Source organism: Zootoca vivipara, chromosome 16 (assembly GCF_963506605.1).
Source record: "Zootoca vivipara chromosome 16, rZooViv1.1, whole genome shotgun sequence".
Taxonomy (NCBI): Eukaryota; Metazoa; Chordata; class Lepidosauria; order Squamata; family Lacertidae; genus Zootoca; species Zootoca vivipara.
In genome coordinates, this window is record NC_083291.1 from 17185768 (window position 1) to 17257684 (window position 71917).

At 42.8% G+C, this 71917-nt stretch overlaps 2 protein-coding genes across 6 annotated transcripts; both read right to left on the reverse strand.

The window, feature by feature from the left end:
• Positions 1 to 7873: 7873 nt before the first annotated feature.
• FKTN (fukutin) lies at positions 7874 to 22301 on the reverse strand. Of its 4 annotated transcripts, none has more exons than XM_035140667.2 (10): positions 21774 to 22301; positions 19680 to 19883; positions 19152 to 19211; positions 17821 to 18024; positions 16797 to 17074; positions 15515 to 15647; positions 13131 to 13260; positions 12547 to 12680; positions 10870 to 10997; positions 7874 to 10096 (listed from the first exon to the last, which is right to left on the reverse strand). In XM_035140667.2, the coding sequence occupies exons 2-10, from the start codon at positions 19782 to 19784 to the stop codon at positions 9883 to 9885; spliced, it is 1386 nt and encodes a 461-aa protein (XP_034996558.2). In that variant the 5' UTR covers positions 19785 to 19883; positions 21774 to 22301; the 3' UTR covers positions 7874 to 9882. The 4 variants fall into 4 exon arrangements, with proteins under 4 accessions (XP_034996558.2, XP_034996559.2, XP_060125024.1 ...); XM_035140668.2 differs by lacking the exon at positions 21774 to 22301 and adding an exon at positions 20118 to 21750; XM_060269041.1 differs by lacking the exon at positions 19152 to 19211.
• A 1542-nt stretch (positions 22302 to 23843) lies between these two features.
• On the reverse strand, positions 23844 to 57013 carry FSD1L (fibronectin type III and SPRY domain containing 1 like). 2 transcript variants are annotated; one of them, XM_035140664.2, is made up of 14 exons: positions 56843 to 57012; positions 51301 to 51396; positions 49846 to 49977; positions 45875 to 45976; positions 42801 to 42823; positions 41314 to 41435; positions 38718 to 38927; positions 38328 to 38426; positions 34430 to 34559; positions 32775 to 32807; positions 30592 to 30692; positions 29570 to 29821; positions 29335 to 29423; positions 23844 to 27611 (listed from the first exon to the last, which is right to left on the reverse strand). In XM_035140664.2, exons 1-14 carry the CDS (start codon positions 56855 to 56857, stop codon positions 27489 to 27491), a joined length of 1527 nt encoding a protein of 508 aa, XP_034996555.2. In that variant the 5' UTR covers positions 56858 to 57012; the 3' UTR covers positions 23844 to 27488. The 2 variants fall into 2 exon arrangements, with proteins under 2 accessions (XP_034996555.2, XP_034996556.2); XM_035140665.2 differs by lacking the exon at positions 32775 to 32807 and having other exon boundaries at positions 56843 to 57013.
• Positions 57014 to 71917: the final 14904 nt, after the last annotated feature.

Below are 71917 nucleotides of genomic sequence, written 5' to 3' on the forward strand. Positions count from 1 at the left end.
GGAGCTTCCTGCAGCCAATCGGAAGCCGCCTTGGATGTTCAGCTTCCGAAAAAAGCTTGCCAACCAGAACACTCACTCACTGGTTTGCCTAATCGTTCGAGTACCAAGATACCACTGTACTATTATTGAATAGGACGTTCCTATTTTTATTGGAGAAATGTTGGAGGGCATTCATTCATATGGCTGGCTCCCCTTGTTTCTCTGTCTCATCCTTTCCCGTCAGCTTGCCCTGAAAATGCGAAGCGACTGTTCAGAAAGAGTAAGGCAGGTTTCATGTTATATGACTTGAGAAATCAGAATCCCTATTCATACCATTGCCAGTAAATGGCAGCAATTGCTAGGGGATTTGGAGAGCGGGTGGCGGGGCGGGGGGGGGGGGGAGAGAATGGAGGGAGGAAGAGAAAGAGTGGAAGAAAAGGAGGGGTGGAAGAGGGTTTGCGTTTGGCTCTTCATTCTCTATTCATTGTGAAATGGGGATCACTCTAGCTAACTGGCCCAGAGAGATAAGGGTTTCAGACAATCTGCGTTAGGCTGATAAGGAAGGCTTGCATTGCGGAAAGATTATTTGTTAAGAACCTTGGTGGAGTAAAATATACAGTCAAAGGCCTTATCGCTGGAACTCATTACCCATTCACACACATGGTCACCGTCACCAATTTTGCTATAAACACAAATCATCCGCTTGTAGCCGAACAACACAGGGATGATATACATGCATTGGTTTGGGGGGAGGGGGAGACCAGAAATGGGGAGAGGAAATGAGCACATGCTTAGGGCTCCTACAGCCACCGCCATTTGTCCCATTGTTTGAAGCTGCCATTCTCATTTTACCATTTTTTAAAATTAAAAGAGGACATATTCTTGTCCATCCTCGGTGCTTCTTAACCACAGAGCTAGCCCAAGCTGAGGGTTGCTGTTCACTATTCAGTTTTATCTGAATGGTATATCTAGCTCCAGGGGCAGTTCTTTTTCCTTGTGGCAAGAGAGATTGCTAGAGATTTGCGGCATTTTACAATATCTGTTTCCTTATCAATATACAAGCTGATAGCTATGTCCTACCTCCCATGGCAGAGGCAATATGCTTCTGAGTACCAGTTGCTAGAAGTCGCAGGAAGGGAGAGCGGCGTCATGCTCAGGTTACTGCCTGCTGGTTGCGCATGCACAACTGGTTACGCATGCTGAACGAGGTGGGCTACTGGTCTGAACCCGCAGGCTCGTCTTATCTCCACAGGATTGCAAAGTTGGGCACCGCTCTACAGTGTTGAGGGTTCTCATTTTGAGTAGCTTTGCCAATGATATCAGAGGTAACAAGGCAACATGGAACATCGGCTCCCCGCAAAGTCAGTGGAGATTGCTCCATTAGGCTGAATGTGGCACTGCCCCACCAATTCAAGTTGTCTTCAGCCAGTGCTGTTGGTTAGAGCATGGTGCTGATCATGCCAAGGATGCAGGTTTGATCCCTGTATGGGGCAGCTACATATTCCTGCATTGCAGGGGGTTGGACTAGATGATCCTCAGGGTCCCTTCCAACTCAAAAAATTATATTCTATGATTCTTACAACCCGACAGACCTTCCAAGTGTCCCGATTTCCCAGGGGCAGTCCGGAACTACAGAAGGTGCCCCGGTTTCTGACCTGATCCCGGAATGTCCCGCTTTTCCTTTTCCCTCCATGTCTCAGTGATGTTTGTGTAGGTGCAAGAACGGAGTCCTGTTTATCCTGGAAATAAAATCCCCGCACCAAATGAAGGAAATGGCAAAGCTGGCACATGAAGCCCTTCCTATAATTTTGAAGGAAAATGTCACCAATCCCCTTTAAATTATGTGGTTGTGATGCTTCTGCCGCCTGCCATTTCTTAGGAAACACTGGGAGTGTTGAGCCCTTTTTTGTAAACAGAGCCTTACGCTGTCTACTCAGAAACAAGTCCCATTGTATTCCATGGAGCCGACTCCCACATAACTGGGTCGAGACCGGGGAGCCTTACACCGCAATCTGAAGCATTTTGACTCAGAATCAAGTCTCACTGAGTTCCTTAGGATTTACTCTCTGGTATGTTCCTGACTCAAGGTAGCTTACAACTACAATTTCATTTCATTCCATGTGATAGGTCTTTTGAAAATTTTGATACCTCTATGGTAGTTTTTTAGGGGTGCGGGTGGCGCTGTGGGTTAAACCACAGAGCCTAGGGCTTGCCGATCAGAAGGTCGGTGGTTCAAATCCCCGCGACAGGGTGAGCTCCCGTTGCTCGGTCCCAGCTCTTGCCAACCTAGCAGTTCAAAAGCACGTCAAAGTGCAAGTAGATAAATAGGTACCACACCGACGGGAAGGTAAACGGCGTTTCCGTGTGCTGCCCTGGTTCGGCAGAAGTGGCTTTGTCATGCTGGCCACATGACTTGGAAGCTGTATGCCAGCTCCCTCAGCCATTAAAGCGAGATGAGACTGGACCTAATGGGCAGGGGTCCCTTTACCTTTACCTATGGTAGTTTTGGTTTCGCTTTTGTTTTCGGACCAATTGGGAACCGCTGTGCTAAACAACCTCACTCTTTGACAACCTTTCAAGCCCAGCTGCATAAACCAGCCAACCAAGAGGGCACTGTATCTCTGCCTTGCAAATGTACAAAACAAGGCCAGAGTCAACAATATGAGCTGTGTCCACCTTGAAACGTTTTTGTTCCTTTTCATGCTTTTTTTTTGCCGATTTCCTATAGAGAAGACGGGCGATTTGGGGAACAGAAGCTGAAAGGCAAATAAATTCCCCAGGAGACCTGGCACCATATGCCTGGTGAGCCCACTGAGTCAAACCTTGGACCTGTCCAAATGGTCGGGCTGGGCTTTTGTCTTTGGCGACATCTATTATAAGCAGCTCTCCAATGTTTGCTCAGAGTATCCTCTTTCCAGGCAGCTGGGCAAAAACACGACAAAGCAGACAACCCAGGCCGATTAGAGGAGTCCAAAATGTAAACATGGAGACTTTTCATCCAAGAGAAGCTGCTACAGAAGTGCAGATGAGGCTGCTAACAGAGTGTGTGTGTATATAATTGGGGTATAATGTCAGTTCAAGATGAGAGGCTACAAAAGTCAAACAAGCAGTTTGATGCTACTATAGCTGCACTTAAGGGCCTTGACTTTCTATACTGCCCGAAAGGCCAAAAGCAGCATTAATTAGCTAATTTAGAAAGGGAGCGGGGGGGGGGCAATTCAATTTCGAAACAAGCCTAGGAATGGAAAGAAGTTAATAGGGGCTTTATATTAGGCCTGCCATTTCAAAGTTTCATTGTAAGGGTGGAGAGATTTCTGGGCGAGGGATCCACTGGGAATTAAAAGCGCCTTAGAAAAGTATCGGTTGCTTTTGATAGGTCATAACTACCAAATGGGACACGGGTGGTGCTGTGGGTTAAACCACAGAGCCTAGGGCAGGCATCCCCAAACTTCGGCCCTCCAGATGTTTTGGACTACAATTCCCATCATCACTGACCACTGGTCCTCTTAGCTAGGGATCATGGGAATTGTAGGCCAAAACATCTGGAGGGCTGCAGTTTGGGGATGCCTGGCCTAGGGCTTGCTGATCAGAAGGTCGGCAGTTCGAATCCCTGCGGTGGGGTGAGCTCCCATTGTTCCGTTCCTGCTCCTGCCAACCTAGCAGTTCGAAAGCACGAAGTGTAAGTAGATAAATAGGTACCGCTCCGGCGGGAAGGTAAACGGAATTTCCATGTGCTGCTCTGGTTCGCCAGAAGCGGCTTTGTCATGTTGGCCACATGACCTGGAAGCTGTACACCGGCTCCCTCGGCCAGTAAAGCGAGATGAGCTCCGCAACCCCAGAGTCGTCTGCAACTGGACCTAATGGTCAGGGGTCCCTTTACCTTTACCTTTAACTACCAAATAGATAGGTGTTCCTGAGATCAGCTATGTGGGTTCACTGAAAAGAAATGCACTGGAGGCAATGTTGGGTTGGGGTCCCTTTTGCCTCTCTAAAATGACACCTTTGGGCATCGCCACTACAGTGGTACCTCGGTTTATGAACACAATTGGTTCCGGAAGTCTGTTCATAAACTGAAGCGTTCATAAACTGAAGCGATCCTTCCCATTGAAAGTAATGGAAAGTGGATCAATCCATTCCAGACGGTCCGCGGAGTACTTAAACTGAAGCGTTCATAAACTGAAGCGCACTTTCCCATTGAAAGTAATGGAAAGTGGATTAATCCGTTCTAGACGGGTCCGCGGAGTACTCAACCTGAAGCGTACTTAACCTGAAGCATGGGTGTAATTGGTTCCGGAAGTCTGTTCATAAACTGAAGCGTTCATAAACTGAAGTGAACTTTCCCATTGAAAGTAATGGAATGTGAATTAATCCGTTCCAGATGGGTCAGCGGCATTCGTAAACCGAAAATTCGTAAACCAAGGTGTTCGTAAACTGAGGTTTCACTGTACTTGAAGAGGACGTCTCCGTACCTTTCCAGCCAACGTCTTGCACAGAAAGGCAAGGTTTTCTAACCACAACCACCTCAGGCTGTGTATTTGGGGTGCCCATTGAAGGGTGCAGACTACACCTGACAGAACTGCCTGCTCCATACCCTCTAACATTTCTCTGACGAAAATAGGGGCATCCTAAGGAAAAGCGGGACATTCCAGGATCAAATCAGAAACTCGGGCAACTTCTCTAAATTCGGGGCTGTCCCGGGGAGGTAGGGAAACTTGGAGGGTCTATGAATGTACATCAGTATACTGTATAGCAGAGCCACAATATCTTCTGCTACTCAAATCCTTTGCAATTCTGTATACGGTAATTCTCACTCACTGCAACAAGTGAGGTTACAGGGAACCAGGCAGAGGGCCTTCTCTGCAATGGCACCCACCCTGTGGAATGGCCTCCTGTCAGATGTCAAGGAGATAAAGAACTACACAACTTTTAGAAAACATCTGAAGGAAAGCCCTGTATCAGGATGTTTTTAACGTTTTACTATGTTTTTATATGTGCTGTGCCGCCCAGAGTGGCTGGGGAAACCCAGCCAGATGGGTGGGGTATGAATGATAACATTATTATTCTTATTTTATTAAATTTGAATACCGCCCTTCATCTGTAGATTTCACAACGTAAGAATACGAGATTTTAAAAAAACGCAGTAAGAGACTCTTAGTCCTGTTCCGTTTCTAAGGAACTGAATAAAAACTGGTTTGTGGAGGGATTGCTTCTAAAAAGAGCACCCCCTTCACAATTAAATTGAGCCTACATCTGCAGCAGCTGGTGATGTAACCACATTCATGGGCTCCTGCTTTACGTCAATAGTTAGAGCAAGTAGAGAAATGTATGTGATGACAAGAACAACATGATTTACTTATACCCCGCCCATCTGGATGGATTTCCCCAGCCACTCTGGGCAGCTTCCAACAAAAGATTTAAAATACCGTGGTACTTCGGTTTAAGTGCACAATTGGTTCCGGAAGTCTAAGACATTATGAAGACGTGTTACAAGCATCACGGTTACCTTGTGAGAACCTGAAGCGAACTTGACCTGAAGCGAACTTTCCCAGTGAAAGTAATGGAAAGTGGATTAATCCGTTCCAGACGGGTCCGCAGAGTACTTAAAACTGAAAGTACTCAAACCGAGACGTACTTAAACCGAGGTATGACTGTACATTAAAACATCAGTCATTAAAAACGTCCCGATACAGGACTGCCTTCAGATGTCTTCTAAACATCAAGTTCTGTAGTTGTTTATTTCCTTGACATCTAGTGGGAGGGCGTCCCACAGGGCAGGCGCCACTACCGAGAAGGCCCTCTGTTTGGTTCCCTGTAACCTCACTTCTCGCAGTGAGGGAACCGCCAGAAGGCCCTCGGAGCTGGACCTGAGTGTCCAGGCTGAACGATGGGGGTGGAGATGCTCCTTCAGGTATACTGGGCGGAGGCCATTTAGGGCATCACAACATGGGGCGGGGGAAGCATTTGTACAGACTTCTAAGGGCAGAAGGGGAATGATTTTGGTGCACGGGTGACATTAGTACGTGTAGCCATGCCCTAAATTAACTGCTCCTGGATCCTCCCTCCTTTCAGTCCATTTGCTTGGTCTTTACAGAGGGCAAAAGTATTTTTAACGGGACACTGGAAAACCCCAGCAGTGCCATATATTTAGATCCTGGACTCAGATTTGCATTTATAGCCAGCCTGTCTAAAGCATCTGCTGTCTCATGACAAATGAGTGTTTTGCATAACCTCTCTCTCCTCCCCGGAGCACCATTTTGAAATTCCTAGCAAGAAAGCCTTGTCTGCAGATATCAGCTGTAAGCAAAACATGTGCACATCTATAGTAGATACTGAGAATACTGATGAAAACCGAAGCCAGGATATCTGGTTTCTTCACGTATTTGCATGGCATTGCTCTCAAATATTTAGCATTCAGAATGAAACGTTTTCAAATTATGCAAGGACGTATTCCCTTACCTGTGCTAGTTTCTCCCAGTACAGGTGTGGCGCAACAGAAGAAATGGCACAAAGCAAACTGCCCGGGTTTTGAGGTGCTCTTACATTTTTCTCCAGTGTTGAGATCATTTGCTCAGTTCCTCAGTTGAAGGTGACCCGGAAACTACAACTAATCCAGAATGCGGCAGCTAGACTGGTGACTGCCAGTCTTGAAAGACCTACATTGGCTCCCGGTACGTTTCCAAGCATAATTCAAACTGTTGGTGCTGACCTTTAAAGCCCTAAACGGCCTCGGTCCAGTAGACCTGAAGGAGGGTCTCCACCTCCATCGTTCAGCCTGGACACTGAGGTTCAGCTCCAAGGGCCTTCTGGCAGTTCCCTCACTGCGAGAAGCAAAGCTACAGGGAACCAGGCAGAGGGCCTTCTCGGTAGTGGCGCCCTCCCTGTGGAACACCCTCCCATCAGATGTTGAGGAAATAAACAATTATCTGACATTTAGAAGACATCTGAAGGCAGTCCTGTATAGGGAAGTTTTGTATGACTGATGTTTTAATGTATTTTTAATCTTTTGTTGGTAGTCGCCCAAAGTGGCTGCGGAAACCCAGCGAGATGGGTGGGGTATAAATAAACTGTTGTTGTCTTTGTTGTTGTTGTTGTTCCTAAGGTTCCAGATTGCATAGCTGCCACAACGCTGCATTCGAGTATTTTCTGGTTTTAAATCCCCCCTGAATTTCAGCATAATTGCTGAATTATCCTCACAAATATACTACCAAAGCTGAACACGCTTGGCTCCAGGGAGTGAGCCATGATACCACTGGTGAATCCTCACCCGTCAGCATCATTTGACTACAAAGCAAAACAACAACACCATAAACTGGCTAGTCAATATAAAACCAAATTTACTGGAATAATAGCTAGAATAGAGATAGGCTAGTAACCATTCAAACAACAATCATATTAAGGTGCCATGTGCAAATCAAGACCTAAAAATACTGTGAACATGGAATGGATGAAAGTACAAGTGGCGTGAGTCCAAACATGGAATGGCAACCCCGTGTTGCCACAATGGTGAGGGTAGCTCAAAGGAGAATATGAAAAATGTTCAAAGCCGCTTATCAAAGATGAACTCAATGGAATGTTCTTCAATGGGTCTTGAGTTGGAAAAACAAAGCCGTGTGCATGGATCAATCACGGGAAGGCAAATCAAAACCACCACCCTGATGGGAATAACACAGGTGGGCGAAAGAAGACCTGTTTTCCGGCTATATTACAGGTTTTGCTACATGCTTCAACAGTCCAAAGAGCCAATCATACAAAACAGTTTACTCAGGATAAAGGAGATATTCACAGGCACAGCTTGGTTTTATATTGACTAGCCAGTTTGTGGCGTTGTTGTTTTGTTTTGTTGTACTATTATTATTGTCACCACATTTGATACTTTGTGTACATAATTAGCATCATTTGACTGCCAACCAAAACAGAGGAGGCCTTCAAATATGTAAAAGAAACCATGTTGGCAGGCTATTATTTCAAGTCTGGGAGACACTGAGCTCCAAGCTTGTTTTCTTCTGCTCTGGAGGGGAGGACTTGAACCAATGGCTTCAAGTTACAAGGAAAGAGATTCCAACTAAACATCAGGAAGAACTTTCTGACAGTAAGAGCTGTTCAAGAGTGGAATGGTCTTCCTTGGGAGGTGGTGGACTCTCATCCCTTGGAGGTTTTTAAGCAGAGGTTGGATGGCCATCCGTCCTGGGTGCTTTAGCTGAGGTTTCTTCACTGCAGGGGATTGGACGAGATGATCCTTGGGGAGCCTTCCAACTCTACAATTCTTTGATTCTGTAGCAATGCCGTTCTCTAAGACCAAACACTCCAATTCTCCCATCTCAGCTCAGAGGCTTCTAGCATTAGCGGAGAAACACATGCATGCCTTGTCTCTCTTCTAGTGTCTCAGTCCATACATCCAAATACTCATCAAAATTCAGTCGTTTAATTAACAGCATGGCAGTCCTCATTCAATCATCAAAATATATCCATTTTTGATTCTTGATTTAAACCAGTCAGTTAAATACAGTTCATTCGGCAATTTCCAAGGTTAAATTAATAATTCAAAATTGACCAGCAATAATAATTTCTTCTACTATTCAAGTTCCTCCAGAAATTTATTTCCCCACATGGATTTACTCTACAAACGACTAGCCTAATTCATTCATTCCATAATGGGCTCAAAAACCCTCAGCCAAGTAAATTAACTAAGCTCATTTTACCTGGCAATCAAACGGAGGTGAGAAAAAGCAAGATTTCTGTACTGTGCCTTGGCTGGTTCTTAGAAACAAAAATCTGTATCTTGTTGTGAAACACACTAAATTTTAAAAATAGAAATGAAGCATTGCAGCTGCATTGGCACCAATAGCTGAAAAGGCAAGTTGGTAAAGGAAGCCTGATCTTACTTAGCATTATATTTGCCAAAATAAAATAAAAAATCCTTCCAGTAGCACCTTAGAGACCGACCAAGTTTGTCATTGGTATGCGCCAAAGGCATAGATCTTGATCTTCCATATTCTGAATAAATGTGACATTTTCCTACGTCTCTTTTCATTAGTTTATTTAAAAAGTTCAGAATGTACGTATTAATTTTTAAAGCCTCCTTCAGATTATTTTGTAGTGAGTAACATCCTGAAATCTAGGTTAAAAGCGTACCTCTGCATGACAAGTACATTAAAATCTTCGTCCCGAATCCAGAAAAGTTGCATAATACTAATTTGTCACATTGATTTCAATAGGACAGACAGAACAACCAACTTTTCCTTGACAGGAGCCACCGACATGAGCATCATCATACATTGTACAAAACAGCAAACAACTTCATCAATAAGTTAAAAGACAATATTGTACGTGGATCATTTAAATACTATTTGTTTTTGTGAGGGGACATGCATTAGTACTCTTTTCTTCTTCTTCTTATCTACACAAGATAAACAATAGTTTGCTTGTTTTTTAAAAAAATTAACATTCTCTGTCCACAAATAGAAATGTCTACATTATTGTGCTTTGTATAACAGAGCTCCAAACAATGTAAAACAGACTTCAGGCCACAGTGAGCCACGTACAAATAAAATATACTACAAGAACTTCTTCGGAGATACAGTATTTCACTTTGTCCTGATCTCTTTGAACTGCTGCCCATAATAAGGGATGTTACAATTTTTTTTTTATTTTTTTTTTGTACTATGCCCCCCCCCCCCAGTTATCTCCTAACGATAGGGACATGGCAGGAAATTCTTGAACTGTGGTTAAAGGCCAATAACACACTATTAAAAGTCCCTGAAGCAAGACACCAATTTGCTTGTGCGTTGACCAACTGAACAGTGAATACATCTTTTACAGCGTCTCCTTCGGAAATGGCTGAAGCATTTCACCATCGACGCCACCTTGTGGGCCACATAAATACATGTCAGTGTTTTAGATTGGTCAGTAGAGTTGAATGACTTCTTCCCATTCGTTGATAGGCCAGATCCCATTGGGCTGGACGTTGGGTGGAGAGTTTTTCCAGTCCCACGTCTTCACAGGTATTTTCCATTCTTTACCGTAGTTGGCTTCGATGTATTGGAGTGTTTCACACGGCACACGGACCTTGAGTTCTACGAACTCGGTCCAACACAGTGTAAATTTGGGAAACAGATACCTGTGTCACAGAAAAAGAACAGGAAGATCAACATGATGAAGGAAAGGGGCTTTGTAATCCAATCAGTGAAATGTGGCATGACTTCGTAGAATCTGCATACAGTTAATGTTGTAAGAATTCTGGGATTGAGTAAAAGTGTCTGCATCCAGATTGCATATTGCAGAATTTGGGCTAAAATGGCGTCTACAACTACATACTAAACACCTTTGCATGACTTATACAGTCGTACCTTGGTTTTCGAACAGCTTACTTCTGCTTCTTGCAGCCAATCAGAAGCCACCCTTTGGTTTTCGAATGTTTTGGAAGTCGAACAGATTTCCGGAACGGATTCTGTTCAACTTCCAACATACAACTGTACTGGCAAATGTGGGTTGCACAATTATAGTTGACCAGGAGGGTCCACGCTTCCCCAAAATTCTTGAATGTTTGCAATGGGAAAACTCACTGGAAAACGTGGGAAAACGCTTGTCTAACCTCACTGCAAACCAATCAGAATGAAATGCTCATTAAATAGCCAACACTGTCCATTCTCCCTGCAAACAAATTGAGATGAATGCTGAACAGGTCCCCTAGAACCACACCCCCGTTTTCTCCAAAAAGTGGTTTGAAAGCCACTGGTGGTGTGAAAAAGTGGTCTGCAATTCCCTCATGGTTTATCGTTTTTATATTGGTGGTAGAATTAGGCTGCACTACACTAATTGCTAAGAATATCTCGTGCTGCAGTTCGTCAAGCTCTATTTCCTTCCCCCACAGACACCAAGTCTGACTCATACTTGAATTTCTTGCCCGATTTGGCCTGAGTTCCGCCATTCCACATGTGGTCATCCTCTTCATAGAAGAAAAAAAGATCAAGCTTTACTTCCTCCTCTCCTTGAAAGGAGAGCTCCAAGCTGTCTTCAACCTGTAAGGCAGACAGAAAATAAGCACTTTATATGACACAGATAATATTAAAAGAGGCTGCAAAGTCAAACATTGCAAACACACAAGAGGGACACATGCCAGGTATTTGCGCAGTGATTTTTAGGCCTAAATGACACGATACATTATCCATGTCTGGGTTTTGTTTATTTATTTTTTTCTGTTACGAAAGCATGCTTAAAATAAAGCAGCAGCTGCTGTGAAGACCCCAATCTGCACCATGCTCCCAATCTGGATTGGGGGTCCTGCACCAAGTTTCCTGTTGAAAACATTGCCTACCCAAGTGGCGCTTGCAGTATATGGCACCCTAGGGGTTAGGGGACTAGCAGCCACGGCAGAAAAGGGTATGTTCTGGCAGGAAACAAGAGGCCACTTGGGACAATCGCTCCAGACTGAGAGCTGGCGCTTCTTCAAAATAATAGGAGATAGTTTAAGCATGCATTAAAAAAAATCATAACCTGTAACAGGGCTTTGTAAAGAAAACCAAGACTGTTCCTAACAGTCTGGCTCTTTAGTCACACCAGGATTTAATGGCCTGTTTGAAACTACCTTATCCATATACAAATAAACACTTATTTATGGTTATCAGGTATACTGTATGAGAAGACTATTTATATATCCAGCCTTTCCTCCAAGAAGCTTTAGACGGCATACATCTTTGCTGGGCCTGATGCTCAGGATGCCTAGAGGTCTGTGGGGTGGGGTGTCCTTTAGGGGTTTCTGCAAAGGTCAAGTTTTAATTTCGGAGAGCCTTCACTTTTTGCTGTTACTGGTATGAATGTTTTGCATCTTTATTGCTGGACTTTATCATGACTTATGTAAGGACTGCTTGCTTTTATTGCATGCTTGGTTTCATGTATGGCTTATGGCTGCTTTTGCAACTAAGTAAATCTTTTGGTGTGGTAAGCTGTGATATATCGCCCCAAACCAGTTTGAAGTCCATATCGTGATATTGGTTCCATAATTTTTGACCTGGCAATATATTGTGAATCAGGGTGTGTGTGTGTGTGTGTGTGTGTGTGTGTGTGTGTGTGTGTGCGTGCTCTATGCAAAAATCACAATGTGGGGGAAAACGTGAAGCCAGTCAATGCCTCTACATAGCTCCATCTTTATTTCAGACATTGTGATATTTCGGTATACCGCAATGTTTAGTTGCTGATATATCACGAGATTGAAAACCAGAAATTGCCCAGCCCTATAAGCCTATAAGCCAGTTCGAACATGGAAAGGCAGCATACAAATAAACAAGGCTGTTGATACATGGTTCTATCCTCCCACCCATTTTGTCCTTACAACAATCCTGCGAGGCAGGCTGACTAAGAGTGATAGCGACTGGGACCCTGGGTCCCTGGCAACCTCCATGACTGTGAAGAGATCTGAACCCAAATCTCCCCAGGCCAGCACCCACTACTCCACGGTAGTTCTTCCAACACACAATATTTTCTTCCTGTTAGAGCCTGGCATTGCAGACCCTAGAAAGGAGGGGTTACAAACAGGGCAAAGTGCCCAAGTCAGGTGTGTTATCCACCAACCTTGCCAAACTTGTGCTTTAGCGGCAATCCTGCCTTCTGAAATGCTGGAATTATATCTGGCTGGTAGTCTTGAATGAAAATCCCCAAGTCCACATCTTTACTGTAAGGAATAATATTGCACTGCCTGTACCAACCTGAAAACACAACAGTTCAGTGAGCTTCATGGCAGAAAGCTGGAACAGCACAGACCCAAGCCCACAAAATCGACCAGCCTACTAGTTTGCTGGGGACTTGCAGAGGAGGGGTTGGCAAAGGCCGTTAAGGATATGGTGGCGAAGTGGGGTTAGGGTGTGAAGCAAGTTAAGGGTGGCAGTGCCTAATTCTCTCCCATCATTACATAAAGAAGACTGATGACCTTCTTTCCAGGGACATCCCAAAGTTTCAGCGAGTACTGGGGTGTTTTAAGTCTTGAGCCATTTAACCATACGTGTTTCAAGCTGTTTGGGTTCATATTTCAGTTTTGGAATATGAAAATGTGTCTCTGCACGTTTGTGGGTTTTGCAGCACCTGTTAAGACACCCCTGAGTAATTGAATGCATTCAGTTCTCAATCTTAGCGACCAAACGTGACCACAAGCTCCTTACCCAGGCAAGTTCCACTGCTCAGCCAGAATCTCACTCCTAAACTGTTTAATGTCAGAGAAGCAAGATGCAGCAGGGCCTTGGCTTTCCTTCTGAATTCAACGGCATCCAGAGATACATCATCAGGGTACAGCTAAAAAATAAAAGGGAAATTGTAAATGACTCTTGTATTATTTTCATACAGTCAAGTGTTTACAGCTCCCACCAAACTACGTTTTTCTGCTGTTTCACTGTTTTAACTTTTGTTATGTTTTAAAGTAGGGTTGTCATTTTCCTTGATTTTCCTTGTTTTATCTTTTTGTATATCACTTTGAAGTCTTTTACAGTGGTGCCTCGACTTACGAATTTAATCCGTTCCGAAGGCACCTTCGTAGGTCGAAAAATTCATAAGTCGAAAAGCACCATTGGAAATGCGATTTCCCATAGGAATGCATTGGAAACGGGAAAATTCGTAAGTCGAAGCAACCCCATCTAAAAATTCGTAAGTCGAAAAAATCCTATCTAAAACCGCCGCGGTTTCCGTTCGGATGTCAAGAAATTCGTAATCATGCGGCCATTTGCCCCATTCGTAAGTCGAAAAATTCGGTTGTCAAGTCGTTCGTAAGTCGAGGTACCACTGTACAATCAAGTAGTATATACATTTTATGAAATCAATCTTTAATTAACTTTAATGAACAATCTTTAATGATATGTTCAAACCCAGGTAAATAACCATTTTTAATACAGATTTTTTTTCTATGCTAATATCTACTGCTGTGGCACAGAAGATACTATTATTTTCCTGCTTTCCTATATAAGAGAGATTCACCTTTGTTTCCATGCACTGGATTTTCATTCTTTGGCGCCACCAAGTGTTATTTATCAGTATTGTATTGTGGGCTGGCTTTGGGACTATAATATTGAGCTACCAGTGGACTGGATGGCTAAAAGGGTTCATAGGTTTCAAGGTATTTCCATTTACATTTACTGTAAATCTGAAACAGGACTCTGGGGTCAAGAAGCAAAGAACCATGCAGATACTTCTATGTACCAAGGGGAGCTTTGACTTGTGATTCATGAACAGCACTCTTCCACACTTTACAGCAAACAATGTTTCCAACTGTAGTTCATTGGATCTTGTAATAAAGGTAAAGGGACCCCTGACCATTAGGTCCAGTCGTGACCGACTCTGGGGTTGCGGCGCTCATCTTGCGTTATTGGCCGAGGGAGCCGGCATACAGCTTCCAGGTCATGTGGCCAGCATGACAAAGCTGTTTCTGGCGAACCAGAGTAGCACATGGAAACACTGTTTACCTTCCCGCTTGGAGCGGTACCTATTTATCTACCTTGTAATACATATGAGTAAATAATTATTTAAATAGAGCCACTTAAGAGATCAGAAGCCAGCTTCACCACCATTGCTTACAATAAAAAGTAAAGGACCCCTGGACGGTTAAGTCGAGTCAAAGGCGGCTATGGGGTATGGCGCTCATCTCTGCTTTCAGGCCGAGGGAGCCGGCGTTTGTCCACAGACAGCTTTCCAGGTCATGTGGCCAGCATGACTAAACCGCTTCTGGCATAGAAGTGACGGAAACCAGAGCACACAGAAATGCTGTTTACCTTCCCGTCGCAGCGGTACCTATTTATCTACTTGCACTGGTATGCTGTCGAACTGCTAGCTTGGCAAGAGCTGGGATAGAGCAATGGAAGCAATCGTGGGGATTCGAACTGCCAACCTTCTCTGATCAGCAAGCCTAAGAGGCTCAGTGGTTTAGACCACAGTGCCATCACATCTTATCTCTGTAGGATCCGCATAGCATATATAAATCAGCAAGGCAGGAGGAGTTAAATCAGGATTGCACAAATCACAATCCAGCCATACACCGAAACAGCTCACTGTCTGCTTGACTACAACTCTCTCCTCTTATTTTCACAATCAGAGGCAAGCCGTTTAGTAGGCTACTGCATTTGGTTCATAGGCAGCATGAGGCTTGGTGGGTCATAGGGTGTGCAAGTCTGCAGGAAGATATTTTCATATGATTCTACAGTCTGGGAACAAAGGCATCCATCCACACAGTCCAGATCAGTGTTTGTGTGGCAATGTCCCTGCCTCCCCGGAAATAAGATGCGGAAGTGGCTTTCCCAAACTTGGATCCTCCATCTGTTTATTTGGACTACAACTCCCATCATCCCTCTCTAGCAGGACCAATGATCAGGGATGATGGGAACTGTAGTCCAAAAACAGCAGGCAACCCAAGTTTGGGAAACCCTGATGTAGATGTACTAGCATTCCCATTTAAGCATGTTAACTCCGACAACAACCACCATTTTAACACTGGGTTGGTGGGGGAAACTAGGCAAGCAGCACTGGAAATATTTGGAAGAAATGCTACTTGATAACCACTAACCTGGAAGAAAGATCGAGCTTCTCTGTATCTACATTCAATAAACCTAGAGTGGGACCTTTCCTCAAGGAACTGAGATGGCTCTTTTGGAATCTGGACTTTCAACCCATCAATGGAAACACTTATTAGTTCTAGCCTGTTACAAAGGAGAAAAGAGTTATATCAACCTGGCAAGAAATCTAAACAAGAGCAACTTTCATGTCCAGAAGGTGAAACGAAACAAAAGGAGCAGGAGCAGATGTAATCGCTTCATATGCAAAGGCCGCAAATTATCTATTTTCACCCAACTACTCCAAAATAACTCATCCCATTTGGACCAAACAAGGTGTTCTGAAGCTGTTCAGCCCATCTGCACCTACAAGAAGCAAATGCCTACGATGGGATGAAAGGCAGAATGGAGAAATTAAAACAGCACCATGCTCTCATCCGGCTGAATCCCTTTTGGCAAATGGATCAGGGACTCTGCCATACTAGAAACAACCCATCGGATACAAGGGCAGAGGTACATTACTTGCCTAATGAAAGGTTTATCCGAGTGCCTTTTCCCCCTTGGGGGACCATACTTACTTTCAGCTACTTGCATTTAAGGATGTGTTGCAACATGATGAGCAACAAGCTGTTTATTTCCCAGCTATTTCTTCTGTTTGGCCCCAGCACCCATCCTCAAGAGCAGGCACCCCCAAACTCGGCCCTCCAGCTGTTTTGGGACTACAATTCCCATCATCCCTGACCACTGGTCCTGTTGGCTAGGGATGATGGGAGTTGTAGTCCCAAAACAGTTGGAGGGCCGAGTTTGGGGGTGCCTGCTCAAGAGGAAGACTTCCCTCTGCACCTGGAAGTTAAGCTATCAAAGCCAATAGCCATTAGTACACCCCACCCTTCGTTCATCCGCATGAATGAATTCATATGAATTTGTATGACTGAATCTGTATGGATGAATGAATCCACTTCATTTTGAAGCCTCAGAGCGCAGTGGCAACCATATCCTGGTGGTAAAGGATTTCCCAAGTTTAAGATGTAATTATTTGGTCTGTCCTGATTTTATAGCCCAACATCATCACTTCACGATTCCCTGTTCTAGTATCATGCATCAGGGTGGGAGAAGAATAGAGAAGAATAATGTAAAACTTTTTTCTCCATTGCTGTAGCCTCACTGACTTCAGAAACCCTGCACATCGGATTTCATTCGTCGTTCAGCAAGGATACAAGGCAAGCCAGACAGCTGTGTGCTTTGCATGAAAAACTTGTGCATCAAATAGAAACCAAAAACATTGCCATTTCTTACTTGTTGTAGGCTCCCGGGTAGCGGCCAAATGGCAACTTCCAAAAAGGTACAAACTTCCGGTCCATGTGTCGCTTCAGCCGCAGCTGTCCGTGCCAGAGGTAGTTCCCGCTCCTCTCATAAAAGACCACCAGATGGATGGCATGCGCTGCCAGTCTGAAAATGTAGTGTAAGGGAATCTCCGTCCCAGAGAGGTCGTCCATCCCTTCTAGACGTGGGTCTTTGCTCTGAAGCTTTAGCCACTGGAAACCCACTCTCTCAGCAGCTCGAAACAGGCCCACCTGAAATTGACATGCTGAATTTTGGCTCAGTACATTAAACAAACAAACACACACACACACAGAGAGAGAGAGAGTGAGAGAGTAGCACCTTAAAGACCAACTAAGTTTATATTTTGGTATACCAAAATATAAACTTAGTTGGTCTTTAAGGTGCTACTGAAGGAATTTTTTTTATTTTGCTTCGACTCAGACCAACACGGCTACCTACCTGTAAAGAGAGAGAGAGTGTGTGTCCTGCTTTGCAAAGCACTTGCTCTTCTGTTTCAAAATGAAACAGAAACCCCTCTCTATGGGAATGCAATTATTCTTACAATCTCCTTTTTAGTTCTAATAAATAGACATAACCAACTTACTTGGCTTCACACAGTTCTCTGAATACCACTTACCATTTATTTTCATACACTTCTTTAAGTGTATGAATTGTATTAAAAACCTCTTTGGTACTTTTCTGCAGTTTTCCTCCTGAGTAACCATACTATCCATTAAGATATGAAGGCCAAAACAAAAAACCACAACCTTCAAAAACGAACCACAGAGAGACACACTCCAAGAGATCTGTTGCTGTTGTGAGGTACCTTCTAAGCAACATTTGCATTGTGGTAAGTCACTCGCCGTGTGACTCCCGCCTTCTCAAAAATTCCTGAGACATGCACCATAAATGCATTGCTATTTTATCTCTATGCTAACTCGATCTAACAGTTGAAAAGTTTGGCATAGGTAGGTAAATAAAGAAGAGACAAATTTACCTCAAGTTTCCAGGCTTTGTCCGGTACACCAAAGGTGGTGAAGTCCCGAGGAGCACAGAGGTACCTGCATTCTGAGTGGCTGCTATCAGGAGAGGTCCTGAGCTGCTTCAAGTCTGTGTCAATTAGTCCCAGAAGCAATGGATCAATTAGATGCACAGGCATGTTGTGACTGGACATCAAACTAATGAATTTCTTAACCACGTGCTGTGTAAAGAGACAGGAAAGGGGGGGGGGTAAACATCTTTTAAAAGCTACTGAAGACCCCTATGTCAATAAAGTAACAATAACTGGCATCATGCTGATCAAAGCAGCAAAAGGATCTTATACGTCTTATAAGTTATACGTAGGGCTGCCTCTGAAGATGGTTCGGAAACTTCAGCTAATGCAAAATTCAGCGGCCACGCTGCTCGTATTACAGGCGTATTACACCAATCCTGATCCAACTGCACTGGCTACCAAATAGTTTCCAGGCCCAATTCAAAGTGCTGATTTTGACCTACAAAGCCTTAAATAGCTCAGGACTGCAATACCTCAAGGGCTGCCTCTTTCCATATGAACCTACCCAGACCCTGAAATCATCTTCTGAGGCCCTCCTTCGTGTGCCGCCTCCTCGAGAGGTCCAGAGGGTGGCAACACGAGAATGGGCCTTCTCTGCAGTGGCTCCCCGTCTGTGGAATGCTCTCCCCAGGGACGTTCGCCTGGCACCTTCATTATACACCTTTAGGGGCTGGGCAAAAATGTTCCTTTTTAACCAGGCCTTTGGCTGACCTCATCAACATCCTATACGCTTTAAAATGTGGCTCTTTTAGGGGGGGTGTTATTGGATTGTTATTTTTATTTCATATATTGTGACCTTTTTTGTGAACCGCCCTGAGACCTCCGGGTGTGGGGTGGTAAAAGGTAAAGGTAAAGGGACCCCTGACCATTAGGTCCAGTCGTGACCGACTCTGGGGTTGCGCACTCATCTCGCATTATTGGCCGAGGGAGTCGGCGTATAGCTTCCAGGTCATGTGGCCAGCATGACAAAGCCGCTTCCGGCAAACCAGAGCAGCACATGGAAACGCCGTTTACCTTCCCGCTGTAGCGGTTCCTATTTATCTACTTGCATTTTGACGTGCTTTCGAACTGCTAGGTTGGCAGGAGCTGGGACCAAGCAACGGGAGCTCACCCCGTCACAGGGATTCAAACCGCCGACCTTCTGATCAGCAAGCCCTAGGCTCAGTGGTTTAACCACAGCGCCACCTGGGTCCCTGTCGTGGGGTGGTATATAAATTCAATAAATAATAATAAAATAATAATAATAATAATACTTTCAGAGCAAAAGTACTTACCCACCGACTACCGTCTTGTCCTGTTTTGCTCCCTTTAACTTTGGGGAAAACAGCTCCATTCTAACAAAACCAAACAACAGAGAAGAGGCTTTGCAAGTCAAGGCCTATTGATACCACCAAGACAAGTGAGAAGTGAAGCTTTGGTGATATTTTTCAATAATATTACATTTTGTTTTATACTTGAACTAATCTATTTTCAACTCGAAGAGTACACACTTCCTCTGTTGACTAACCTTCTGACGTATTTACACTGGAATCAAACTGCAATTGAGCTAGAAAGCTTCACTCCACTTGACCAGAAAATGCCCAGACCATAACCTGGAACATATGAAATCTGACTTTAACCCTGTTTAAGCCATATCGATTTCATTGGAATTTACTACCAAGCAAGAATACTTAGGACTAAAGTCTCAATCTCACGTCTCCCATCTTATTTTAACAAATCACTATAAACACTTGTTTGGATTCGTTCTGCTGAACGTAGCTGTGTGGTGTTGTTGTTTTTAAGTGAGTTGCCAGAGTTCTTACCCTTGGTGATAAATAGTATTTATAATAGTACAACTGGAACAGGAGAAAGACTGAGCTTGTCAAAGTAAGGAGGCCCAAAACCACGTTCTTGTTAATTCTCTGCATTAGTCTTCAGGGCTCTCTGGACTATCAGTTGAAAGCAGGAGCTTCGTTGTTCTCATCTTTTCAAGTAGCCTACGAACGTCTCTCCAGTGGAAAATAAAGCTGGGGAAAAGGGGAGGGGGGGAACCTGAATTCAATGAAGTGTTTGTAACAGTTTTATATAAACGAGAATCATGGTTTTGTGCAAAGCACATTCATGCTTGATCAAATTGCTTTCAAGTCATCTTAACAATGAGAAACATCAAAGTGCTTGTGTGAATTAGCAGCATAACACAGCCAGGTTCTCAGATTTTTCCCCTCTTTGTCCCAAAAGTGTTTGAAAAAGGAGGAGCTAACCTTTTTCGGGTGCTTGAAGGACAGCATCCCTCCAGGGAACAGCACTAATCAGGGGGTTATATTCCCCTCCTGACTCATCCAGTGATCAATCTGAGAATCTGCATCCTCATCAGGGTATTGGGCACAGCAGAGAGAGAGAAACCTCTCCACCAAATCCCATTGCCATGTCTACTTTAATCACTCCCTCCCCTTAAATTCTTACTGTCTCTGCTAAAAATCAATGTGGTTTTGCTGGTGGTAGGGTCACATTGAGTAATTCCTACCTGCAACACACTATCAAAGATACAAAGCAATCATAAACCAAGTTTGTTCTTTTGGAGCTTCTCATGGGCTCCCACATCAGGTGCTTAAAGCACATTCAACGCACCTCTCTCCCACTGCCTCCAAAGAATCCTAGGAACTGTTGCTTAAAGTTGCTGGGAACTGTAGCTTCCCCTCACAGAGCTACAGTTCCCAGCAGCTTCTCATGTACACTTCTTTCCTGTGAACGCGCTCATTCCAAAACAAAACCTAACTGTACACACCCACAGTTACCTAACATAGCTCACTTGCTAATGCACGAGGCTCTTCATCTCAGGGTTGGGGGTTCAAGCCAAGGATTCCTGCATTGCAGGGGGCAGTGTTATATACTCTCCACCCCCATCGTTCAGCCCGGACAATGAGGTCCAGCTCCGAGGGCCTTCTGGCAGTTCCCTCCCTGCGAGAAGTGAGGCTACAGGGAACCAGGCAGAGGGCCTTCTCGGTAGTGGCGCCCGCCCTGTGAAACACCCTCCCATCAGATGTCAAGGAGATAAAGAACTACACAACTTTTAGAAGACATCCGAAGGAGAGCCCTGTATCAGGAAGTTTTTAATGTCTGACGTTTTACCATGTTTTTACATGTGCTGTGCCGCCCAGAGTGGCTGGGGAAACCCGGCCAGATGGGCGAGGTATGAATTATAAAATTACTATTTTATTTTATTAACTTTGAATACTGCCCTTCATCTGTCAATGTCACAACATAAGAATACGAGATAAAAAAAGGGGGGGGGAATAAACAACTGCATAACTTTTAGAAGACATCTGAAGGCAGCCCTGTTTAGGGAAGTTTTTAATGTTTTATCGTGTTTCTAATATTCTGTTGGAAGCCGCCTGGAGTGGCTGCGGAAACCCAGTCAGATGGGCGGGGTATAAATAATAAATGCATGATTATTATTATTATTATTAATAAGCTAAGCAGCCAAATGGCTCCTTAAACCAGGGTTACGGTGGCACAATGCCTAGTTGCCATTTTGGAGCCGGGCGGCTCGAAAGCCGTATATTTCCAACACAACTTTTTTGGGTTTCCAATTGCGCAGATAAAAATATCGTGGATAGAATTCAACAGGATGTGTTGTTAAGTGTGTGGAAACTGGCAAGATCCAAGGATCCCCAGGCAAGGCATGCGCGTCCAAGGCGGCGAAATGCGCCTGGCGGGTTTCGAACGCTGCCCGGTGAGAGGGGTTGGGCTAGATGACCCTCTCGGTTCCCTCACAACCTTGCAACTTCTCTCCTCCTCCTCCGCCTCTCAACATCTATCCGCGGGGCAGAAACCTCCCCGTTTAACTTTATTTTTAGCCGCCCCACTAAAAAGCACGCTTCATAGGTACTGCCTCCCTCCCCGGCCCTGAGCCTTACCTGACGGGCGCCAGGCAGGGAGGAGCCAAGCGACGGGCTCCTGCCGTAAAGCGAAGCTGCCCTTTACGGCACCGGCAGCCTCAGAGCGGCGCGAGGAGAACATAGAGTTAAGACGAGAGGAGGAGTCCGTTTATAAGGGACGAAGGCGCGCAGGTTGACTTTTCCCTTGAAACCTCATTTCCGGTTCCCGTTTGAAGAGCCTCTGTTTGCAGGGAGGGATGGAAAGGGTGGGGGTTGTGCCCCGCACTGATCGGTGGGGAGCCGGAGGTGTTGCATCGCTTCACTTGAGGCTCCGACCCCCTTGGGGGGAGAATTAAAGCTCGCGTATACGAAGGAGGGCGTCCAGTGTGCGCGTGCGTGGGAGATGCTGCGTCCCCAGCTGTTCCCAACAAGCCGCAGCTCCCAAGGTGTCTGAGGCTGCTGGGAGCATGATGGGGGAGGTCCCTTCGGTTTGACTTCACCCCCGGAGGAGTTGCCTCTCTCGACGTAGATGGAGGCCGACACCAGGCTGACCATTTGGTTGCTTTTCATAGGTGTCCGGCAACTGGATACACTAAAAATTAATAATTATAAACTATATTAGCAAATTTAATCTTGCACTCAGGAGGTATGCGTGTTTTTTTGCACGTGCTGTGCGGAGTCCTGCAGCTCTTTTAACACGGTGGAAGGCGCCAGTTTGAAAACGGGAAACAAACTCACATTGAGGCAGCTACACTTCATCCACCCATTCATTCTGACTCTAGAATGGTAAGAGTTGGAAGGGACCCAGAGGTTCTCTAGTCCAACCCCCTGCAATGCAGGAATCGACTAAAAGTATCCCTGGCACGTGGCCATCCAACCTCCGCTTTAAAAAAAAAACCTTCAAGGAAGGGGAGTCCACCACCTTCTGAGTCGTTATTTTGTCATTTCATACAATTTGTATACGGGCTTGATTTAAAAACAAAACAAACCCACACACCTCAAAGTGGTTTACTAAAAGATGAAAGAACATCAGGGGGGGGGGGCGACCACAGTCCTACTTTAAAAGCATACAAATGATAAAATACTGAGAGAGATTACAATGACTTAAAACTTTCTAAGGTAGGCTCATCTACCGGTAGACAAAAAAATTTCGCAGGCACTGAAAGGAGCACAGCAAAGGCGCCTACTTTACAGTATTTCAATAGGCAGGGAGTTTAAATTTAGCAGGTGAGGTTGCAGCGCAAGGACTGGAAATGCTATTTGTAACAACTATTACTTGCAAAAACAAAACCCACAACACCATGCAATCCTAGCAGCTGTTCTAAACTCAGGTGAAGCAGGACAGCTTCGTCCTAGGCTACAAAATATGGAAGAGTCTAATCGACAGTTATTGACAAGCTGTGCCATAATAGTTGTTTGTTTTTTTAACTGCTTGGAACTAAATCGGTTTTTCTCATCTGAGAGCTACTGGAAGCCTGATCCAGCACTACCACCATACAAATATATGGTTCGCCAATACATACCGTACCTTTAAACTAGTTAAGCCCTATGTCTGAAACGATTGAATATGAACACAGCAGCCTCATTGGCAATTACTATTAGCCCAATAATGTTTCGGTTGTTTCCCCTTCACTATTACCTATGTTACTACCAATAGCACCATATATATTAAGTGCCAGATCAATAACTCACATACATTAAAGACAGCAAGTGTCATTATTTTCAGATACAGTTGCCCTCTTTAGTGAAACAATGAAAAGGTGCAGGGATAATTCGACTAAATATTACTAGCCTCCCTATTACCCAAGTTTGCTTTATACATATGCTAACACCGCCCAAGAGTTATAGCATTTATATGGTTTTTCAGGCAAGCCTCCGAAAGCAGTTTACATAAACATATTTTATTTTAACTTCACTCACACACACACACACACACACACACAAAACTTGTTTAGGAAAAGCTGTTACTGCTGCTTCTCCCCCCCCCCAGGCAAGAACCTTCAGAGGCCCTTGTTTCCCCAGCAATGTTCAGGCAAAGATCTTCCATACCCAAAGAAAGCCACTTCTCTATAGCATATTATCCTCAGAAAAAGCACGACAAAAGATATATACGAGTTTTCAAAAGTTTATTAATACAAAACCCCTGCAAGATGTGTTTGACTTAAAGACACAGCAAATTAAAACACTCCATGGGCTCTAAGGCACCCCAGTTGTACAGTGTTGTGGTAGGTAGGGTTGTTGTCCGACCGAGGGTACTTGACAAGGATGAAGAGCGAAGCACTGGGTACCTGAGGTCAGTGCACAATTTCCCCATTTAGGAAGTTCAGTGTGACAGCAGAATATCGATATGCTTTCTTATCTCAATACCTTACACCAGTGTTTCCCAACCTTGTGCCGCCAGCTGTTTTTGGACTACAACTCCCATCATCCCTAGCTAGCAAGACCAGTGGTCAGGACTGATGGGAATTGTAGTCCGAAAACAGCTGGAGGCACAAGGTTGGGAAACACTGCCTTACACTAGGAGAGTAATGATAAGAGCCATTTTGAAAAGGCACATGCAGAAGTGTTTTACCGGTGGTGAAAACGAGCAGCCCACTTGCAGAGAGAAGCCACCCATTTGTACAGTACTAAGGGAGGAAAACGTGGCTTAAGTTTCCCTTTCAAGTCAGTAGGCTTCCAGAACACTTCAGTTTAATTCCAAGGACAAAAGTAACGACTAGAAAATATAGAGTCAACCAAGCGTGCCCAACCGCATAGTAACAAAGTCAGTTGATATACCACACAAAGTTCTCACCTGCATAATTAAAATGCCAACATTTGCCGAATTAGTTTGCCTCAAAACTGTTCCTACACCACAGAAAAGAATCCTGTCCTAAGAGACAAGGGAGAGAACAGACAACCTTATAGGAGTATTTCTGCTTCCTTTAATAAAAGAATGTATTGTGGACTTTATTACATAGCCCTCAAACTTAAACTGAATTATTAAGACTGTATTGTATTGTCACTGTATAACCCTTCCAAACTCACACCCTTAAAATACCATTCATAATACAGTTTTGTGACTTGGGCTTTCAGCTGCTCTTCAAAAACCTCTAAGCAAGTTCACATAGTTTTAGATTTAAACCTAATTGTGAATTACATTTGCTACTTTATTATACAAAAGGGAGCCAAGTTGTGTTACATGATTATGTCACAGTAGACAATTCCATAATTTCTGTAAACTAAATTAACAATACACATTTTATTCTTGCTGCAAATATACAAAAAAACCCTTTCATTAGCTAGAAATACAAAAATACTTCAAATTTTACAATGAGTAAGCAGACAAATTATATACACACTATGCCTTGTTTGTAACCAATCTAGCATATCTACCTGAAGAGTAAACACAATCAAATAATTGTTTTGCTCAAAACCATCAAACAGTAATTTGCTTTGCTCAATTGCACCAATTTCTGCATGCTTGCCACAGAATGCAAACCTATCAATGTTGTTAGTTCAAGTTTCATAAACAATATCTAAAGTGCTTAAGGCATTTCCTCGTGTCACCATACCCTAATTCCTTAAACTGATATGGGACTACCCAGCTGGGCAGCCAACAGAAGCACATATGCCTCAGATTGTTCCATTAGCAGTAATGTTCCTCCAATAAGGATAACCCACCACTCCAAAGTTATGTTTCCCAATACATGTCAAACCTCTAAACACTAGTACTGCATCTGGAATAAATATTGCAGATCCACCTAGTTGTGGAAAATTCACAGAGATGCCTGCATAATTCAGTAGAACTTGCAATTGTGAAGTATTCAGTCATTTCAGAGTCTGGATCACACTTGACAGTTAGCAGATGAAAGCCATTTTAAAACAGTTAAGTGCCTCTATTAACCGTACATAAAACAAAGGCTTTACTCCAAAATATGTAATTCCGAGAGTATAGCAGCTTGATTCTGACTACTGTAGTTATTTTCTTCCAAGACGTAGTTGGCATGTTATCTGCATTGGGCATAACAAGCCAGTTATCAAAACATCTTTATTTCACAAATCAAATATGCAAAGAATAAAAATGTGAACTTCAGTGCTGCAAATACAAAGGTATACATAGCAGAACTACATGAAGGTCTTACAGAACAAACACACCATTACAATGGGATAAATACTGGGTTCCTTGATTGTTAGAAAACATGGTAAGACTGGGTAGAACATGGTATTTAAGGAGTTCTTAGGACATGAGACATTTTCCTGTGATTTGCTACTCTTTTGCAAGAGGGACAATTGAGTAAACAGATTGGATTAACATAGCCATTCAGGGATTCTGAGGAAGCAATTTACATGGTTCAGTTGGAAAAGTTGAACATTCAAACTCAATTCTTAACACCTCAAAGACAACTGCAGGCATCCATTTCTCACAAGTGAAAAATGCTCAGATGCACTTTATTAAAAAGTTTGCTTCATACTATTCTGTGAATTTTTTCAAGAGTGAGAGAAAAGTAGATCACAGAATGTAAAAAACAACAACCCCAAAACCATAGTATCAGGTCCTATGATGGAGAAATTAATAGGGAACCAAGCTCAAAATGTTCAAAGGTTGGAAGTTACCATAAAATCTGAACATGCCATCTACATTCTTAATATATGCTTCCGACATCATGGAGGAAACTCAGAACTTATGGAGCCTTTAAAACTGGAATGTACAATCCACTTTCAAAATCTACAGGAAAAGTGCTTTAGAGGTTTGAAGATAACATCATTCTGGACGTTTACCATGTTACAAAACTAAGGTGTCAGAAGCATCTAGCAGTTGACTAGGTAAGGTATATTATTTTTAGCCTCTGGAGCAGTTTTTAGGGCACAACCTGGAAACTAAAGATGTGGCAACAAGCCATTAGCTTACAGATAAGAATGGCTGGCGAAACATGACTTAATTCTGAGAGTACACTTAACCTCAAGAAAGTGTACCGTGTGAAGGACACACTGAAACTGGCTGACAGTACAACAAATGGGACTTAAACTGCCTCATTACTGAGCTCAGGTGATTTAACAGAGGGAAATGGAAGCACTTCGAAAAGCTCCGTAAGCCGACTGGTCAGAAATACTACAATCTCTTCCATTCCTCAAAGCATTTTGCATGGTTAATGGACACTGTCCAAACACCAGTTTAAAATGCACTACTTGAGATTACTGTGCAATTCTCGGCAATGTTACTCATGATGCCCAACTGCGTAAAAACTACCTTGAATCAAAGGACAGTGATCAAAACCTAAGTATTTGTACCACACACCACCACCTTTTCATTACACTGAATTATGGAAAGTTAGACTGGCTTTTTTAGATGGCTCTCGTTTTCAAAGCTTCTGTGTATTACCCTCCAGCTCATCTCCTTTTCCGGGGTCAAGGAGTGAGTGTTAGAAACCTATAGAGAAGAAAAGCAAGGAAGGCCTTTTAGACCAAGATCATACTTGCCTTTGTTGCATGTTATACTGAAGTTATCTGTCAAGAATCCGTAAGACAAGTAGTCAAACTTAGTCTAACAGTAGTAGATAGCTACAACCTCAAATACCCAATTCTCTTTTTTAAAAAAGATCAGTCTATTTTCCTATTACACTGCAGATTCACAGTACACTCCTGCTAACGTTTTGGTTCAGCCCCACTAGTGGTGCTTAGACCTCAGAAGTAGCAGGAACACATTAAAGCATTGCTCAAAAGCTCTTTGAGTAACACCTGCAAAGAAAAAGCAGTTAACATGAAGTGAAGGTATCATTGGGCAACATTGGTTAGGCTGCTGGCTGAACCGCTTAATCCATTTTCACTCTTCTGCAGCGTTTTCACGGCACTTGGCACCTGCAGCCCTGTTGTCAAGGTGAGACCACCACACCAAACCTAGAAAACCGATATATAAAAGATGACAGATCAGGTGACAGATCATCCGTGCTCTTTTCTTGCTCCGAGTCAATCAAAATCATGACAATCACTGTACACTGTACATCACAGCATTTTTCTGTCTGTCCCCCGAGTATGTTGAAACCCCTATCTTCTCTGTAACTGGCCCTGTTTCACCAAAGAGCTGACAGGAGGAACAGTGAGAATGACAATGATTAACAGTTAGTGTTGTCACTTTTTGAAAAATTAAGAGGCTCAAATTCAGTTTAGCCATAGTTACAGTAGCTCTGAACTGCTTAAGCAGAGTCACCTTCTCTACTTTTAAAATCTACTGTAAATATAAAAATATAACTCAGGTGAGGAAATTCTCGCTATCTATATAGAGAGGAGGCTGACAGTTTAGCATTTTCATAAGTTTATAACAGGGACCCAGGTGGCGCTGTGGGCTAAACCACTGAGCCTAGGGCTTGCTGATCAGAAGGTCGGCGGTTCGAATCCCTGTGACGGGGTGAGCTCCCGTTGCTCGGTCCCAGCTCCTGCCAACCTAGCAGTTCGAAAGCACGTCAAAAATGCAAGTAGATAAATAGGAACCGCTATAGCGGGAAGGTAAACGGCGTTCCATGTGCTGCTCTGCTTTGCCAGAAGCAGCTTTGTCATGCTGGCCACATGACCTGGAAGCTATACGCCGGCTCCCTCGGCCAATAATGCAAGATGAGCGCGCAACCCCAGAGTCGGTCACGACTGGACCTAATGGTCAGGGGTCCCTTTACCTTTTAAGTTTATAACACAAGGTGTGGTGTGGTGGGGAGTCTAGTTCTGACAGTGTTCTATATTACACTCCAGCTCCCATTCAAGTTTGTTTTAAGGGAGAAAAATTCACAACCCTACTTTAAAAACATACAAATGTTAAAATACTGAAACAGATTAAAATTACTTCAACTTTCTAAGTATCTGGGTAGGATCATCTAAACAGGAAAACTTCGGTGATATATATATATATATATATATATATATATATATATATATATACATACATATATAGAACAAAACCAAAATTCTGCTCCCAGGCAATTTTGTGTAAGTTATGCACATTGTTTTGCAGCTACGAGGGCTAGAGTTATAATACATTGCTTTTTTATTTTTAAAAAGTGTAAGCTAGAGATTTTCAGGGAGCTGCACATCTTGTCCTCCTCCAAATACTGCTGGACTCCAACTCCCATCAGCCCCAGACAGCACAGGCAAAGGTCAGGGATAATGGAAATTACAGTCCACCAACATTTGAAGGGTCAAAAGGTTAGCCGCTCCCATTACGAGGTTTCTCTTCTTCAGGCATATACAGAGCCCTGGAGCTAGTCATCTAAGTGGCTGCCAGTTTTTCCTAGAGCAACCAAGTTTAATAAGCATACAGTGGGACCTCGGTTTGCAAATGCAGATCGTGCCTGCACATCCGATGCCACGGAACCCGGATGTAAACACTTCTGGGTCTGCGGTGTTCGTAAACAGAGGTTTTCGTAAACGGAGGTAGTCGTAAACCGAGGTTCCACTGTATAAACATGTTTTGAGGTCAGACAGTAACGCGTCAATAACCCGAAAGCACCACCAAGCATTTGTGGCATTCGATGCAAGTCTTTCCCACGTTATGAAAACATTCCTAAAAGTAACTGTAGTAAAATAGCCCTTGAAGCAGAAATGATGAAACGAGTTAAATTAGGTAGGTACTGACCATGAAACCTGGTAGTAGCGGCTGGGTGAATTTTGTTTTGAAGGTGTACAACAACTGCTTTGAGCTTGCGTTATAGAAAGAGAGCTGACCTGAAGAGAGAAAAGCATGTTAATACTTCTAAAAGAGTTCAGCTGATGTGTAATATTTGTCTATTCCTTAATACACATTCTCAGAAGGTAAAGGAGTAACATTATTTCAGCTCTCTCATGTATAGTTCTGAGGACTCCTAAGTTACCTCCATCAAAGTCGCAATAGACTCCTATCCTGTCTGGAACCACGACATCTAGCGATTTTGCTTTGTTGTTGTGTTTGGCTGCAAATGTAGTCTGGAGCCAGTTGTTCACATGCACGCACCAGCTTGTATTAGTCTTCCCTAGCTGGTCAAATTTCCCCAAATTTTTATATGCTACCCCCACACTGTAGGATTTGCAATCCTTCTGGGCTTTCACTTCCCAGTAGTGTTGCCCATTCTCAATAGTAGTATCTCCTGTAACGAAACAGAGAAGCAACAATGAACACTTCCAAGTAAGCTTGTGCTGCCTAGAGCTTAAGAGTAAACACAAATTGTTCAATGATAAGACCCATAATTGATTGAGTATAGATTTCATTAGACAGTGAAAATCCCCAATCTTTTTAGTGTTGTGTAAATCAGGCATGGGGAAACTTTGGCTCTTCAGATGTTGCTGAACTACAACTCCCAACATCCCCCGCCATGCTCGATAAGAGCTGGCAAGAGCTGTAGTTTAACAACATGTGGAGGGGACCAAAGGTTTCCCACTCCAGTGCAGATCATAATGATAAAAACTAAGAAAGCTTACCCCCCCCCCCCAAAAAAAAACCCTTTACCACAATGCACATCAATATGGCTAATCTGGACACAACAATCCTGCCCCCCCCCATACAAACAAACCATACTGCAATCAACCAAACACAAGTAACCAAAGTTCGGACCCTCCCATCTCTCAACATGACAATAAAAAACCCCAAATAATTCTATAAATAAAGGACCTACCCACCAGATGCTGCCACAAAAACTCTGCACTATACAAGAGAATGAAAAGACCATTATCCTCCTCAACCCTCTTCCTCTTTTCTCCCAATGTCTATGGAAATAATTGTCTCCCACCAAATGTAAACAAACTGAAAAAGATTTTATGAATTGAAAGTGGAGGTGCTGTATGTACTTTTCCTTGTTTTGTATCACAATTTTTTATAATAAAAACTAATTTAGAATTATTATTTTTTAAAAAACCTTACCCAACACTGTGTACGATTCCCCAGTAAATCTATCTCTGCTGCCCCTTATCAAAGGTGAACGTGAGCTAACAGATGATCGCTTTGGGGAAGGAGTTCCACTTCTGTAAGATGACAAGAAATGAGTTTGTTCTGCACTGCAGTATGCAACCATGACTACAACAGCATACAAGCAAAGGCACCAAGTTAGTATTTTTTAAAAAAAATAAATCCGGTTTTAGATTGTTTCATAGAAGCATTTATGGTCACAGATGGCTCACATGCTGTTAGAGGGGTCTGTTCAGGTAGCCATGCTGAAAGTCTCTATATCCAAACAAATAGCCATGCACAGAAGCGGCTACCAGTAGGGAAAAAAACATGCTAAGACAACAGAAAAGTTACTATTACTGAAGACTAGGAGGGATATGTGCAGGGTAGGAATGAGTGAACTTGAAGTGTAATTCTGGAGGTGGGTGGGGGGTGGAAGTGTCCCATTGATCCGATTAGAAATGAGTTATTTTAAAATAAGATAGAAACCCAGTCCCCAATACATTAGCCATCTTCCCCACACCTCTGGTGGCATCTTACAGCTTTTGGCATTGCACTGAGTGCAGTCAGTATGCCTCAACTTAATCGTAGTTTTCAGGAGCATATTCCAAGAATATGAAGTGTTTAAGCAAATATATCATTACTGTTTTCAGAATAAAGTTCTGCTGTGAATTCTTAAAGACATTTAAACGCAACACTGAAAAGGCCTTTGAACAAACGAAACGTATTAAAGGAAAGTTACTTACCAAAAGAAAAAAAGAAAGAAGTGAAAGCATGAAAAGACAGCAAAGCCAAGAAATTAAAAGCATATATTCCGGGTTGGGAAAGGAAGAGGACACACCACAGTATTTGACCCTACTCCAAGTACATTGTTACTAGGAAGCCTACTACTTTCTGCTTTCTATCATAAAAGCAACACGTTAGGTTTGCTGCCAGGTTATGTAGAAAAATAGCATGTTCGTTGAAAAGATGCTGCAATTGATACAAGGAAGGCACAAACTCAGAATAACTTCCCGCTTCCACCAAAATGCTGACATGCTATTTTTCAGGTAAGTGCTCCGAGTTCCCTTCACCCAAAAGATGTCCTTAAAATTAGCAGCCTTTACAGGTACACAATTGCATTTATAATATTTTATATTTGGTACATTTGAAGACATGATTCAATACAAGCCGAATTCTCTGCATTTAATTGTACTGTTGCAATGCCAACATGCATGCCAGTTTTGTTTCGATAAGCCACTGTGGAACTAACTAATGTAATTTCTATGGCGTTTTTATTTGTTCATGTAACATCAAAGAACAACAAGTTCTTTGGACAATGTGCATTCTCAGAGAAAAACATGAATCATAACTGAAAAATGTCAAAAATATTCATTTGACCCGGAAAGCCAGTCTAACTTCCAATTCTGTATGCCTAACTCAAGTCCCTGCATCTCCAGAGGGAAGAATACACAAGGGCTGAAATCTATACTGCAGGTGATACACGGAGGCCAAATAGCCTTGTCCCCCTCTCCAGTAATGCTACAAAAACACAGCATCATGCTTCAAAATGATCCACCTCACTTGATTGGCTACTGCTTGCAGAGGATGGGACCATGCAGTGCAAAAATTCAACGCTCCTTCTTGAAATAAAATTACTTAATGCAGAGAATGTAAGGCTGAAGGGCAGGGTGAGAAAAAGGCAGAATCTGCCTTTAAAGATTGTGAAGTATTTCTGTATTTAAAGGATGCAGTTATGTCTGTTGAGTGCCGGCAGAATCAAATATCCCCATTTATTGCCGACTACAAAGTGAAAGACTAGGCCTATGGTCCCATTACAATTGGGGACACAGCCCAGTGTGTACCATAAAATACCAGAGGCATTAGCTTGTTGGCAACTGGTGCATTTTATGTTGCCTATTTTTAGTGTTAGCGGTTCTCATTTCTGTAAATTGTCGAAACTTATATACTGGCTTGGTGATTTTACAGAAAGGCAGTTTGAATGGTAAATAAAAATATGACAAATAAGGGGAAGAAGGACCTAAACAGCAAACAGTGGCTTTGTCTACTGGTAAAGGCTGCTGGATTGATTCATGCTAACTCTAGAGAGCAAGAATTGAAAGGAAAATATTGGAGAGTAAAAAGCTGAACCCTATGGCTATGAAGAGGCACACTGTCACCTTGTATTGTTCTTCAGAAGGGTAATCTGGCAACTGTCAGACAAAAATAGGTAATTAAAAAGCTACTTCGTGGCTACACACACACTTTTTTATTGTTAAAAAAAATAGTATTTAAAACCACTACAAATCTGTTCTGATAACTATTAACAACTGTATGCTGGTCACAGACTTACAAATAGAAAACACCCACTTGCTTACAAATTGAAATGTAACCGAAATGGTTTAAGTCTGCATAAAATAAGTTTGGAATCTGTTAGACCCTGTTTGAGTTTCATAGCCTTTTTACCTATTGAACTTAATGTGTTACCAACTCCCTTTTCACAGCTTTTTTTTTTGGGGGGGGGGGGACATGAAATATTTTCCTGTTACTGAGACTACAGCCTTATAAAGTTCCCCAGGCCTGGAGCCGCCTCCTCCCTCTTATGGAAAATAATTCCTAGCAAGTAAGAAAAGTGGTCTATGTATTTGGAGTCAGCAATAGTTCACTTGACAGGAATTCATCTGCCTGCTCCCAGACAATGCTACTCCTATAGTGCAGGAGGGCACATCCCTGTCACCTACGAACCGGCAATACAGTGGTACCTTGGTTCTCAAACGGCTTAGTTGTCGAACAAATCAGCTCCTGAACACCAATTTGCAAACATTTTCCGGAAGCCAAACATCCGACGAGGCTTCCGCTTGAGTGTAGGAAGCTCCTGCAGCCAATCAGAAGCCATGCCTTGGTATTTAGAATGGTTCTGGGAGTCAAACGGACTCCCGGAACGGATTAAGTTCGAGAACCAAGGTACCACTGTATTTTGGTATGTGGCAATTGTGGAAGCTTATGGTATGCCAACAAACCCCCAACATTTAAAGGCAACACGGAGGAGAGGACAGAGGGAGAAGAGCCATGAGTGGAGAGGGAGCTTTTCCCCATCTCCTCAGGACCCTCTGGGAAACTCAACTAACCTGGGTGTGGAGAGCGCAGCTGAATAGGACACAGGCTAAGAGTGAGGATGTGCTGTTGGAGATTCATACCCCGTGTTTGCATTCATGGGATTGTTGTCGTGTTTGCATTCATGGGATTGTTGTCTATCACATGACTGTATACGTGTTTACATTCCACAGTGGGAAGTGAAAGAGACAGGATGTTTGTGTTACTGTGTTTCCTGAAGTGGGACTGTTTGTCCTTTGTTCTTTCTCTTTGCTGCCTGATGCTAGAGAGCAGTGCTCCACGTGTGTTTATATGTAAATAAAATATAAAAACCCATAAGGGCTAAACTCTTAACCTTAAGAAGAATATGACTGCTAGTATTTTTCAGCAGGGGGAATCGTTTTTAGTAATGTACCCATGTTAGGGGGGGGGGGGACAGAACTAGAGCTGCCTTGCAGCACTGTCACTTTTTCCAGAACAAGGAATTCCCCATTTCCAACACAGGTTTCAAAGTTATTCGCTTCAACAGCTGCCTCAAAACTTTACCAGCAAGTATGCTGTACTGCCAAATACATTAAGTTTAGTGTGAATGGATTCATTAAGTTTATGGCAATGAGTAATCTCTTTTGCATAGGAAGCCTTCCTACCTGATAGACCAAATTTCTATTTGCTGCAACAGCCTTTAAATATGACATCTACAAGTTACTTGATTTCATTGGAGGAGGAGCTCAGTTTCCCTTACCTGCCTTTGTTCTCTTTTCCTTTAATTTTGTTTTCTTGGCTTTTGCCTCCTGTAGAATCCCACTCCACATAGGAATCTTCAACTTTCAAGTTAAGATGAGACGATGAACCATCCAGGTTAAATATAAGAGCTGCCCAGAGAAAAGATGCAGATCAAAAGGTTAGTCACACCTTTTCTGAATGCAAAGAGTGAAGAAGTTAACATATTTAGATAGGCTGCCCAGGTTCCCTACCTAAGACAAGTCTACTTCTGACACTATACTTCTAATTATTATTATTTAAACGCTCACTCCACCTGCCTGCTTTTATATTAGAGAAAAAGCAGCCATAGTCCCCTAATCCGGAATATTGAATCATAGAGCCACAGAATTGTAGAGTTGGAAGGGACTCCCAAGGGTCATCTAGTGCAACCCCCTGCAATGCACGTGGCCCGTATGGGAATTGAATCCATAACCTTGGCATTAACAGCACTACACTCTAACCAACAAAGCTAACTGCCGCTTGCTTTTGATCTGGACTGGGGCCCTGCATGGATTAATATTGCTCCCTCCCTCTCTGCTCTGAAACACGTCCCCCCCCCACTACAAACAACACCTTGGGTGCAAACAGTCTGGAAAGGGCCGTTTTCTGCAGTAAATCAGCACTGGAGCATGTTCTAGATTAGGGGCCCTTGGCTGCTTTGTCTCTGACGTATGAGCAACCAGTCTGAGCATGCTTTTTGAAAATGCTAACAAATGTCCTGTGCAGTTTGGCCCTTAATTTACAGTGCCAGGGTGTGCATCTTGTTCTGAAATGTAGAACCTGTTATAGTTCTCTGTTTTAATCTGGGGAGGGGGGAAATCAGTATGTAGGGCAAATCTTTTTGTTAACTGTCAAGGCTGTCAGTTTACAGCAGGGACAGGGGAGCTGGGTCCAGCCAGGGGACCAGATCGTTACCTCTCCCACTGTCCAAGGGTCCATCCGTCAATCACCTGACATCACAATGTCAGGTGACCTGCTTTTGTTTGCATGGCTTGAAATCAAACTGAGTAGGTGGAGACACAGCCCACAAAGCAATGCTGATCAGCAGCCCCTGCAAAAAACCTTTCAGCTTAGCTCCACATCTGATATCATAAATTGACACCAGGTACTGGGCAAATGTGCATGGCTTGGTTAAAAGGGAAGCCTGCAGGCTTGATGTCCCACAGCATTCTTCAAGCAATAGTTTCCCAAAAGTTCTTATGACTAGAGGAAGAATACAAGAAGTTATTTTCAAAGCTAAGTAAGAGATGCCACTGTAAGCAAGCATGGCAATTGGCTCGGCAGAACATTAGAAGATACATACAGGTTATAAAAAAAAAATATGTACTAGCATCCAATCTTTCACGGGTGAAGCCAAATGTGTAACAGGCAGAACTTAATATCTGGAGAGAATATGACAGAAACAGCTACGTTTTACTCAAGAGATATATTCAAGAAGCTTTCTAGGCAATGACAGTGAGGTAGGTAGTAACTCTTCCAGAGACAGAGAGTTTTTAACACAACAAAGCAGTCAGACTGAGCCACTGCTCCTCGCTGGAATTTGTTGTGGGGTAAATTTAATCTTTGTTACTGCCAACTAAGCAGAATAATTGAGGCTATGTTGCTGTGTTTGTCTTCATTTTTGGAAGCTAAACAATATGTGTCACACTAAACAGACTATTCAATTAGAATGCATTAGACACGGTTCTTTAGTATTTCACAGAATACAAGAATTGAAATTCCTCTGTGAAAGGTCAACAGTATGTTTAAGCAATGCTGATTTTGATGATTCTACCAGGCGGATGCTCACTGAAAAGCACTGTAAACACATAGTTTTGGAGGTCAACGAGAAATGCTCACCCATCACTAAAATGAGAATAAGGTACAGCTCTAAGAGTGGCATAGGTTGAAAAGGCTTGAATAGTTTCAGTTGTTATATAGCAGACATGGAAAGTTTTCCTAATGCCCGAAGATAGTAGATGTGAAGCTGAGCAATGCAAATCCCTAAAATGCATGGCAATAGTTCTAATTTTAGAAGTGCAACATTTGGCGATACGACCTGCAAGCACATTTGCCGACAAGCCAAGTTCTTTTTAAATATGGAGATTGTTATGGAGATTGTTGCCTTGCACTCTTGTTTTTGCCTTGCTAGGATTATAATCCAGTGCTTCAAAGATGTTCTCTGACTTAAAAATTCAGAATGCTTTTTTCTTCCTTACAGTAGCAATTGACCACTAAAAGCTTTCTAGACTTTTTCTTTCACCAATGTGCAAGTACAGAGACACAACTGGTAATTTCATATGGCATAAGTAAACTGATCTGACTGATCTGTGCATTAGCCCTCTGCTGACATCTTTAGCACACTCACATTCAGCCCAGGCTTGTACAAATTGCCATAAATTGAAATTAAATCCCAAAGCTGGTTGGGAGAACTGACCCTTATACTAGTGCTGAACTTTGAAAGCCACTCAATGGCATCATTAAGAACACTTCTCATTAATGGACTACACTGGCAGTGCTTCTGCATTTCAATGAACTGTCCTGCTATTTTTAAAAAATATAAATATTAAAATAGATGAGCAATATATGGTTCGTGGGCAAACACTCTGCAGCTTCTTGACTTTTCTGAAGAAATATCCTGAGCATGATTCAATATGCTGGGAGGCTGCTTGCAACACTTCTGATAATATTTATGCAGCCATATTATGCCACCCAGGTGGAACTGGTGATATATATGTTTGTGCCGCTCACAGGGTGAGAGGCATTTTAAGAATCAACAGAAAGAACATAAGGTTTCAACACTTATGACAGAAAATGATCCCAATCTCTATCATGGGATAGGAAGACAGGCTCTTCAATGTTATATCAAATGCACCAATATGAGGCCATAACAGGATAAAAGTCTAAGAAAGAAGCAGGCACATCAGCAAAAAGCCATGTTGTTTTACCCGTCCTCAAGTAAGTGAGCTAACAGTGTGAATCTGCTTTGGCAACATATTCTAGTCTGCAGCACTGAGACTTTGCAAGATGGCAAGAAAACCACTGATGCCTCCCTAGCAGCTGACTAACTTGCAGGCCAGGAAAGCTAACAAAATCTCACTACTGTTTTGGCTCAAGTATCACACCAAGAAAGCTAAAATATGTTTTTGCTGCAGGGCCACAAACAAATCCACCATGCTATCAAATTGCTACCACAATTGCTATCAAAGTGGTTAAATGATTACATGGCTTTAAACTGATGGCTTAGAATTGGTAAGTTTTTGTCAACTGTGTATCACAGCACCATTACTGAAGGGCTTTAGGATGAAAAAATCTGCACCGTTTATCAAGTGGGAGTGGCACTATCTAGCACTTCCATCTCCCTATGCTAGAATTTGTTTAGAAGGCTTATGTGCCCTCAGATTCTGGAGGGCCAAAGTTTGGGGGTGCCTGCTTTACACCATGGGTAGGCAAACTAAGGCCCGGGGGCCGGGGCCGGCCCAATCGCCTTCTAAATCCAGCCCGCGGACATTCCGGGAATCAGTGTGTTTTTACATGAGTAGAATGCGTCCTTTTATTTAAAATGCATCTTTGGGTTATTTGTGGGACATAGGAATTCGTTCACCCCCCCAAAAAATAGTCCAGCCCCCCAAAAGGTCTGAGGGACAGTGAACCGCCCCCCAGCTGAAAAAGTTTGCTGACCCCTGCTTTAGACGGTGCAAATACTATAGTCCTCTGCTTCAATCCTTTCCTCCAATTCACTTAAATTGGCTTTTGGGCCTAACAAGTGGAGATACATTAAGGTACACAGCTGCTGCTCTAAAACAACACCGTACATTTTATAGCCAATATGGGATTGAGCATGCATTTCCTATATTCAAGTCACTATATGGTGCTAGTTCTTAGCTATCCAGTTTTACCTTTCGTCTCTAAAGTCACTGGGTCAGAATAATCCCCAGCCACAGCCTTGTTGCAAGCTCTGACACGGAAGTTCATGTATTTTGAGTCAAACCTTAGACCTGAAAGAGAGAAGGGGGGGAGTACTATAAGGAGGAAAAGCATATGCATAGAGTTTTAAAGTGCTGCTTCTCCCAAGCTACAGACAAATTTAAGTACTATATCAATATTAGCTGAAGTCAAGGAAACGGAATGAGATCAAATCTCCATTTATCATGCTGGGAGTGCAAAACATTTGCAAATGCAGGCTTCACATTTGATGGCGGAGCTGACATTAAAAGATTCCCGTGAAAAAGTATGAAGCTCATGTTACAACTCAAGTCAATTTGGAGGGAAAAGAAAAATAAAATTACCCGATAATGTATATTCAGTGCCCTTAATGTAGTCCACAGATTCCCAGCACCTCTCGTCTTTTATTCGAGGAAGCCCATCAAAGTTGGTTTTCCTGTATTCTAGTATATAGTGATCAATTTTGTTGTCTTCTTCTGTCATTTGCCATGAAATCGTTACAGAGTTGTCAGCCACAATACAATCTGCTAGAACTATCTCTGGAGCTCTGGGCACTGTTAAGGAAATAAAACAGATCACAGATAAACCCAACTGCTACCCACATACTGATCTTGTACTCTCGGTAAGATCCAGATCGGTGAGCACAGACTTAAGCACAAAAAGACAGGCTAAGATTAAAAACAAAATCCTTTGGCTAAGGTTTGACCTGATCACTTTTATGTGCTCCCTGATCCTATGCATTAATATTTAGAATTAAGTCCACTGGAATGGCGTGTACACAGGATTGCAGTTCTAAACTATCTGCATTCATTCTGTGATGAGTCTTAAAAGTGTTTTTGCCTGCCTTCTGTTTCAGGTTGACCTTTTTTAAAAAAACGCAAGCCAGTAAGGCTTGTGCTTAAGGGATCAAACAGCTACTGGAACAAATATGCAATGCCAAGGAGCATCTCCCAAAATAGTTTTAAAGGTTTGGGGTTTGAGTGCCACCATGTGTGAGGAATGCAACATCCTCCCCTCATTCTCTCTCACACACAGAGAGGAAGATCAGATGGAGATGGAGATGGAGATGGAGATGGAGATGGAGATGGAGGGAGAGAGAGAGAGAGAGAGAGAGAGAGAGAGAGAGAGAGAGCACAATGTCCCCTACAACTATCACAGCACAACGAAGTAAGATTGTCCCCTTCTTCAGGGGTAAAAGCCCCAGGACTTTTAGATTAGCTAAATATTTAATCCCAGAGATTACTATTTTCTCTTAATTGGGAAAGCTGAAAAAGAAGTTTGCTACATTCAAATTCAAACATGGGGTGGATAAAGGTCTGTTTCTGGTGTGTGTGTATATATATATATATATATATATATATATATATATATATATATATATAGTTTTTTTGCTAGGGAGGGGGAGGAAAGAGAAGCAGGAACAATGAGAAGCTGTCAAAGACACAAATCAATAAGTATTTTGACATTCTGGACTGAGGTGTCAGAAAGACAGTCAGTATGAAATGTCAAAAGTTGGGAATGTCAGAAGACTCACTTTGGGTTTCATCATTTAAAGCTGAGCTGTTTTAGCCATCAGTTAGAATTAGTGTCCAATGCAAACACTCATAACTGTTCAAAGTCTTTATACCAAAAGATCCCAAACAATTCATCATCCAGAAGATAAAATCAGATTTGAAATGCTGACAGTTTTAATTTGATATTTCAATACAAAGTCTTAGATTATCCTTGCATGAGCAAACTCAGGAACAAAAATACTGCTTGCAAAGTGGCTGTGCAAAATAGGGGAACTTGCATCCTTACAAAACCTCTGCAAAAGTACATTTGAAGCATCCAGAGTCTCAGTGGCCTGGAGTGCCTTCCATCAGCTTCGGCTGGTGATCCTGCTATGCCGCTAGGCGAAGGCAAAAACGTTCCTTTTTAACCAGGCCTTTGGTTAGATTGATTTTTAAATGTGGTGGGGTTTTTTTGGGGGGGGGAGTTATTGGGTTGTTATTTTGTGGTTTTATATTTTGTTCTGTGAACCGCCCTAAGACCTCCGAGTATAGGGCAGTATACAAATTCAATAAGAAATAATAAAATAAAATAATAATAATCTGATGGGTAGCTTAAGTAAGCTCCAGTATTATATCTGTGAGCTATGCGTTTAGACCCAGAATGGCTAGCCCTTTTCTGGCAGAGGGTTGCCCTAATCTATGGACAAGTCCCCAGGGCCTGCATGTCAAAGTAGTCATGTTGAGAAATGAAGTTCTCAAGGCTGCCTTCAAAAAGGCTTCCCCCACCAGCTATTTCAAATCGCTTTTCTCATTCATTATTCATGACAACTCAAGTGAAAAATAAATTTGAAGAACCTTAAAAATAAAAAAATTGGGGGAGTCAGCGAAGGGGGGGGGGTTCCAACTCTCTTTGGTTTGCTGCAGGGGACCCACAGAACAATCTGTTTTTAAAAAAATGTTTTTTGAAGTTTTAAATGGGACAAACTTAGGGAGGATCTTCAGGTGCACAATAAACACGAGAACTATGGAAGCAATTAAGAAATAGTTAACTGTTTGACATCAAAGCAGGGGAATCACAGGAGTGGTCAGTATTTTCAAGACACTTTTTCAAAAGTATGAAATCTGGGGGGATCATTAGCACCACAAAAGACCTTTTGAGGCCCCTTGTTGAACTCTGCAAACTTACAAATGTATTTCTTGCTTGTCATCTACACAGCTACCAACCTTTCTGCCACCCTCCCTTCTTCGATATGAGGGGAGAGTGTTCTCCTTTGTCCCACGCTCACTTTAAATATATACAAAACGATACACTGTGGGAAGTGGGAGGAGAGCATTTCACACTCACCCATAGGCATCTTTACAGCAAAAGGAAAGATTATTCCTCACCTCTTTGGAAACATGGCAGCAGTATTCCAAAGAGCTCAAAGCTGTGCAGACTTATTTTTACCTGGCAAAAACTTTAGAGCCTGGAGCATATGCCTTTCTTGAGAGAAGTCCACCATCAGGTGCGTCATGTTGTCACTCACTTTGGGTTTCAAGGACAGGCGGAACGCTGGAGCCATTGTGACTCTAAAGGGTAGAAATCAGGTAAAAATCATTCAAGCAGGAGCCAAAAACAACAGACAGGGAAGACAGGGGTTTCAATATTTTTAAAATGTCTAGATAAAAAGTTAAGCAGATACTGGAGGCTTGGCACTTCACAAAACTATACCAAAACCTTTATTTAGATTGACTACTGCTGACAAGTTGAGAGTCAGAACAAATCTTTTGCAGGGGGTTCAGGCTGGGTTTTTTTCCGTAGACCTCTCAGCCATCCAAGCTACCATGCTGAGGGTATGTCTTTGTAACTATCCACTTCTGCTTCTGCAACATGCACATCATACAAAACCACTCTGTGGAAGCTTCACAAGGCTTATAACTTCTGGGCGCCTGCTGATGCTACGAGCAGCAACTTGGAAGGTTTCCAGGACCCCACTCTAAAAAGGCATGAAGGGGCTCAATGTGATGGTCACGTTGCACACAATGCCTCTGACCTGTTAACATAAGGCTGAATATCGTCAGCTGGTGTTTTTTTGGCAGCTCGCTCCTGGTAACCAATCCCAGCCTGGCTCTGAATAGTCAAGACTCATTTCAGAAAGAGGAGTCCGTACATGATAAAGCTTAAACATAAAGTGAGCATATGAAAGAGCAGGGAGTTTTGGTGCTGCATTCATATAACACAATCGTAAGTGAAGTGTCTATTAAGAGAAAGCTGAGAAATGTTCACGAGTGCTATTGGAAGTCTTCTCATTCCCTGCCCAAATTTGAGCATAATTCAGGTGTATGGCATGGAAATATTATGTCTTATATATAGCCTATATTTCTCTATTCTTAGCCTGAGGTATTAGAATAACAATGAAGGTGAGCATTACAAGTTAAAATTGAAAAGTTTTACGTTTCTGCACTTTGGATGTTTGGGGGCTGCACCAAATTCCTACTATACATATGTGAAAGTGCTGCAACTGTTTTGGGAACAGTTTCCTGACTTTTCTAGTAACCATGCCGTTTTAGATAACTATCAAGTTCTGATATCCCATAAGTGAGGCCTACATACCATATAAAACAAACATTTCAGCCTCCTGTGCTACCTCCACATTAAATTTGAAATGACACCGATTTTAAGGGATCAGCATTAAGGATTTCCCCCCTTCCAAACACATTTGTTTAAAAACGTGCCTGTATTCTTTTTGTCGCTGAATGAAAGTTCACACACCACATAGGGAGAAGGAAGTGAAAAGCCAAAACACAGCAATGTTGTCTTACCAGCATGCAAAACTCAATTTTATCTTTTAGTTGCATGAATCTGAAGTGGAAACAGTTAAGAATTACTTAGCCAGAATCTTCAACTACAATTATGGAAGACTAGGAACAGAAACAAGTAAGTTGGTACTGTACCTATCCTTGATCTGTCTGGCAGCCTTGAGGTGCATCAGGAAGAAGAGAGAGAAGGTAATTAATAGTTTCATGCAAGTTTCATCTGCAGTAACATGCAAGAAAGAGTTAGAGTTATCAATCTCACAGATGTCCAGCTCGGCTTCAAAACCAATTCAGAATTTTACCATTGAAGACCTGCCTCATAAGCCATTGTTAATTCAAAGTTATTAGAAATTCAGCAACAAGCAAAAAAAAAGGAATTTCAACAAGCCACACTAAACTAATTCTATATGACACTGTCATCAAATCTCTGTGCTCTATTTTTAATGTGATCGGGCCAAGTGACAGTTGAGTGTTTTGTTGGGCATGTCAGCAATTAGGTAGTGAGTAAGTGTTAGATTTGTGCCAGAATTGAACCATTTCCACCATACCCCTCCATGAATATTGAGCACAATATCTTTCCCAAAACCGCCCTAATCAAAGCAGTTTTTGAATTCAGGGAGTTTTATCATTCACCTGGCCGTAGGCAACAGAATGTTGTTTTCAGTGGCAAGAAATATTGAAATGCACACCAAATTATTATACTCTAGTGAAAGTGCTCAGGCCTGGCTAGATAGGGTTTCTTGTCTGGTCCACAGATAATTAATGTTTCAAAATAGTATAACATAAGTGACACAACACAGAATCCAAATTAAGAAACTAAAACATCAGCTTCATATACATTTAAAAGTTGTTTGCTATGACAACTATCACAAATACAGTAGTAATTAGGACTTTGCCATCCCTGTTGACCAACAAAAATTGAAGAGTTTTAAAATTTGATCTGTGCTCCCTTTCATGGCACGGGGGGGGGGGGGGGTACTTTGCGAACACTTTTATCTTCATTCTTTATGTACTGAACACTGGAAAGGACTATGTATTATGATTTTATATGTTATCACCACAGTGTCTTAGGTGATAAGATGACCAGTCAGAACAAAACAGAAAATAAAACACCCTCACCTGTTGCCTGAGATACTCTGAACCATAACAACCTGCCCAAGATCACTAACCAGAAGCAGATATTCTAAGCAAAGTCCCATTGCAACCATCCAGAATGGTTGCTTAAGTTGCTTATTGCATAAATAATTAAAAGTTGTTAGATCAAAGTAGAGATTACTATAATGAATTTAGCTGGAAGGGAATGTAGTCTTCTGCAATAAGCAGTGTGTGTCTGCTACCTCAGCAGTTATACCTAGTGCAATCTCTTTCATGGCAAATTAATTCACCATTTACTTTGATAGTCACAAGGTAAGGCTGAAGAGTAGCAATTATACAAGACCATTGAAAGGTATATAAAGTCCACTTTCATGATAAGACCACAAAAGCAACAGCAATCCTTTTCTTTTTGAGCTACCCTATCCCTCAATTCAACCCTGGTCATTTTCAGAATTGCTTCAGAAAATCTCAGTATGAAATGGCTACCATGAGAATTATTTGAGAGCCAAATTAACCTTGTTATAGCAGGCAAGTATAATTTGGTCATAGTCCACAAATAACTTGCTAGTACAGAAAAGGCTGAAAAGCAACTTTTCAAACATGCAGACATGTATTTTAAAAGTTTACAAATCCAAGCTATTTTGTATCTATGGCTGTTTGGCAGGCACAAAAAGATAGGGCAAAAAAACCCCAATAATTAGGATTTGTTGTCAGGCATAGCGAGGTGGAAACAATCCAAGAACTGAGGACAAGGAACCTGGATGAAGTCCAGGGGAAACACTGTAACAAATGGAAAGGAACTGTGATGAAACAGTGTAGCATCAGTTAACCCAAGTCAAAAACTAGGATGGGCATTAATGGTGAACCAACAGAACCTGAGGAGCAAGCTTTATAATTCTGTTTTTGCCTTAGGTTTAATTTCCAGGGAAATAACGCAAACAACTTCAGATGAGCTTGTTAAAAGTATAAAGACACAGTTCAAATGCAGCCTTTCAACACAAAGAGCAGAACAGATTCAGATTTTGATGGATCGTTTGGAATTCTTTCATATATCAATTTAAGCACTGCCAGCCCTTGATTGGATCATTGAGCTTCCTTTCTAACTAATCTAACAAGCGACATGGTTCGGAGTCAATGTAGCATTGCTAATACACATAAGCTGGAGGCATGATGCACTGATGGGCAAAGGCAACGTAATAAATATATTTAACACACAGAGAGGCAACTTAATGCATTGCCAAGTTTGTGTTTCTAAAAGCAGATTATTTTGCCTACTATATTCCCATTTAGCAGTTACGCAATCATTTTATTAGCTGGATCGACAGAAATGCCAGAAGGGGCCCTCTCTCCCTAAGGTCAGAAGATTCTGCTGTTTTGAGAACCACCAAGAATGCAGTCACAGAAGGTGCCTCTGCGTAATTTGGGGGATTCTTCCTCCCACGAGCCCACTCCATTCATGAAAGTTCCCTGACCCTGGGAGGGGAGGCAGGGGGCTGCTGGGAAGGGATGCGTCAAAATAGTCACTCCCTTCTACCAGTGTTTCTCTGGATCCAACCCTATAGCATAGACAATACTGATGACCCCTACTAATATTGAGCACAACATGCTTGCTGTGTGCAAATTTTCTATCAAGTATCTGAATAAACAGACATAATTCTCTGCAGGTACCTAATACAATTATGAAAGCATTATGTAATCTTCATTTTCCTCTAAATGTTTTTAGCAACTGGGCACTCTTAAAACTCTCTGCACTATAATTGCACAGACGAATTCAGCTTCTATGGGTGTTAGCCTATGGGCAGTATCCAACTAAACAGTTCCACAAGCAAAGCACTTTTGGCTGTACAATATAACTTCTCCTCCTTCTCCTCAAACACACCCTATAGGTCTCATTTCATTTATGAAAACTACTACCTACTGATTACAAAAACAGTACAAAACTATTATCCTGGGGTAGTCTGAATACTCGTAATGTTGATCACTCCGGAGATTCTAATCAGCTCCACAATAAGTCCTCCACATTGTTTACTGTACAATCTTTAAGTAGTTGCAGGCAAATGACATGCAATTAAATAGCATCTCTCATTTTCTTCTTCATGTCAGGCACACTTTTATACCTTTGAAAATTCCTCAGGGTTCTTTATGTCCAGTGAACGAGCAGCGAATTCCAATAGTTCTTCAGAATTCTCCAGGGCATTACTACATTGGCTAAGTTGATTCTAGGAAAATAACAGAAAGCTATTCAAAATAAGGTAAAACAGGAAGGGACTCTGTCCTCCATGGTAAACCTTAACGGGTGGCATTCTCATTATAAAAATACTCTAAAATTTAAGAAATCCCTCTACAGGAAGGAACAATGGGAGGCACTTGACAAAGCGATCAAATTGTGGGATGACCAAAAATTCTGGGAAATAATTGCTCAGGGAGTTTCACCCAAAGGGAAAATTGTAAGCAGTATCTCATCTAACTTATGGTACCAGCATTTCCCCCAGCTCTATACAGCTCCAAACATTGTTAAACCGAGCCAGTTTCCTCCTCTTAAAAATGATCTATTAATGGGCTGGGATCCTGTTACCGAATTAGAATGTTTACAGCTAATTAAAACACTCAAGAATGGTAAAGCTCCCGGTGAGGATATGATTCCTCTGGAGGTGTTTAAACTAAATGCCCAATGGTGGGCCGCTATTTTGGCCCAACTTTTTACTGTAATAAATGATACATGCAAAATCCCAGAAAACTGGAAACTGAGCCTGGTAGCCCCCATCTATAAGAAGGGAGACCCCCAAGACCCATCAAACTATCACCCCATAAGTCTCCTGGACATCGCGTATAAACTTTATACTCTCTACCTGCTAAATAAATTGGTTGACTGGGCTGACCACTCTCACTTGTTTAATCCGGAACAGGCAGGGTTTAGAAAGGGCCATAGCACAACACAGGGAACACAGGGCTATCTTCTCTGCACCACCACCACTACCCCTCCCCCCCCCAAAAAAAATTCCAGATGCCCATTACTGGCAAATGGACGAGGCCCTTGTGGAACAGATTCAATCCTTGGCATATTTAGCGAAGAGTGTAAACATAAAATATTAGCATGAAACACAATTTAAAAAACCGAACATACAGTATTGGGGGGGGGGGAGGAAGCTTCCTTTCTGGCAGAGGAAAATAAAGAGTTCTTCCTGTGGAACTCAGCCCCCTCAGGCCTCTGCAATCAGTTGTTCACCCACACAGGTTTATTCCCCCCCCCCCCAATAAAAGTATGAACATAAAAAGACACTCCTGGCTGAGTACTATGTACTTTGGCACGCCATGTTCAAGGTAACACAGCTATTTATCTTAGCCAGTTAAGAGGGAGGCTCAATAAAAGGTGATCTCTACTCCAGGAAGTGCACCAAGTGTAGGCTGGAGAAGTGGCTCTTAATTCTGAAGAAGTGTGTTCTAGAATGCCTGTCCTCGAGTTTGCAGTGTTTTAGATCCCAGTGTCTTTACTCCCTTTACGTTGTGCTGGATAAGGTTCAGGGGGTGCCATTGGCTATTAGGTGACAGTAAAGTCATACAACATTAAGTTTCCATGTCATGTTGCTCAATACAACAGTACAGTATTAACAAGGTTTCCAACTATCTGAAAGTCTTGGCAGTTCACGAAGCAGAGTTCTTTTTCCTTGTTTATTGGTGAGATGACCAGACATTTTACTATCTAACCAAGGGTGGGCCAACTCACAGCCCATGAGAACTTTTTTGGTGCCCTCGGCAACATTCAAGAAAAACCATACTGAAAGCTGGGGGGGGGGGGGTTGTCATGCATTGTTACCAAAAGTGCAAAAATCTGTGCATTAAATTTGTTTAAGAATTTAATGGATTATATTTAAATACACCATTAATAGATTTAAATATATTAAATGTGTATATTAAATAATATTAAATATATTGCAAATATTTTAATTTACAATGCGGAAATTTAATTCAGTGTGGCCTATGAATTCTGTGTCAAAGTTTTCATGTGGCTTGGGACTGCCCTGATCTAACTAAATGCTGTTGGTGTGTTTAATATTTCGAATATATTCATCACTGGAGAGACAGATCAGCTGCTGTATCTGTATTGTCAAAAGCCACATGTGCACCAGTGTTTTGAGAGGTGCAGTTATTTAACAGCATCTGGTACACCGAGATTCTGCATTATACCAAAATTCCACGATCAAGTTGAACTAACTTTGATTACATTTAGCACATTTTTCTGTGTGATAAGCTTTAAGCTGTCACAAGAGGGTAGAATTATTTCAAGGAACAGGGTGAAAGAATTAGCTATGGCCACTAACACAGCCATGGAAACACAACAACTGTGGCTACTGGCAAACCATGAAAAATTGTGCTCTACCAGGAAAAGCTGGGATAGTTTAGTTCGAAGAGCATGAGACTCTTAATCTCAGGGTTGAGGGTTTGAGCCCCACATTGGCAAAAAGGTTCCTGTACTGCAATGGGCTGGACTAGATGACCCTTGTGATCCCTTCCAATTCCACTATTTGATGATTCTTAGCTAGTGCAAGCACATTCCAGTCCTCCTTTGGTATGAGGCTTCACAGACTGCCAGGATTACAAAGACAAGTCAGGTGCCATGTCTCTTTATACTCAGTTTTACACACACAGTGAAGCTGTGTAGTAGACATGAGGAGCAAGAGCAGCCCAAATTAATCTCACATTTACCAATTCCATACTTCCATCTGCTGGCCGTACTTGAACTCCCAGTATGTCGCAGCCCTGTGTTCATAAATCTCTGCACCCATTCAAAAGTAAGTTGGAGACATTAGAGAAACCTCCTTTCCTCACTTTCTGCCCAGACTATATATTAGAGCAATGCTGCTTCCTGTAAAAAACTGAAGAGTGCCCTTTCTGGACAGCCTTGGGACAGTTTTGTTTAGATTGCAGCAAAAAAAAACTGGACTCCAATATGCTTTTTCCAAAAAGTTCTAAGCAGTTTGTTTTCTTTTCTGCCTTCTGTGGTTTGTCACATATTTTATTGAAACATGGGAAATGAATAGTTTAGTAAGACAAATAAAAATAGTTAAGGAAATCTAGGCAACTTAGCACATGAATCAATTTGCTCCAAAAATTAAACATTACACGGAGCAGATTGAAGATAACTAACTCCCTGGATAGGTTACATGTGTAAAACTCAACTCAAAGAACAGAACTGGATGCAATCAATTTTAGTCTCATATCAAACTCTTAAAGCATAAGTGCTAATCAGAAGTCTGGAAAGAGTAGCTGCTTTTCATATATGAAAACTGAACTGTGCAAGGAATCCAAGCCTACTGGCTTCTATTTCATTTAATTAATGTGCTGACAAAGGGGTTTTAAACACGTTTGGTACAGTGAAAGGCTTTATACAATCTAATGTTGGCAACTTAGTGAATTGTTGGGCTGCTTTGGTCATTGCTGTATTTTCCTTCAAGGATAATGCGGCATCAGCCAAAATCATTGATTGAGATGTTAAAAATATGTGTACAGTATAAACTATGTACATTCAAACAGAAACCATTCTGCACACTATGCCTATTAGTTAGCATTTTTCTTCATTTTTAAAGTCTGCCACAAAGCTTGAACAAATTCAGAGTCCTGTATTGTAGCCCAGTGACTAAAGAAACAAGAGTTACACATTCCTGCTGCCTACATGTAGCTGACAAGTCTTTCATTTAAGGCACACAGGGCCAAACCTGAAAGCCAAATTTTAAGTTTGCTCTCTGCAAGTCTAATAGGAAGAGGCATGCACCAAGGCACGTGAAGTAATCCTCACTCACTTAAGAGTGCTCCAGGAATTCCAAAGAACTGAGAGGGGTTGTGTGGTCATTTGCATGTCAACATTCAAAACGCAACCTACTTTTACAGAAGTACTACAGAGAAGGTCGGGACAAGTGCAAAGAGAGTGAAATGTTTACACAAGCTTACAGAATTTAAAGTGTTTTAGAAAGCAAACTTGTGCTGCGTGCAAAGCTAATTAAGTGGCCGCCTACTAATTTAATTAGCTCACATTTCCCTATCCTGACAGAGCTTGAGAGTTCTACTACAAATTCATCAGAAACCTAATTACCTGAAGTTCTTGGGTTTTATGAGCTTGTTCTTGCTTGATACTAGTTGACATGTTCTCCTTCATCTCGTCGAGTATTGCATACAAGCCATCAAACTCCTCATCCAATTCAGCAATTACATTGGAAGAATTAGCCTGTAAACAAAACTTCAGTTGTGAGTTGTGCTGTCAGATTTCGTCTATTTCTTCAGCACAAACTATATAATGTAATAAGCACCATAGAACCTTGCTCTTATGAGAGTAGCATACTTCCATTTCCTTAATAATAAATTCAAGGATACTGCAGATAAATGTCAATACATATAGTAATATGCATAGGCTTGTGCTTTTTCTTTAGTCATCCTGGCTGAAAGAAATCACTATCACACTTGGGTCCCCGGGATGTTGTTGAACTACAACACCCATCATCCCTAGCTAGCAGGACCAGTGGTCTGGGATGATGGGAGTTGTAGTCCAACGACAGCTGGGAACCCACTTGACTTAGCAGTATTATTGAATTAATTTATTTTTACAAGCAGATTTTAATAAGAGGCATTTAAATTTAATTTAAAATTTTCTAAGCTGCTTGATATAAAAGGAAAATCTTGGTGCTCCAATAATACAATTGCCTCATTTACATATTTAGCGCATTTGTATCCTCTTGCCTTTCTTCAAGGGGCTTTGGGAAGTGTGCATGAGGTTATCCTCAGATATAACCATAGAACTGTAGAGTTGGAAGAGACACTCAATGGTCATCAAGTCCAACCCCTGCAATGCAGGAATCAAGTTCCAATGTGGGACTTGAACCCATGGCCCTGAGACTAAGATTCTTGTGCCCTACCAACTGAGCAAGGCTGGGAAAAGGTTTGAAGTCACTTCACCCCAATTTAAGAGCAACGCAATGACTACCATAGAAAAATGTGAGGCATGCTGACAGTGCATCTCACTGGCTTCAAAGAATAAGGATATGTACCCATGAACAAGGGGACACGGGTGGCACTGTGGGTTAAACCACAGAGCCTAGGGCTTGCCGATCTAAAAGTCAGTGGTTCGAATCCCCACGACAGGGTGAGCTCCCGTTGCTCGGTCCCAGCTCCTGCCAACCTAGTAGTTTGAAAGCACGTCAAAGTGCAAGCACGTCAAAGTGCAAGCACGTCAAAGCTACAGCGGGAAGGTAAACAGCGTTTCCATGTGCTGCTCTGGTTCGCCAGAAGTGGCTTTGTCATGCTGGCCACATGACCTGGAAGCTGTACGCCAGCTCCCTCGGCCAATAACGCGAGATGAGCGCCGCAACCCCAGAGTCGGTCACGACTGGACCTAATGGTCAGGGGTCACTTTACCTTTACTCATGAACAAACTCACATGACTTGTACAGCCATTATCTAGATTTGGCCCTTGGCCTATATGGTTTCCAACTGCAGTCTGACACTGTTTAGAGAAGCCCTTTCAGCTTTGAACGTAATGAGCTCTACAACTTACCTGTACACCTTTTAAAGTGTGATTTAGAGTTTCAATGAAGTTTTGGATTTCATCATTTTTGTGGGCCAATGTGGAGATAATCCTCTGCAGAGCTTCCTAGAATTAGAAGAGTAAATTTAATTAATATATGCAAGGTCATATTACGTTGGTGTATATACCCTTCTGTACAAGCTTGTAACTGAAATATTTCATTTGGTTACATTTATTGTTTGTAATGTTTAACAACAACAGTAATAATGGCAAAAACTGTTTACTTCAATGCAGCAACACTGGGGGGGTCAAACAGGCTTGCATGTTTAATAGCAAGTGGCTTAATAGCTACCATAGTCAGCGGTAATTTGGAACCAATACTATTCAGAGTTACAGTATTGACTTGCTTGTTTTTTGCAAATGATTCAGTCAAGACCTTTTATTATTTAAAAGCATTTATAAACTGCTTAATATTTTAAAAATCTCTAAGCAGCGTAGAACACAAAAATGTATTATTAGAACAAATGTGGCACATAACTAGTAATATAAAGGCATATAAACACAAAAGCAAGACGTCAGTGAATTCAGATGAAGAAAGACAGGAACAAATACTAAGCGTCAGGGAAAGCCTGGAGCAACCCGATGTACTTTTACAAGTCTTCTGAAGCAACTGACAGTTATTGCTGCATGTATGTTGGAGACAAGGGAATTCCACAACTGTGGAAGACGGCCATTTTTGGGTCACTGGCATATTATATCCTATAGGGTGCAGAACCACTAGCAGAATTTCCCCAGATGATCTAAGTGGTATTACAGGTCTATACACCTCTTAGGCTAAGCCTTAGATCCTATAAGCACAACTGTCAGGTTGTGCAAGTCAGAAAACACTCATCTGTTCTTATTTGGATTTATTAGAACCCATTTAGCCTTACAACGTAGAAATAGTTTTATATCCATATACAGAGAAGCAATAGCTAATTTGAGGGCAAAGATTTCTATTTGAAAGGTGCCAAGACAGTTCATCGCACAGTCAACTCCCAAAATACAAACATACCATGTTGTGTTATTTTCACTTACCAACTGTCTCACCCTAAACAAGGTTTGAGAATGAAGCTTAAATTAGAAGATGAACTTCATCAGATGGAAGTAGACAATGAAGAACAACTTTTAAATTTCAGTGAAAATCCTACACTTAAGTGCTACTTAAGCAGCAAGCATGGTAATTTGTCATTTTCATACATGTAATACAAATTTTTATTTTAAAAAAGGTACACCATTATCTAGGCATATAGTTATTATTCTCTTAAATAGATCCAGCAATATTATAGTGGTAGATTAGCACGGAGGTTATGTAGTCTAAATACAAGAAGCCACAAGTTAAGAATGTCCAGTTCCCTCTTGACAGTTTGAGAAGAAAGTGATTACCTCTGGATGTACTCATGCATTATGCTAGTAAGAGAACCAAGAAATTCATTTGAAAAACCAGACATCAACTTCTGTACATAGGACCAGTCTAGGTTCTAATTCTAATTATTCATACTAAATATTAACCAAGGCTTAAAATTAATCCATTTTTCATGATCACTTCAGAACAAAAAACTAGAGTTGTGGCCAATTTCCACATTAATTGGAATACAGAAACAACTACCGTAATGCTTTTACAGTATAGAAAGTCATGCAGCTAGTATCAGACAGCAACTCACTTGATGTAATTATGCTTTTACCTGGGCAATTCCAAGTTATAGTACATCCTCTTCTGATGATCTGATGGTAGCATATTTCTCTAGATGCACACATTTAACCTTACTCAACTTGCTTTATACTGAATTATTAATAGGAGTTTCTTCTGTTGCCTAGCACACTGTCCTACTTTATCAGGTCAGTATATTCACATATAAACACCAGATTTAAAAAGATTTTGTAGGATTATATATGCATTGGTCTCCTTCACTGTGCAACTCAACTCTCACAAAATCTACCCCACACAGCTTATATATAGTTATTTTTCTCATAAAGCCCCTGGGTCAAAGGAAATCAGCATAGATATTTAATGTACTGTGTGTTTCCAAGACTATCATACAAATAGTAGATCGTTCCTTTTTAAATTATAATTTGATGATATATCAAGTATAAAGGGATTAGCAATTGAGTGCCTTTCTTTATCCCAAAGTATCAGCTCTCTTCCACCTCCTGATCTAAGACAATAACCATCAATTCTGCGCTCTTTGTACATATTGCACTCTTTGTTGGCCAAACGCAGCAACAGCTAGGAAGCATGTTTTATTTAAGCACATACCGGTAATCACTACAAGATCTACTATGATGCATGGTTTAGTGTGTTACACCATTGGTAGGAAGAAAACAGTGTCCTATACAGAACTTAGCAGAACAGGAATTTTAACTTTTTCTATGACTTTAAAAGGATGATGCCACCTTGAGATGTGGTGTTTTCTCCTTTGTACAAGGTAGAATAGCGAACCCCACAATTACTCTACTGGATGCAAAGTCATGATCAATCAAGAGGGGGAAAAAATAAAGCCAGTGCTGTATAGTTGAGCAAGTACTGTATTAGGAAGAACCCAGTATTTAGAGGTTTCAGGTGAACTGTCTAAATATTCATAGGGTAGGTTATTAAGTGATGCACATATATTCTCCAGCCTATGATATCAGATGGTTGAAGGCAACAAAAGCAGATTCATTTACCAGAAAGGTTGCCGACATATCTAACTGCTCATTCCCTGATTTCCCCCTTTCCTCCTTGAAGAGGCAGAGTAAAGCATCTCAGAACTGAATGGTTCAGAACTAAACAAAATAAGACAACTACTGGTAGATGTTTCACGAGTCACCCCCCCCCCCCGCCAATCCAGTCTACATCCACTTACTCTTTCCAACGAACCTCAAGCAGCATACTGTATATTAAGTTCTTACTAAAAAGCAAATCCCTGTAGTACAAATGGAATGCAAATAAATTTAGAGTAGTTATTCATACTACAGAGCAAACCGATGTGGGAATAGAGAGGATGTCAACCACCCATTTTTCCAGCCACCAAAATTCACTTTAACATTTGAAAATTATTGCCCTCCTCTTCAGCTAAAAGGCTCCCAGAGTGGCTGAGATAGATCAATTGCAAGACAATATGTATTTAGTTATGTGCTTTAAAACACTGCTTAAATAATCTGCACAAAACACTAGTAACCCTTTGGCGTGCCCTTGCACCGGAAGTCTGTATCGCCCTCCTTTGCTGACCTTTCGGGTGATTTTAACGATATTCATTCTGGTCTGCCTTTGGTTAATGTTAGTTCACTCTGTATGCTTTTACCTGAGGCTTTATCTGTTGCTATTCCGATATAACTATTTGTTGTTTTAATGTTTCATGTATTGAATTTTTAAGATCTGTTTTGTATTTTAAAGTGTGCTGTGATTTCCTTTGTGAGGACTTTTACCCTAAAAAGTAAACAAAATCTATTCAATAAAGAGACAGCCAGCTGTTTAGAGTACATATGTCCTACTTGGGATTCACTTACCCCCAAATAAGAATGTAATCCTAATTATATGCTGTATGTTGGAGAAGATCTGTAATGAGGTTACATCCAATTTTCACTGCAAACCCAACATTCTGTGTTTAAGTTTACAATACCTTACTTGTTAACCCACAGATTTCAAGTCACACATCCAAATATGAATGTTTTAGTTACACAGCCTCAGTACAGCTACAGCCTGCCTTTCTTGCCAATGGTTTAAATGAAATGCAAGGTGAAAGGCCCTTATTGTAGGACAGAACTTATGAGTGGAAGGGCTTGGGAAATTAGAGGAAGTCCTATTTAATATTAAAAAGTGTTTAACAAGTACTTTAAGGCAGGGGTTGCCAATACCGGCCCCTGCAAATGTTCTAGAATACAACTAATCAGACTCAGTCAACACCTCTGATGATCAGGAACGATGGGAGTTGTAGTTCAACAACATCTAGAGGGCAACACATTGGCTACTTCTGCTTTAAGGTCATAGATTAATTCATGCGAGAAGTGAAATTGGAACCAGTACTTCCTATCTCGTGGTTCATTTTCTTTACCCAGTATATTAAAATAACAGGTCAAATTACAGTTCAGTCCTATGCATGCCAACTCAGAATTCTGTTCCACTGAGTTTACTTCCAGGTAGTGAGTACAGGATTGCAGCAATACGTGAAATATTTGTATGCTGCTTTAAAAAAAAACCATAAAAACAAACTGTCAAATAGTGACTGATAAAATGATATTCTACTAAAATAAGTCATCTTAGCTAATAAGTAGTTCCATTTAAATTGTTCATGCATGTCAGTAAACTCAATGTGATATAAAAAAAATATGACACTGTTGACAAATGTTTTATGATTCATATGTACTGACACAGATGCATATTTTGAGAATCCGAATCCAACTTTATTTGAATACTTTTTGCAAGTTACAATGCGTAATTATTTTCTCCCTGTTTAATGGAAGAAAAACTTTGCATCCCTCTTTTCAATTTTTTAAAGGGGGGGGGGGGGGGAGAAGAGACAGGCAGGAGGAGATTGGCAACCTAACACAGAAACCTTACTGTGTTCAAGTGCACACAGACTTGATAGCCCAAGAGTAAATTCAGCACGGCCTACTATGTAGTCAATGGATTTAGGATTGTGTTCTAGCACCGCAATCCTATGCATCCTTATTAACTAGCACACTGAACATAACTGTAGCAAGAACAGAAAACAACAGTTGACATCATGCCTTTATTGGGATCAACTGAAAAGGCACAAAAACGCTGAGCAAGCTGTTGTAATCACCGGAACTCTTTGTTAAGCCACAAAAAAAAAGTGCGGGGGGGGGGGGGGTAGAGGGAGAAAGAAAGAAAGAAAGAAAGAAAGAAAGAAAGAAAGAAAGAAAGAAAGAAAGAAAGAAAGGGGAAAGGTACTGCTGTGCAGAGAAACGCCACGACATTTGCAAGGTTCAGAACCAGCCAGCTTTCAAAAGAGGTGGTCCCCGCATTTCAGGTCAAGGAGGATAAAACAGGGTCCCCGAAAGGCGTGGGAAAGCCGCAGAAGAAAGCGGCTAGAGAGGAAAAAAGAGGGCTAATAAGACAGAGGCAACCCGGCAACGCCACGCCACTCATTCACACCCTCCCCTTTCCCTGCATGCACAATTCGCCCGCCTCGGACACCATCCACGGGGCTTGCTTAGCCTGCAAGGTGCAACAACAAGGAAGCCTGCAGCTTGTACTGCTGGGGCGTATATGCTCGCGTCCCGCAGACAGTAACCCCCATTGCAATTTCATTATTTTGCAAGCCACCCGCGGCTGCCGTGTTCCCACGAGCATTTTGCGCGTTAGGGGTTCTACGTAAAAACAAAAACCGGGGGGGAGAGGAGGGGGTCGTCCACCCCACGCGTCTGAGAGACTCCTCCGTGGGGCTGGGCAGGCTCCAGACACTCGCGGGTGGGTGTAGCCCCCTTTCTTCTCCTCCTCCTCCTCTTTCCCTCACAAACCAGAGCGGTGGGAAGAGCTCCTGCACAAGACGAAGACGACGCCCACCATGGGCAGCCCCTCAAACCCGCTCACCTTCTGCGCCTCCATGGTGCGGATGAGCAGGTGCTACTCCCAGGGGGTGGAGTGGGGGGCGGGGAAGCAGCGAGAGGACGAAGGCCGACCCTCCTCCCTGCGCCCTGACGGTGAATGCTTCGCGGGAGAGGCGCGCAGGCTACTAATAGCGGCAGCCGCGCGACCCCAGCAGCGCGAGGGCGGGCGTCAGAGCGCGCCACGCCCAGAACGATGACGACGGCGCCTTGCCCTCACATGCGCAGTGGCGAGTAGAAGGGAAGGAGGGAGGGTGGGGCGCGCTGTGGAGAGCGCATGCGCGGCTGTTGTGCTTTTTCTGCTGCTTTGGTCTGTCTCCCTTCTCCTTACCTGAAAGGCAAACGGCAAAGGTCCGACAACCTGCGCTACCTGTCTGGTTATGAGAAGCGTACTCCTGTGCATGGGAAGAGAGCCGCCGCCCCCTTGCAGAACCGGACTGTTCCTAAGCCAACGAGCAAATATTTAGAGCAGGGGTTCCCAATGGGTGTAGCCCACACAGTGCCGGATTTAAGTAAAGTACAGGTGAAACTCGGAAAATTAGAATATCGTGGAAAAGTGCATTTATTTCAGTAACGCAACTTATTATTTTTTTATTTTTCTTTCATTATTTACAAATGCTTTCTTTAGAAAATTCCACAGTAATAAAACAAATAGTTGCAATAATACAAAAATAAACATCACTATTGCATTTCATTAATTACATTCCATTTATAATTGACCCGCCTGACGACAAATAATTACAATTACAACAAATAAAGGCTTGACATATCTTGCTTTGCATGTCATGCATCTCTATCTCATATATTGGTTTCACCTTTTAAGTTGCATTATTGAAATAAATGCACTTTTTGACGATATTCTAATTTTCCGAGTTTCACCTGTGGTCAAAAATAAATAAATAAATCCTTAGAGACCAACTAAGTTTGTCATTGGTATGAGCTTTCATTCTGTACTCTAAACAGAAGCTAATAAAGGAGGAACTCTCTGTACTGGACAACTCTATCAAGAATCACCCAGCTTGGCAAGAGTCCCAAGCATACTCCTGTGCATGGGAAGAGAGGGCGGCTCTTGCTGCTGCTGCTACCTCCCCCTTGCAGAACGGGACTGTTCCTAAGCCAACGAGCAAATATTTAGAGCAGTGGTTCCCGATGGGTGTAGCCCACACAATGCCGGATTTACGTATAAGCTAAACAAGCTATAGCTTAGGCCCCCCAAAAAAATTAAAAGGAAAAAAACTGAATGTAGATTTCCAAAATATAAGATAAAAAACAAATAAAATAAAACCTACAGCAACAGTGGCAAATGGCTTGATACCTATTAGGTCCATAAATTACCATATAGCATATATTCAACAAAAAAAACAACAATTTGCTCTTGACAAAGGACAGCTGGACATATAAAGGGCCCCATTACCTTCAGTAGCTTAGGGCCCCATCAAACCTAAATCCGGCCCTGAGCCTACCTGTGGCATCTGTGGTGTAACAGATACTACCATAGAGATACCAACATTTTCAAAAGTAGAGGGTCCATGGCTTGACTTTTTTTGTGGGGAAAGGGAGATGTTCTACAGTACTGAGCTAATTGGGAACAGCTGTTTTAGAGTTTGGGTGGATACAGAAAAGTCCCCAGCCCCATTGTTTATTATTATTATTATTATTATTATTATTATTATTATTATTATTATTATTTTATTAGATTTATATACAGCTCTGCTTCACAAGATCTCAGTGCGGTTCACAAGATAGAAATACAAGGTAAAAGCACAAATAGTTAAAATGAAAACAGTAAAACCATAGCACTCCCACAAACACACTTTAAAGGCAGAGGAATGTTAAATCAGCCAAAGGCCTGGTTGAAGAGGAATGTTTTTACCTGGTAAAAGTGTTTAATGAAGAGGCAAAGCTCCCTGGAGAGAACATTCCACAAATGGAGCCACTGCAGAAAAGGCTTGTTCTTGAAAGATCATCATCATAATCATCATCATCATTATTATTATTACTACTACTACTATTAGGCTTGTATTCCACCGCTCATCTGTAGGTCACAGGGCGGTTTGCAACATAAAAATACAAAATGAAAATGCATAATACACAATAAAGCCAAGGCAAACCAATAACCAACCCCCTCCCACAGGCATATTTAAAAGGTCATAGAATGCTAATCAGCCAAATGCCTGGTTGAAGAGAAACACTTTCACCAGCCATGAAGGTACCAGGCGAGCCTCCTTGGGGAAAGCATTCCACCCGTGTCATATTTTGTTATCATCTTCATTAAATCCTTGCACGTTGTGAACACTTGTGCAGCCAGCAAGACACTCTTGGGGGCTGCTTTTCCCTTTAAACCTGTTGTGATACAACACAGTGGGCTGATGTTGCAGAAACACAAGCACAACACCCTCTTGGGTGTGTGGAATTAAAGCGCACCTTGGGTTCTGGCCATTAAGGGGGACAGGGAGGGGTGTGAGGATGCTGTGACTAGAGATCATGGCAAGTTTGTTCAAGGCATTTTATATGCTCCTTAATCATTGGCATTTCTAAGTTGTGGGTATCAAGATAAAAATAGATTAAACAGAACTAAGATTCCTTCTAGAGGCCCTGGTCAAGGACAATCTGAAAAGACCGGTGGAAAGAAGAAGTTTGAAACGCAGCTGAAGAGCATTTAATAGTGGAAGTAAAACAGCCTAGTCTTCCACAAAGAAGGAAGTGCATCTGGAAAAAAATTGCCAAAGAACAGGCTTTTGCAAAAAAATAAAAAATGGCAGCTAGCTTTTCTGACTGGCAACCATCAGCTAAGAGTCAACAGAAAATTTGGGGGGGGGTCAAGAAGCCTAACTGGAGATTATTAATGAGGGGAATGCTGCCAATAAGATATCATATAAAAGTGAAAATGGAAGAAAAACTATGCAAAAGCCACATGGTCTGTTCTGCATTTACTTCTGCAGTTGCAATTGATAATGCCAAGGTGCTTCTAGATGGGTTGTGGCGTGGGTGCTCGTTGTTCATTCAAAACTTTACCAGCGTCCACACATCACTATTGGCACAAAAATGCCAGGCCATATTTTTGCATATTTGATTCCGCTATCTTTTAATGGAAAAGAAGGTTTAAAAGAAAAACAAACAAACCAGCAGATGTCACCAATAACTCATTTGCAATATCTGGGCAACCCATTTGCTATCAGAGATATGGAAATCCAGGATAATACTGAATGTGATCATAGCACTTAATGGAGTCCTTGTTGTTGTTTAGTTGTTTAGTCGTGTCTGACTCTTCGTGACCCCATGGATCAGAGCATGCCAGGCACTCCTGTCTTCCACCGCCTCCCAGTTTGGTCAGACTCATGTTGGTAGCTTCGAGAACACTGTCCAACCATCTCGTCCTCTGTCGTCCCCTTCTCCTTGTGCCCTCAATCTTTCCCAGCATCAGGGTCCTTCCCAGGGAGTTTTCTCTTCTCATGAAGTGGCTCAAGTATTGGAGCCTCAGCTTCAGGATCTGTCCTTCCAGTTAGTCCTACTCTTTAGCAAAAATGAGAGAGAGAAGCAGAGAAGTCTACTTCACTGTTCTTGGAAACTAGAGACTGTGGCGACAACAGAGCTGATGAAACAGAAAATATGGATTGTGGCACAGTTGTGCTCCCTCAGCGAGCCTGTCACTTAAGGATTTCCCAGTGCCTTGTCCTCCGTTCCCTACAGGTGCAGGAGTCGCCTCCAATTCCCAATGCATATGTTGAGGAAAAGCTGATGTCTGGCACCTTGACAGCCCACCCCCTCCTTGCCATTGCCACCTGGCTTGATTATCTTCTCGCCCCTGGCCATTTTCCTGGCTGTGTAGCATTCATTCTATTGGCTGGACAGAGCCACTTGCCCATCAGAACCCCACCTGGGTAAAAGGTTCCTAAAACAAGTTATATTCGCCAACATCCTTTTCTCTTGACTCCGTCCATCTGCAACCACTGCCAGAAGCTGCCAATGCCAGAGGTGACTGTTGAGAGTTACCGTAGTTTTGCTATGTCATCTTGCATAGACCAAGATGCTGGTATTTGGTTTTGTTAACATTTTACCTGCCTAGTGCTGTTCCTCCATATTTCCCTGTCCTGGCATTTCTCCAATGAAAAACAGGGATGTCCTATTCCATATTTTTATTTTTATAATTATTATACCCCACACATCTGTTTGGGTTGCCCCAGCCTAGGGCTGCCATATGTCCTGATTTTCCCGAATACATCCAGGATTTCATAGGCAGAGCTGAAATGGCAATGAATCTCCAAAAGGTGGCACTTACTGTTTTTTTAAAAAAGCTCAACAACTTTAGGGTGTCCTCTGGTTTTTTACTTTTTGATGTACGGCAACCCTACCCCAGCCAGGCTTCCAACGTCTATAAAAACATAATAAAACATTTAACATTTTAAAACTTCCCTATACAGTGGTACCTCAGTTTGCGAACACAATCTGTTCCGTGGAGGCGTTCGCTCGCCGAGACATTCGCTCACCAAAGGTACGCTTCTGCGCATGCGCGAAGGGCTGATAGAGCGCTTCTGCGCATGCACACGCTGCGCAGATCGTGTCTGCGCATCCGACGCCGCGGAACCCGGATGTAAACACTTCCGGCTCTGCGGCGTTTGTAAACGGAGGTTTTCACAAACGGAGGTACAGTGGTGCCTCGCTAGACGAAATTAATTCGTTCCACGGGTCTTTTCTTATAGCGAAAAATTCGTCTAGCGAATCCCATAGGAATGCATTGAATTTTTTTGCCCATAGGAATGCATTAATTGAATTTCAATGCATTCCTATGGGAAACCACGTTTCGCTAGACGAATGTTTCGTAAAACGCATTCGTCTAGCAAGGCAAGCTCCGCTCGAAAAATCCTTTCATTAAGCGGAAATTTCGTTAAGCAGGGCATTCGTTAAGCGAGGCACCACTGTAGTCGTAAACCGAGGTTCCACTATACAGGGCTGCCTTCAGATGTCTTCTGATGGTTGTATCTTATCTCCTTGGCTTGGGAGTTGCGTAACTCCATACCCTCCAACATTTCTCCGATGAAAATAGGGACGTAAATCCAGCACTGTCCCTGGAAAACAGGGACACTTGGAGGGTCTGGAATTGGATTTCTGGGCAGTTCTAGTTTCTGGATACACTTCAAGACCTGCAGTTTCCCCATGTTGCTCAGACCCACTGGGGTAAAGGACTGGTTGTTAAAGTGCCTGGGAGAGTAGGAAGGGAAGACAGGCCGGAGTTCCCAAGCAGGAGACTTGGAATTTCACCGGCTGCTTCCCTACTCCTGAGGAGACCACTTTGAGTCAACTGAAGCACGGTGCCCCATGCTCTAGGGGTGGTGGCAACAAGCCAAGAGAAGGAGAAATAAAGGGCAGTGCCACCTGCTACTTGGAGAAGAATATCAGTGTTACCACTTCCACTAGAAAAGATGGAGGACATGAGACAGCAAATGCAGCTTCACGGCTGCACGGAAGTAACCGCCAACTTACCTACCGGTACTCTTACAGACCATAGTACTTCACGTGGCACAATAAACCAGCCTAGCAATGTAGAGAGAGAATTTTTGAATCCGTTGCCAACCCCCAGAAAGAACATATTTATTTTCAGGGCTCTCGAAGCATATTAAATGAAAACAGCAGAGTACAAAAGTGTGACTTTAAAAACAGTTGTTTTTTGTGCTGGTCAAGAACCGTAACAATAAATCAAATCAAATCAAACAGTTGTTTTTCAATGGGGCGGGGATTCTCCCCTCCCCCCCGTACTTTTCCTGAAAGCAACATTTCTTGTGATTTCTGTTCTAAGGGATATTTCTGTGTGAAGGATATCTCCTCCTCAGATTTTATTTGCCCAGTTTTAAGTTGCTAACAAGGAGCTTTGCTTGTTTTTATCGTGTTTTCTGTACGTTGCGTTTCGCCTGTACCTACTCCTGCACACTGCCCTGGTATCTACGGAGATGAAGAGGAGCTTCACAATATATATTTTTAAAAAAACCAAACAAACCATAATTGTCCTACAGCGTGCTTTCAAAACACATCCCTGTCAGTTGCACTGTATGAAACGGTGCCTTTGTGTTTGTGCACATCCGCTTAACATGGGTGTGCTCTGGAGAGAGGATAATCCACTCCCCTCCACTTAGAAATTTAACTTCTAGGATATACTGAGAGGCAGCTGAGCCCTGATGAATGACAACTTGAGCAACTCACACTAATAAGGTTTTAATGAGGTATCCCCAAAAGGCAGAAACAAAGGAGGAGGATTTACCAGGGACAAGGATCAGGAAAGAAGGACTGTCCTTGGCATATGGGGACAACATATGCAGCATGCGAACTGGCGTGTCGAGCACTTCATAGCGCCATTAATGTTCATGCCTGTTTATTTAAGGCAAAACAAGCATCAGCTGATGGCCCAAATGATTATTTCTTTTTCAAAACTGCAGGAGGGGAAAAAAATACCTTCCCAAGTTCTGCAGAATGGCAGTATCTTCTGCTAAAACATCTGCCCATTAGATATGGCCATGAGGACCTTAGTGCCTCTGAATCTATTGGAGGGGCCTAGCTGCCTCCGTGTTCTGAGCCTGGACTATATTTATAGAGAACACTTTTGGATAAGGCTAAATTTGACCTCGGTTGTTGAGGGTGGAGGGGATCGTTGAGCTGCAATGCCCAGAGCATGGAAGAAAATGGAAGGCCATTGCCTTCAAAGTGTGGCTGACTACTGTGGACATCAGATTTCCTTAATGTAGCCAAAACAAACAAACAAAAAACACTTTTAGAGCATCTGGACCCCATATTGCCTGTTTCAATAATTTCAGGTGTGGACAATAGTGTGGCACATCCCAGTGGATTTACTTCTGAGGAAATATTAGCGGAATTATGCTGCATGGCCTAAGCCCTAAACCACTCTCTTCCAAAGTTTTCCGCTCCCAGCACCCTTTAAGCACCTCATACCGCTTGACACCTCCATTAAACTCTATGACTTGAACAGTTAAGCAGAAGCTTCCCAACATGGGTCTCTAGGCAGAAGGGTTTTCTGCTTTCTGTGCCAGAAATATGTACCAGTAAAAGCATGCAGACAGTTACAGTGGCATATATTTATAACACTGGGAGCAAATGCAAAAATAAAACTGGCGTTCTGTATGAATTTCTACATGCAGATCTAAATATAAATTAATTCCTGTTGATCTCAGCGTGTTTAGGATTGCAGCCTCAACTCCCAATCTGAAAAAGAGAAATTATAATGAACAAATGTGCCAGGACATGCACACTGCCCTCTGCTGTTTGGACTATTCATTGGGCTCTGTGCTTATTTCAGTGGGGATTGTGTGCTAATAAATATTTGCAGCCAGGGCTGGCCCACCCATGAGGCAAGGTGAGGCAGCTGCCTTGGGCGGCAGAATGAACAGGGGCAGCAGATCTGGCCTCTAAGGAATGCATTGCCCACTTCCACAGTGGCAGTGACGGCTGTGGCCTCCTCAGCAGCCCCACCACAATGTCACCCCTACAGCGGCCTCTTAGCAAATAGGGGGTGCTGATGGTATCCCACCCTTGTTCCTGATGTAGATCTTCACTCACCCCTTCTTCCCTGGCCAGGGGTGGGGACGCCATTTTGTGGTTCGGCTCAGATGCCAAAATGCATTGGGTTGGCCCTGCAAGTAATTCTTCCTGTCAGCCTTCTCTCTGCAACAGAAATATTAAAACAACGATGACGTCCAACGTCTGTTAAAAATGTGTTGAGGAGGGATTACTGAGTTGCTCTTGTTTGTCTGTTTTCATGTATTTTGTGTTTTTATTTTGCGATTTTATATTGTGAACTGCCCTGAGACCTGCAGGTATAGGGCGGTATGCAGATTTTAACAACAACAACAACAACAACAACAACAACTCTATTTAAATTATTTTTTATTTTATGAAACTGAAAAAACATATAAAATACAAAAATACAAAGAATCACATCAAACATAAAAATACAAAAAGCAAAGGCAAACCATATTTATCATTTCATGTGTTCTGACATTGTTGACTTCCTCATGTCCCTCCTAACTGCGTTTCATTGTATATCATCCTTAGTAATTTCTATATCATACTTCAAATCATCTTATTTTTACCTTGACTAACATATTTCACCTCTTATTACTTCCTTAACAAACATTTCAATTCTTATTTAACATTTATATCTAAATCTTAATATACTATAATACCTCTACAAATCCTCCTCTACAACCTCCACGTACTTCCGAATCTACAACAACTCTACAAGGTAGGTCAGTATTTAAGATTATTGAGAGACTGTGTAACTTGCTTAGAACACGCTAAATGAATGCTAATTTTATGCATTGCCCTTTTCCCATATGGACAAAGTGCTTCAGGCACATTAGGAGATAAGTAACAAGGCAACCTTTAGAAGACATCTGAAGGCATCCCTGTACTGGGAAGTTTATTTTTTAATGTTTAATGTCTTACTATGTTTTTATATATGTTGGAAGCCGCCCAGAGTGGCTGGGACAACCCAGTCAGATTATTATTATTATCATTATCATTAAAAATTGTATACTGTCCTATTCCTGCAGGTCTCACAATATGAAATCACAATACAAAAACACAAAATACATAATCAAAATAAAACAAAAACAACCTAATAACCCCCCCCAAAAAACCCCCACATTTTTAAAGGGCATTGGATGTCAATCAGCCCAAGACCTGGTTAAAGAGGAACGTTTTTCCTAGTGCCTAAATGTGCGGGGCATTATTATTATTATTATTATTATTAAAGACGTCCCTATTTTCATCAGATAAATGTTGGAGGGTGTGCATTGTTTCAGTGATCTTCCCAACAATCCTAAAAGGGACACATGTATGTGTGTGTGTGTGTGTGCACATGTATGAACAGCCACAGCTGCCGGGGTTGCTATCAGGAAAAAAAAGATTAGTATTCTAGCAATGGTGAAACATGTCTGTAATATGAATGATGTGTAGGACTAGTGGGTATGGAGTAAGACTGAGCAGAGGAACTGTGGCTGTTGCTTAAGTGTGCTGTTAATATAAAACAAGCTTGTTAAAATTAGTCATAAGTGCATCTCTCCATGCCTCTTACGCTTCCACCTGGTGTGTGTGTGTGTGTGTGTGTGTGTGTGTGTGTGTGTGTGTGTGTGTGCGCACAGCATGAAGGATCTTCACATACATGCCAAATGCTAATACCGTGTTTCCCCTTTTTTAATACGTAGTCAGAAAGTAAGCCATGGCAGGGTTTTTAACCATTTGAGAGCTATAAGACATACCCCGAAAATAAGCCATACTTCCGCACCAGCTAGCAGGACCCAGCATGCCGGCCGCGACAGGAGGAGGAAGCCTGCCGGGTCGGGTCAGTGCCCGGAAGCGGCGGTGGCTGCTTTAGTGCCAATAAAGCGTGCAGCAGTGCCGCACGGAGCACCAGCCAGCAGGACCCAGCTCCTGCAATGCCGGCCGCGGCAGGAGGAGGAAGCCTGCGGGGTCGGGTGGGTGCCCAGAAGCGGTGGCGGCTGCAGCGCTGACAAAGCGTGAAGCAGCGCCGCACGAAGCACCAAGGGCACGAGCGGCAGGAGGAAAGAGAGAGAGGCTCGTTACTTGCGGCACTTTAAGAGAAGCAGCCAGAACCGATCTCCATATTCCGAGCCTCCCTTTTGCGCGTGCGGGCATGTTAAAGCCCCGATCACTTCACTCCCCACTTCTTCCTCGCCATCCCTCCCTTTCACGCATTGCCTTGACCCCGCAGCCCCCCTCCCTGGCCATCTTCCCCTAAGTGCAGCGCTGCTTCGTGAGCGCTGCAGCCGCACGCTCTCTGTGTGTGCTGCAGCCGCACGCTCTCTGTGTGTGCGCGTGTCTCTTTCTTTCTCTCCCTGTGCGTCCGTCTCTGTGTGTGTGTGTGTGTGTGTGTGTGTGTGCGCGCGTCTCTCTCTCTCCCCCCCCGTGCGTCTCTCTGTGTGTGTGTTTGTGCGCGTCTCTTTCTTTCTCTCCCCGTGCATCCGTCTCTCTCTGTGTGTGTGTTTGTGCGCGTCTCTTTCTTTCTCTCCCCGTGCATCCGTCTCTCTCTGTGTGTGTGTTTGTGCGCGTCTCTTTCTTTCTCTCCCCGTGCATCCGTCTCTCTCTGTGTGTGTGTTTGTGCGCGTCTCTTTCTTTCTCTCCCCCGTGCGTCCGTCTCTCTCTGTGTGTGTGTTTGTGCGCGTCTCTTTCTTTCTCTCCCCGTGCATCCGTCTCTCTCTGTGTGTGTGTTTGTGCGCGTCTCTTTCTTTCTCTCCCCGTGCATCCGTCTCTCTCTGTGTGTGTGTTTGTGCGCGTCTCTTTCTTTCTCTCCCCCGTGCGTCCGTCTCTCTCTGTGTGTGTGTGCGCGCGTCTCTTTCTCTCTCTCCCCCGTGCGTCTGTGTGTGTGTGTGTGTGTGTGTGCGCGCGCGTCTCTTTCTTTCTCTCCCTGTGCGTGTCTCTCTCTCAGTGTGTGTGTGTGTGTGTGTGTGTGTGTGTGTGTGTGTGTGTGTGTGTGTGTTTGCGCGCGCGCGCGTCTCCCCCCCCCCACAGAGAAAAGGTTCCGCTTCGGCTCGTCATTCAGCCGCGCGCGCGCGCCAGGGGCATGGGCCCAAGCCTCGTCCCCCTCGCGCTTCCCTCACAAGCATCTCAGAGCGGGACGGGTCACGGCCTCCCTCCTCATTCCTCGGCCGGCGTGAGAGAGCCCGGGGAGCAGAAGGATCCCAGGTTTAACCCCCAGGTACCCCCAAGTTTGAAATTCTGGAGAGCTGCTGCCAGCCTGGTTGACAGCAAAACCTGGATAGCACAGTAGGCTAGAGTGTGGTGTTTATAATGTGCGCGGAAGAGAGCACCGAGTGTCCTGAGCCAGTGGGACCCAGTTGTACCAGCACTTAAAAAAAAAGACACCCCCTGAAAATAAGCCACCGTGTGTTTTTTTGAGGAAAAAAAGTTATAAGACGGTGTCTTAAAAAAGGGGAAACACGGTATTCCTGTAGGGCCAAGCTATTTGTGGCTTCCTTCAGTAAATAAACAATCTCCCGCTGCTGATGCTGCAGAGCCAGGCTCTGGAAACTAATGTTTCAACCAATTAGAACACAGGATTTCCTAAAGCTATTATGCAACAAGGATTATCCGCTGTCCTGTTAACAGGCTGAAGCCACTCTAATCTTATTCTTGCCCTGCAGGCCAGCTCCTCAACCTCTTGAAAAATGGAGAAGCTAAATATATATATTTGAGCTGTGCATATAAAGAGCTGTTGAGCTAGGATACGATCTAAACGAAGCAAGATAGGAGACAGGAAGCCCGTTTTGTTTTGTTTGTTTTGTTTTTGCACCCGTGCATGTTTAGAGTTCCCCTTATTTACTCTTATTTATTTCTCTCCCCCCCCCCGACCTTTTGTGTTTTTATTGTATCTAGATAAGTCTTGGTTTGGTTTTTTTAAAAAAAGGGAGGGAGAGATACTAAACTTGGTATTTTTCTCTTATAAACCTTAATAAAAAAATTAAGGCTATAATACTTAAAGCAGAAGTTTGTAAAGCTTGAAAAGCTTTAGCACTGTATTATCATATTTAACAATACAGGGGTGCCTCGGTCTACAAACTTAATCTGTTCCTGAAGTCTGTTCTTAAACCAAAACTGTTCTTAAACTGAGGTGTGCTTCCCCTAATGAGGCCTTCCGCCGCCAGTGCCCTTCCACCATTCGGCTTCCGTTCCTAGACCAAGGTAAAGTTCACAAACCGGGACACTACTTCCGGTTTTGTGGAGTTCCTAAACCGAATAGTTCATAAACAGGGCTGTTCTTAAACAGAGGTACTGTATAGGAAAGTTTTTGATGTTTGATGTATTACTGTGTTTTAATTTAGTTGCAGGTAGGTAGCCGTGTTGGTCTGACGTAGTCGAAACAAAATAAAAAAAATCCTTCGTGTGGCACCAGTATCTGAAGAAGTGTGCGTGCACACGAAAGCTCATACCAATGACAAACTTAGTTGGTCTCTAAGGTGCTACTGGAAGGAATTTTTTTATTTTCTGTTTTAATTTGTTAGAAGCCGCCCAGAGTGGCTGGCATAACCCAGTTAAATGGGTGGCACATATATTATTATTATTATTATTATTATTATTATTATTATTATTATTATTATTATTATTGAATTCAACTATGGGATCCAGTGCTCATCTCCGCTTTCAGGCTGAGGGAACCAGTGTTTGTCCACAGACAGCTTTCCGGGTCATGCGGCCAGCATGACTAAACCGCTTCTGGCGCAACGGAACACCGTGACAGAAGCCAGAGCACACAGAAGCGCCGTTGACCTTCCCGCTGCAGTGGTAACAATTTATCTACTTGCAGTGGTGTGCTTTTGAATAGCTACCGGTAGGTTGGCAGGAGCTGGGACAGAGCAACAGGAACTCACCCCGTCGCGGGGATTCGAACTGCTGACCTTCCGATCAGCAAGCCCAAGAGGCTCAGTGGTTTAAGCCACAGTGCATCTTCTAGGAATCCTAGCCACATTTAGTAGACCAATTAATATATATTAATATTAATATTAGTCCCTTAACATCTGACACAAAACCTCCAAATCTGGCCGATTATTCTGAGAAGAAGTTTAGGACACTGGTCAGACTCACTGGGCCTCACTATGCTTCTGTGTAAGTCCTATACATACTAACCTGGGAGGAAGCCCTATTGATTTCAGATCTTGCAATCTTGCAAGTCAAGCTGCATAAGACTGTGCTGCCTGACTACTGTATCCTAACTACCGGTAGAACACATTCATCCATCATCTCTGCAAATTCACATAGTAAAGGTAAAGGTAAAGGGACCCCTGACCATTAGGTCTAGTCGTGACCGACTCTGGGGTTGCGGCGCTCATCTTGCGTTATTGACCGAGGGAGCCGGCGTACAGCTTCTAGGTCATGTGGCTAGCATGACTAAGCCGCTTCTGGCGAACCAGAGCAGCACACGGAAACGCCGTTTACCTTCCCGCTGTAGTGGTCCCTATTTATCTACTTGCACTTTGACGTGCTTTTGAACTACTAGGCTGGCAGGAGCAGGGACCGAACAACGGGAGCTCACCCCGTCGCGGGGATTCGAACCGCCGACCTTCTGATCGGCAAGCCCTAGGCTCAGTGGTTTAACCCACAGTGCCACCCACGTCCCTATGCACATAGTAGGTAATGGTTATGGGTAAAATCACCTTTTTAATACAGATGGGCAGACTTGAAGCTTGCAGAATCTACTTCTCCCCTAGAACTTCAAGATCAAGTTGCTGCGGACAAAACACATTATCTATCAGCCTGCCCTGCCCCTTATTTTGGGGTCTGCCTCAGGTACCAATATGTCTTGGGTTGCTAGTTGGTGTCTTCATTGTGCGCTTTGCCGCTGCTGTGATTCCATGATTGTGGAGCAGGTTCAACTGTTATAGGTCCCTGGCAATTTATGAGACTTGAACTACCGCTTAACATTTCAACCAGCACTGTAGTGAAACCCTTAGGGGGAAATGCAGGCTGTCTTAAGAAATTTGTCACAGGGGAAGTTACTTCTACTTGGGCAGCTGTAGCTCTTGTACAATGCCTTCCAGCCTTTGCCGATGTACTGAGATGTTCGTTCCTCTGATGTTGTCGTTATCCTAAACCTACAGCTCAGGTGATCAATGAAAACCGGGGTAACCTTTTCAGCAACTAATGTTTACCTTTTTTAAAAAAAGTCCCGTTGAGTACAATGGGAGTGTGAGATAAAATTGTGCTCACCAGCAAAATCCTTTACATGTCTTCTCAGAAGTGACTCTCAGTGAGTTTAGTCAGAATTATGCCTAGGTGCATAGCATTGCAGCCTAAATCTGACACGTGTAGAATTTACTGTAACTCTGGCCGGCTAGTGCTTCAAATAATAATGTTATTGTTTGTACCCTGCCCATCTGACTGGGTTGCCCTAGCCACTCTGGGAAAATAAATTACATAGGATAGTCAGGGGAATTTAGAGTTTCTCAGACAATAAAATGTTTTATAAGACAACTAGCTGGCCCTGCCACGCGTTGCTGTGGCTCATCCCTGTGATTTCCCCCACCCTGTGCCGATCCATGACGTATCCCGCCCCCTCCCCCCACCCCCGGCTTATCCCTGTGATTCCCCCTCCTCCCCCCACCCCCGGCTTATCCCTGTGATACTCCCCTCTCTGTCCATGATGTATCACACCCCCTTTCCCTCCCACCTTTCCCACCTTTCCCACCTTTCCCTCCCACCCCCGGCTCATCCCTGTGACTGGTCCCACTGTGTCCTGACCTATACCGTTCCCTCCTCCCCCCCAACCCCCACCCAGGCGAGTCAGTACTGTACCTCCATTCGGCATAGTCTGTAAAGGCTTCGGCCTAGTATGTAAATGGGAGCCAAGATGCTGTTGAGAGGGAAAGTTGTATAGGTGTAGTACCAGTATAGCCGCCGCTAGAGGGCGCTGGTTTGTAACCTGGTTCTTTCCCCAGCATGCACTTTTGGCTGAGTGGTGCGTTCTGGAACAGGGTTTTTGGGGGGGTTTTACCTGGCGGAGGTGTGACATCTGTCTTAAAAAAATTCCCTATATCCTTCAGACATTCGCATGTGATATGATATTGTGCCAAAATTTCACCTCAATCGGTCAAGTGGTTTTGGTGAAAAGTGGAAACACACCCACATGTCCTTTTAACATTTATATATACAGTATATAGATGGTGGGAATTTGATGGCTCCATGAAATGTCAAACAGATTGTAGAATTTATTTCAGGTTTAAACTCCTTTTTAACATCCCACTCCACCAGGGGTGCCAACTGGAATAAAATATTTGGGGGACAGCAGGTAAACACCCCCCCCCGCATAATCAATCACATGATGTAGTGCATGCACACCATTTGAATGACAATGCTTATCAACTTGGGGGGGCAAAGACCCCTCAGCTTCTAGGAGTTGGCTCCTATGCACCCCACACCCACATCATCATCACCACCATGTGTTATTTATACCCCACCCATCTGACTGGGTTCCCCAGCCACTCATTAGATCCATACAAATAATATTTTCTTATTATCACAACAGCTTTAGGAGGGAGATCAC

Bases quoted from the DNA above. Each gene is read 5' to 3' on its own strand.
- FSD1L (XM_035140664.2), bottom strand. The intron at 34,560-38,327 runs GTAAAACTGGAT...TTCTCTGGGCAG, and splicing joins AGTGACTTTAGAGACGAAAG to CTCTTATATTTAACCTGGAT. The intron at 29,424-29,569 runs GTAACTTAGGAG...TTCTCTCTTCAG, and splicing joins CTATTGCGACTTTGATGGAG to GTCAGCTCTCTTTCTATAAC.
- FKTN (XM_035140667.2), bottom strand. From the start codon at position 19,784: ATGCAGAGAATTAACAAGAACGTGGTTTTGGGCCTCCTTACTTTGACA. The intron at 15,648-16,796 runs GTAAGAAATGGC...CCTTTGTAACAG, and splicing joins TACCCGGGAGCCTACAACAA to GCTAGAACTAATAAGTGTTT. The intron at 10,097-10,869 runs GTATGAGTCAGA...TCTGTGACACAG, and splicing joins AAATCGGGCAAGAAATTCAA to GTATCTGTTTCCCAAATTTA.